Raw genomic sequence first — 72,089 nt, 5'->3', positions numbered from 1 at the left:
TTAACAATACTAGTCTATATCCATTACCAACTAGTGCAACAGTAGAGCCACAATTAGATGTCTCTTCCCAAGTTTCGGACGACAATCTATTCCTATCTATCCATACCCCTTCTTGTTATTCCAAGCGTCGGCGCATCTCTTCAATCGGATCTCTCTTAATCCTTTCAGGAAACGCCTCAGGTAAGGAACGTGTATAGATCATCATCATTGGCTTCAATGAGTTGGAACGGTAGCACAATCAGGCAGGCACCCCACTACTATGAACCATATTTTGGATACTTACTGTGTTTCATTATGAGTTATGCATTACATGTAGTTTAGTCGCTAAACTTGTTCACTCCACACCTAGAGGCACTCATTAATCTAGTAGAAGCCTCTCATCTAAATAAAGGGGATGGGAATGCTTAACTGCTTATTGCTTAGCAACGGTAGAAGTCAAGTATGAGGAGGAAACTCACTCTCGTGCGAGTAGAATGCTACACAGGGATAATTAATCACTAAAACCAATGAGGGTACAACTTGACTTACTTCACTAATCTAGCTAAGGAATAATATCACTAAAAGCTATGATCTTGGATATCACTTTGATGACTTCGCTCATGTGATGGGTAGGTTATTGTGAGTGTTGGATCTCAAGCGACGTAGCTCGTGGAGCAGCTAAGGACCGTTTATTGGGATACATGAGTCCGAGTAAGCACCCATACAGACCACATGTCGTGGATGGGGTCGACAAGCCAAGTAACTAATTGTGACCGGTTTATCCACGAAACTAGCAAGAGGGTGGCGTCGGTCAGGAATGTCTGGGACATTAACCTGGCACCAGTCGAACCTTTCGTCGAACATTCGGGCTAGATTAAAAAAAGGTTGGAAGACGTGAGGCAACACTTATCTTGTGTACAAGGTATGGTGGTTAGTCCCGTTCTTCTGTGTGGGTACAGTTGTACACCTCTACAGAGTTTGAAAGCCTGAAGTCCTTCGGGACAGAAATATTCGGTTGTTCTTACTTTCTATACCCATGGTAGAGAAATGATGGAACATGATGATATTGCAGCTTATATTTGCTAATCTCGCTTTGGATATCATATCTCTTTAATGCTAATACCTTAAAATGGATCATGAGCATGTCATTTAAGAAACGCCATGTACCTTTCACAAATGTACAAATACCTGTTAAATACCCATTGCATCCACCAAATATCTATGTGTTGGAATTAAGTCCTGCGAGTACGAAATGTACTCACGGCGTTGTTGTTAAGTTGTTTTGCAGGTATCGTCGCCCCAATGAATGTGAGGTAGCACTCTATTCACCGTTGCATAGTAAACTTTGGATTGGGCGAATCCAAGATGAACTATGAGTTAACTCTGATAATAGTTCGAGCGAGATATCGAAGAGTCAAACTTAGCGGGAGAAACAAAAATTGTATAAGTCATATGAATCGTGTATTTTTCTATAAGCACAATAACCTCGATAGTTGGGCATGACGTTGGATGCTATATGTGTTGGTTTGTCACATGAGGTGTTTTGTGTCACTTGACCGTTACAAAGATCCTAAAATGCCGCGGTCAGCGGAGCACCGTGGGCCACGACAAAAAGTGCACAACTGCTATTATATAGGTGGCAAATTGAAGCCCAATAGACCAACTTGATGAATATATCAATATTGGTAAAAGTATTGTGTAGTTGAGTGCTTGAAGTGGTTTTGTGAAGTGATTGATTGAAGTATTTCGTGTGGAGTATTTGAGGCACCCAACGATACAAGGTATTCAACGCTTTATGGAGATTGACGAACGTCGTGGGTTACATGGCATGCTAGGGAGCTAGGATTGGTTGTGTGCATTGGCGCTGGCAAAGATGTGCTTATGCATGGAATAGGATATATACCCATGGTGATCATCGTGTACCTACGATCATTCTAGAGGAAGTAGCTTCGCACGATCGTAGTATATGGCATGTCTTTTTCTGGTGTTGCTTGATCCAACAATGATATCAACGTGCTTAACCAATCAGATTTGTTTATCGAGCATCTGAGAGGAGAAGCTCCTAAGGTGCAGTACTATGTCAATGAAGGCAATATAATACTGGTTATTACATAGCAGACCGAATATATCTAGAGTGTCATGTTTTTGTTAAGCCAATACATGAACCACAATCAGATAGATATAAGCATACACTCTTTGCACAAAAGCAAGAAAGGGCCATGGAAGGATGTTGAATGCGCCTTTGACATTTTGCAATCTCGCTTTTGTATTTTGCATCAACTAGCACGTCTATATGAGCAAGGAGATCTTGAGAATATCATGCTGCTTGCTCGTATAATCCACCGCAAACAGGATAATTGAAGATGAGAAGGGTATAGAGCAGGTTCCACTTGATTTGAATGAGGAAGCAAACACATATACTTTTCAAGCAGCTACAATCTCTCATGGACAAAACCCAGAGATGGAAGACGTACTTCAAAGAAATGCCATCATACACAATCGTTAAGCATATAGAAAAACTTTAATTTGATTTGATTTATCATATTTGGCAAAAGTTTGGGAATTCAAATAGTCAAACTAACTAGGTACATTTTTTATGATAAACTAATGATTCATATCTTGAGGCTTCCTTTAGGCATGACTAATCTCCTAATCAATTTGTCCACCATTTTATAACCTAAAATTATTGCTTTAGTGTGCAAATAAATTGGTAGCTCATGCTTGTTTATCTTTGTTCTTCTTGGTTATGTTTGTCACAAAGAGTAGATTAGTTATTTAGAAAGATACATGTAGCTCCTCATCCTTTCCCCCATTGCACTGAATAATGATTTTCTAAAATTCATTGTTTATTATTTTTTCCTTGTAGATGAGTACCCGTGTGACCTGATGGTTTTTGGAGTATCTGTACAGCCTACCTGAGATGACATGGACCTCAACTACATGCCTAATTAGAGATGATGGATGATGCCACCTTATTATTTTAATATACATATAATGCTTTAGTTATTTTGTTATCAACTATATATGCTATCTATTATCTTTATTTATTAATATATGGTGCTCTAGAAACATATTTACGGATTGCTATGATTAATATATGGTTCTCTTGTAACATACTAATATATGGTTATCTGGAACTATTAGCTAGGCGCTACAAAGAAATAGCGCCGACTATGCATAAGAGGCTATAGGGTTGCTTACCAAAGTTGATCAACTTTTTTTGCTGCATTTAAATTAGTACTACAGAATTGACGTTCACTGCCGAATTCTAATGGACCAGCAGTGAAACCAGCAGTGGTAGTGCATCACTGCCGGTTTGTGGCTTGAACCAGCAGTGATAGGTAGCCCGGTAGTGATATTGGGGTCATCACTACCGGTTCTTAGCATGAACCGACGGTGATACTATCACTTACGATTAGGGACATGATCTAGTAGTCATAAACGGCATGAAAAACTTTATAATTTTCTCATATGATGTCCAAGGAAGACGAACTTTATACCAAAGTTGTAGTACTCGATGAGATCTACGTCTTGGTAGTTTATAACTTTTTTTATTTAAAGTTATTTTGATTATAAAATATTAGATTCACAAGAGTTTATAGTGTTAATGGCAAAGAAATCCATATGCTCTATAGTCATAAGTGAGTGTGTAGAGTAGTGGCAAGGGTAAGAAAGGATCTTGGATGGAGAAACAATAAAAACAAAAGTTGTATATCTCAAAAAGTTATGCAACTTTGTAGTTGACAACTTTTGATTTGAAATAATTTATCCAAAGAAAATTATGTTTTAGTTTCTCACATTTGAAATTTGAATTTTTCAAATGAACTCGGATGGAGAAACGACCAAGACGAAAGTTGTAAATCTCAAAAAGTTATACTACTTTGTAGTTGACAACTCTTTCATTTGAAATTATCTATCTAAGGAAAATGGCGCTTGAATTTCCTCAAATTTTTTAAATTCGAATTTTTCAGACGACTTAGGATGGAGAAATGACCAAAATGAAAGTTGTAGATCTCAAAAAGTTATAAAATTTTGTAGTCGACAAGTTTTTCATTTGAAATCATCTATCCATAAAAAATACATTTGAATTTTTTACATTTGAAATTCAAATTTTTCAAACGACCTCAGATGGAGAAATGGCCAAAACCAAAGTTGTAGATATCGAAAAGTTATAAAATTTTGTTATTGACAGCTTGTACATTTGAATTCATTTAAGATCACAATACTTATTTTAAAATCAGATGAACATAAAATGGGATGGATGAATATCCCAAATGGACACAAGTGTTTTAGGGCGGAGTGGTTAGGGGACGAACGTGTGAAGCCTGAGGTCATGGGTTCGAGTGCCGGCAACCTAGTAGCGGGTGAAATGTTGCGTGACTTGCGACTTATATAGTTCATTCGATTCGATTCAAATGGATCCCTGATTAAATAAAAATATTTTGCAATTTTTACTTGATGATTTTGGTTTTCATCATTGCCACTTTCCCACGGCCGGAAACCAGCAGTGATAAGGGGTTTAGACATGGCAGTGAAGAGTTGTTCTGGAGCAGTGAATTATCCTTTGCCTAGAAACTTATATGAAAATTATGGGTTAAGAAAGATAGTTTCTACTGGATATTAATTTCTCTCTTTCTCTTTTGAAACTACTACCTCTAGAAAGTATGTACTGGGACTACTCTTACTAGTGGTACTTGTCAAAATATTTTGCATACGCACCAAGACATAAGATTAGTTGGGCGTCAAGAGAATTTTCATGTACCGGATGACGCTGCATGTGTGGAGAAAAAATAGCACACAAGTTATAGAGGCGTGTATTGCTGTATGGCGTTGTGCGTGGAGAATTGCTCATATCGGCTAGTAGCGAGAAAAATTACATGTGCATGCATGTGCGCGGAGCCAGGCGATTTTTTTAAGGATCCTAGACGGAAAAACGTTTGATGTAATTATTTGGAGGTGGAACCATAGTTTTTCCGAGACATAACCCAAGGGACATTTCTTAGAACATGCACTAATTAATCTGCTCTTTGGTCTTAACGGTTTTTTGAGTTGCACCGACTATCTTGATACAAAAAGTATAATATATACAAAAATTTAACAAACATGTAATTTTGTTAAAGTACTTTTTAAGACTAATATAGTTGTCTTAGTGTCATTCAAACTAAATTCTTTAAATGTTATTAATAGCCAAAGTTCTAAATGTTTGATCTAAACCTTGTCGCAATGACAAGAATTATGGATCAGGGGGAGTATAATACTTGTATTAATCTTTTTCTTCTTTTTTTAGCTTTTTGTCTGGAATCCTCGTTCAGTAAAACAGAGCAGTATTAAAGCAATTGCCTAGTCACCTTGTCTCCATTGGCTTCTAGCATCTGGTGGAGGAACTGCAAATGGATACATACGATTTTGGATACGACCATGAATATACACTTGAGCTGCGTGGATACTGACCTCCTGGGCTGATCGATGTGCGTGCTTGTGGGCTTGCTATCCGGTGAGAGGATCGATGACAGCCTTGGCTTGCCTAACTAAGTGGTTGGAAAACCACTAAACCTCTGGATAAAAATCACCGTGTAACATTGTCTTCGTGTTGGTTTGTATCCTCTATACAATAGCTTGTATTTACTTGTTCTTACTTGTGCTAGTGTTTAGTGTTGCTCTTATGTATAGCTTGTTAGCTTGTGTAGTTAATAAATTGCTCTGTTGTACTAGTTAGCTTCTATAGCTAAGTAGCTTAGCTTAGTTTGTGTAGCTAAGTAGTTGTAGCTCTCTAGTTGTGTTTGTGTAGCCAGCTTGTGAGTAGTGCTAGTGTTGCTTGTGCTTTGTGCTCTGTTCACTAGTATGTGTAGGAGCTCCCATGTGCTTTCTTGACTAGTTGCATAGTTTATGTGACCTTGCTAACTAGAATTGTTAGGTAAGCTCCCACTAGCTCGACACCTTAGTATAACTTGTTTAGGACCCTTTATAAGGTGCTTTTGAACATAGACAGAGAGATGTAGTTGACGCTAGACATATTAATTTAATTTCACATTTTTTCGTTTAGCTGTAGCAATTTGAATTTAGAAACGACTATCACCCCCTCTAGTCGGCTCCCTGTTCCTAACAGAAGGTGAAGAGCAACTCTAGTAGCTAGAATCGTGGCTTGTTGGAGTCACTACTACATAATAGCACTTCACTACTGGCCTCATCACTTTCGGAATTAGGAGAACCGGCAGTGTTGACACTTCACTATCGGTTCTTTGCTCTGAAAACCAGAAATTGATTTGGGATGTGACCGAACCGGCAATGATGACAACTATCACTGCCAGTTTGTGTCTCTAACCAGCAGTGGCTTGATGGGCACATATCACTGCCGGTTCAAGCCAAGAGCTGACAGTGATTGGGCTCTATCACTGTTGGTTCTATCCATGAACCGACGGTGATAAGCCTATAGCACAAAAAGGTTGCAGCCATCCTCTCCTTCCTCCTCTCTTCGATCCCGAGAACAGAGGCGCGCGTTTGAGCCCTTCCCTCCATTGTTGCGGCTGCTCTTCACCATGAAGCTAGCGCTTGGATTTTGAAGAATGGCTTATCTTTTGTAACACCCAAAAATTTTACTATAAATTAGCAATTAATTCTTAGCCTTTATTACAAATTCTAGATATTCTTAACTTAGGCTAAATAATAAATATTGCATAAATAAAATACACTATAAGGATTAGAAACAATGGTTGTTGCATTCATACCGAAGCATATGGTTTTTGATTGAGTGTAGGGTGAGATAATTTGAAGTTGAATTCAAATCCCATTTGAATTTGGCTTAGAATTGAAAATAGAGAAAATGGATTTGGAAAAGGTTTTGTTTTTTAAAAAAATTCATCTTCTTCCATTTTGGCCCAACCCCTGGTTCAGGCCCGGCCTTTTCTTTTTTTTTCCCTGCCCGCACTGGCCCACGGGCAGCTCAGCAGCGCTCTTCCTCCCTTCTCTCTTTTCCCCGCACCGGCCTGCTACCGCGCACCTGCCCCGCACCGGCCCACAACCGCACCGCGCAGCCCACTCGGCGGCCTGCCACACCGGCCACTCGGCCTTCGTCGCCCGCAGTGCGCCCGCTCGCCCTCTCTCTTTCTCTCTCTCACTGTGCTCCGGGCCCACCTGTCAGCGCCCCATTCATTCCTTTCCTTTCTTCTTCCTCGGTTTCCTTTCTTTTCCTTCCGGCGCCTTCCTTTCTCCGAATGCCGTCAGCGCTGCCCGGCATGAAATCTCATCGCCGTTGCCCACAGAAGGAAAGCGGCCAATCCCGCCTGAATCCGCCTGCTTCCTTTCCTTCTAGCCCTCACCGCCCGGCCTATAAATCCCTGTGCCATCCTTTCTCCCTCTCCCATCCTCTGCCCGCGGCCGAACTTCACCGCCGCCATAGCACTCCCTCGCCTGTGCCTCGAAGCTCGACGCTGACGCTACTCGAAGTTTCGCATTGACCTTCCGCGCCCGTAGGTACCTTCTATTTGAAGTTTTGGTGACAGATTCCTTGGATTCGACCTCACCCGCGTGTTCTTCCTCTCTCCAGCTCGCCGCCACCGTCGAACCACTGCTTCGGAGTCTCCTTGGCCGCCGCACTTCGTTCCAATCAACTCGTGGTGAGCTCCCGACTCTCCCCGTACCTTCCATTCTCGGTTTCACGCCCTGGAACGTCGTACCGGCGATCCCCAGTCGTCGCCGGCCATGGCGCCGCCGTCGGGTATTTCTTCCCTGGCGACCCGCTGCCCCCGTACACGCATGCGCCGTCAGATTTTAAAGGAGCGGTCCAGATTAGATACCCCTTCGGGGAGTATAACCAGTCCACCAGATGGCCCAAGGACCTAGTCCACCCCGCCACATCAGCCCGCCCACGCGTGCGCGGTGCACTGCGCCAACCAGAGGGCACCACGCGTTCGCCCAGTCAGCCGCAGGTCAAACCTGCAGTCAGCCACACTCATTTTGCAGAAAAATCCCTCTGTTTTCGTAGAATCAACCCGTGGTACTCATCAATTCAAAAGAATTTCTATTCAGTCCTGTTTTTATTCAATTTAGACCCTATACTTTCCAGATTTAGTGCCCGCAGTCCTATAACCGTGAGTATTTATATTTTTAATTGTTTTAATTCAAAAATAGGTTCAGTTTATTTACAGAAATGCCATTACATCTTATTTCATGCATAACTTTCGCGTTTTAAGTCCGATTTGAGTGATTCTTTCGCTCACGTGTTCGTAGCAATGCGTAGAATAGATTTATAAGCTTTTCAACTTATGTTTTCACTGTTTGGTGTACTGTTCTAATGGAAGTCTATCTTGTATGCATGTAATGATTGGTATGATGCTTGATTGGTGATTGGATCACGATTAGAGGGTGAGCCATTTGAGGTGACTGAGGACCCATAGCATGATCAGCAGTACTCCTAGGATGACTTTGAGGAAGGCAAGTGTACCAAAGGCCCCTTGTTACCTATGAACTATTACCATTCATATTCATGCATGTGTTTAATTTGAAATGCCTTTAAGGACTTTACCTAGATGATTACTTGTACCACATATCCTTGATACCTGGGATTATTGGGTTGGCATTTTGGATAGATGTTGTAGCACTTAACATGAAATAATTGTTAAACATGATTAAAGGCTATATGCAATGTGATAAAATGGAGCTTTTTAGCAACAAATAGGGGGCTAGAGTACGGGGTTGAGTACTCTAGTGCCTCTCCATAAGGACGTAATCCTGAAGCGGCAACCCAGGAGGGACCGTATAACCCCGAGTGTCACATGGCTCTGACTTTAACCTGTTAACTAGATTGTACTAGCTCGTCTATAGCTCCAGTAAGGGGTAAGAGGGTATCTTTCCTTTTTCTGTTAGGGTGTGCACCGTGCTGCGATGCCCACGTGTGCCATTCCTTTATAGCTATGACCTGTTAGTGCAACTAGCTAAGGGTTTCATAGTGAAACTCTGCCACACTTCCTAGAAAGAGGTGTAGTGGGTCTCGCGAACCCCGACATTGGGAATCACGGCTCGGTGGGTAAAGATGTATAATTTCTGCAGAAATAATAAACCTGTTATAACAGCCGTGCTCATAGATACGAGCGGTCTGGATCCTTTGAGATTAGTGGTTACTAGGAATGGTGGATGGTTGGGAATTGAGATAAACTTGATGATACTTTAATACCACTTGGGAATTGGGACTGTTCATTAAAGTAGTGATTCAGGATACTAAAATTCGATCAACTAAAATTGCAAACCGCAGTCAAACAGTGTCAAGCCTTTTTGAGCCTCATAGATCCCTTTGATATACTTGCTAAGCATGGTGAGCTTACATTTGCTTTATAATGTGTTGATACACATTGATTGTAACATTGATCTATACGCAAATAGGTCTTTGTTATCGTATATGGAATTTTAGTGTAAGGTGTTTGTTATTGTATATGTAATTTATTTTGAATATTTTTGTTATTTTTTGATGTATTTCTGTACTCTATCTAAATAAATATATCATTGTTGTTAAAACTTTCCCACGGTCCGACATGTATCTTCTTGAGTACGACTTAATACAATCTTTGGTATGAAGGAAATATTCCTATCTTAAGATAACTTGGACTCTAATCTTTCCCCTTTTGTAGAGTCCGACATGTATATTCTTGATGCCAATCATATCCTGTCATCGTTATCTGCTGACGTCATTCGGAAAGAATCGATCCAGTGTCATATTCGATCTAGCAGATATCAATCTTTACTCCATCGACTCCTTGATTGGCATAATTCTGGAAGCCTATGAGTTCCCGCGTTCTTCTCCCAAATTTTGGTGTAAACACATGCCCCCTAATTTTGGGATAAAATAGTTTTATCCCGAAATTCCAGTTCACTGGTTTACCACGCCGCAACTGCACTATCTGAGATATACGCGTGACTCTTGACTCCCCGGTCCGAGTTCTATATAACATCCCAACAGTATCTTTTGCAATTCACACGGCCTATTTGCTTTCTCCTTCTTTCTTAAGCCAACTTCCAACATACAAGTATTGCCAAGCGCATATTAGATCCGATAAGGTCTTTCCTAGTTGGGTGACCTTTCGCCAAACCTGCTGTTCCCTGACCCGATTGGCGATTTTATTTTTCAGACTAAGTCTCCTTCAGAAAATTGCTTAACCTTGACCTCTTAATCGTAATATCTTGCAATCCTCAGTTTATTGGCTTCAATATTTTTCAAGAGCATGCAGCCAAAGGCAACCCAAGTCTTTAAAGTCATCCATCACAAAATTCTAGTAGACTTCGGCTTGATAAATCATTTTGCGATGTGACACGCCTTGATCTAGTTTGAACTTCCCAAAGAAAGACTGCGCTATGTCCATGCACAAGTTCATAAGGCGATCACATTAGCTCCTTCGCTCTTGGTCACCAAGGGCGACCTATTCTCAGCCCTCCTTAGAGTCTCGTCTCCCTTTTCGGCCAAGGGGCACTTGAACAGGCAAGAGGTTTAAAGAACCACTATAGTCGACTGAGCACGTCGCTTCGGCTAAAGAGCCGATCCTTTGAGAATAGCCAATTCCAGACTTCCGATCTTAATCCCACTCAAGTCTAAAAACATGGCCTTCATTAAGGGAGCCCCTCGATCTTCTATCCTCAATCATCTGGTGCCGTATTTTCTTCGACACTGGTGAAGCGGCGCTTCACCTCCTATTAATTGTGGTCGCCTTTTGCGTGTCCCGAGGCGTCCGTCCCTTCGCTTCATGTCTTCGAATACCAGCCGATGTCTTTTGCCTTGAACACATCTCCATCTGCAACTGTTCCTTTGCTCTTCTCCACCTACCAAAACCCTGTAGCAGTTAGATCCAATCATTCTTCATGGCCGGCGAAGATAACCGAGGCAAGCGCGCGGTGGAGGAAATCCCAAAAGAGAATATGTCGATGAATCTGCGCCTCCGACACATGAGGTGAGATTGACATTTCTTGTTCATGATGATGAATAGTTCTGATCCGCCTACAGGTTTGTTGTGAATGACAGTCTCCGTCCTCTTCCCAGGGCCGGTGGGCCCTCTGACGCCGCATCTTCTGTGCCAGCCTCATCGTTGGATTCTTCCGATTCCTACAACAGCGACGACGCCCGGCGCTATCTTCATGAGTGGAGGATGGCTCAAAACCATTACTCTGAGGTGACTTGGGAGAACGGCCAACTAGAGATTCGCCTCGAGGTTTCCTAGGCCGCCCTTCACATAGCTGAGGAGGAGGCCAGCACCGTCCGAGCATGGCTGGCCGAATCCGACGCCATGGTGGCAGGTAAGATGAATCACATGAAGGCTTTTTACTCTGACTTCCATTATCTTCATCTTGACCGTCTTCTTGTTCTCGTGATTGTCAGCCCTGACAGCACAGTTGGAATCTTTCTAACTGGCGGCAAACGCGGCCATAGACGTTGTCAATGCTCGGGTTCCTCCATTGACGCTCGTCTCCAAGACGTCCCAGTCCGCATTCGGGAGATCGCCCTCCATGGCGTTCGTCATGGTGCGGCGGTGGCGTTGACCGCGGCACAAGTCTGAATTGGGTACGAGCTTCACGCCATGGAAACAGGTTTCCCAATGGGCAACGGCCCTAAGGAGCATGAGGACCTACTTGAAGAATTCACCATGGCAGCGGAGGCCATAGTAGACATCACATCCGCTCAGGATGTGGTGAACAAGGTCTTCGATTAGTTTGTATTTAGGATAAATCAATGAATGAAGACTCCTGTTCTTTTATGATTGTGTTTCAATGCAATGCCTTCGTGTATGACTATGAATGTTTCTTGCTCATTTTGTTTTTTGTTCTATAGGTGATACATATCATATCGGCCATTACTGTATTTGAAGATGTTTACTTTTTTGAACTAGAGGCGATACCCCTGGTATCGGCTATTGGAGCCGAGAACGGATTGGTTATCAGGTCCAGATGTTAGGATAACATTTCCTTCATGCATTCTTTCCTTCCAACCGATAGATCAATCCAAGTCAAGCATCCTATTAAGCGAAACAGAACTTCTCTTAAGAAATCCATTAACTCTGAATCGCACTTACACTTTAACTCAGCATTCATGTGCGTCGGTCTAAACCCATCTCCAAGACTCAATGCTTATTTTTCCTTAACTCAATGACCGACGCAACGCCATGACTATTGATCAAAACAAACTCTCAGAGCCGATTGCTTGAATCGGCTGTTGACCTTCATTGCTGATCTTAATGAAGCCTCCTTCCCATGTTTTGCCAGAAAGGCATTCGAAGTCTCCTAGCTCCCAGAATACTGGATCGGCTATCGCAATACTCATAGACTCATCAGCGCGAACCACCTCGACATCATCTCCGTGCCATTGAATCAAACACTAATGCATTGTTGATGGCACACAACAGTTTGCATGAATCCAGTCACGACCGAGGAGTAAAGTGTATGATCCTTTTCCATCGATGACAAAGAACGTGGTGAGCAGAGTTTTACTCCCAATTGTCAGTTCGACGTTCATTGCCCCTCGGGTCTTAGAAGTATTACCTTTGAAGTCTCTAAGCATCATGTCGGTTTCAAGTAAATCTCCTGGTCCCTTGCCAAGCTTACAGAAAGTGGTGTAAGGCATAAGATTGATAGAAGCACCTCCGTCCACTAACATTTTGTTCATTGGCTTCCCGTCAATAAAACCTTTCATATATAAAGCCTTCAAGTGCAGATGCTTGACTGGCTTATCAAATATCGCTTATTGCACAACCATTAACTTGGCAACCATCTCTTCATACTCTGATTCATCAAAGTCTAAGTAAACTTCCTAATCTGCCGAAGCTCTGAATTCTAATGGTAGCAGAAAAGTCATTTGGATATTAGCCGATGGTTGTTTTCTATCGGCTGTTTGTTTAGCACGCCATACTAGAGTTTTACCAGATGCCTGAGCCTGTTCCATCTCTTTATTCCTTAGGCGTTGCACCCTTCTCTTCTGGCTTCTTGTCAATCCTCTGGGGCACCATTGGCCCTCTTGCTAGACATGTTCCCTCTGGTTGCTTCTTTCTTCATGATCAGCCTAGTCTTGGTCAACAACTCTTTTTCCCAACCGATCATGAATACTTTTATTTTTTAAGCGCCGATCCATGCTATTATGATGATATGCATCCTAGGCATGGATAGACCGGCGGTTGATTTGAGATTGCCTAAACTCCCAATATTGATTGCTGCATTCTGAACAAACATGTCTAGTAGGCAATTTCAAACCTTCGTTCCAGCAGTATCTGAAGAAAGGACAATTCCAGTGCGATTCGGCTTGCCTCCTTTCATACCTTTCTTCTTCCAGTTGATACTAGTATTCTTGACCCTCTAACCATCACTGATAATCCTTTTCTTTCTGCCGCTGCCACTTATTCAACAGGATCCGAGATGTAACTCGTGGCTTCGTCGCTCCACTCTTTGATGTTTCCCCTTGCTCATATCGGCTCTTCTGCTGATCACAACGTCGTTTAATCTCTCTGCATTCATCAGCCGATATTTGCATCTTGGGATCAACTGTTCCAGCTTCTCTTGATTTGGCCGATGTTAGAACCTTAGTTTTTCCTTTGAATATCTCAACATCAACTATATTTTGATCTCCTAGGAAAGGATTATCATCTACTTTCATCTTCCGAGGCATATCGAACTTGAGCCTCCCTTGTTGAATAGCTCTCTGTATATGCTGCCTGAAGATTCTACATTCATTAGTGGAATGAGAAGTAGCGTTATGGAATTTGCAGAACTTCTTGTTCTTTAACTGATCAGGGGGCAACATGAAATGACCATCGGGCAACTTGATCTGCCCCTTCTCAAGCAAGAAATCGAAGAGCTTGTCCGATTTGGTAACATCAAAGTCATAACTCTCCTCAACTTCTCTTTCCCAAGGATTTGGCACCATCACTGTCTTCTTGCCCCAATTCCATTCAGCTGCAGCAACCTCTTCTTCTTCTTCTTCATAGCCGTCATTGACTGAATATGGATCGTAAGCTTCGGCTACTGTGGTGTTCTTCTGGAATTGGGTATCTCTACGCATACTCTGGAATTGGCTATTGAGCGCTGCTACCCATTGAGCCAATTGTCCCAAGTTATCAAACTCTTGTCCTAGCAGCTTTTCTTTCCACATTGGCAGCATTCCTTGGACGGCTAAAGCAGCTAGTTGATCATCGGCCAAGCTCAATGAGAAACACAGATTCTTAGTCTCTCGGAATCTCTGAAGAAACTTAGTGCACGATTCATTAGTCCTCTGTCTCATGGTTGCCAAATCAGTTATTTTCTTCTCTCTAGTCCCAGTGTAAAAATATGTATGAAACTTCTTCTCCAGGTCGACCTAATTGGTAATGGAGTTGACTAGTAATGACGAGAACCAAGTGAAGGCCGGCCCTAATAGGGACAAGGAGAAGAAACAAACTCGATGGGCATCCTCAACTGACGCTTCGCCCAATTGTGTAAGATATCGACTGACATGTTCTATTGTGCTTGTACCATCTTGACCAGTGAACTTGGCGAACTCTGGGAGCCTGTAATTTGCAAGAAGAGCACCAAATCATACCATTCTGGATATGGGCATTTGTACAAAAAAGTCATTCCTTTTGGCTTCAGACCGAACTAATTCTTCATCATCTTGGTCACCTTGAGCAGCAACTCGTCAGCCTACAGATTTGGATTTCTCGGTACTTGCTAACCCATCTGTGGATTGAAATCTCGCATGCCTTGATATCCTAGATTTGGTATCATGTGGAGGGTGTTATAATCCATGCCATAGTGATAGCCTTGTGGAATCTCAATCTGTTTGGTCCTTTGCTGGCTTGCTACTTGAAGTCTCTGATTATAGACATAAGGATCTATATCTCTACGGATCCTTTGAATTGATGGTTCTATCTTCTGAGCCGACAATGGTATGTGGCCTAATGTGCCAAAATTGATCATCTAGTTTTGACTTTGCCCAACCGGCTGCTGCACATGCTATACTGACGGTCTAGGATTGTATTGTATCTGATTTGTAGCAGTACCTGGAGTTTGTTCAGATGAACCTTGAAGTGTTTGGATGTCACCATTACCAGCTGGTGCTGCTTCTTGATGGCTGGTACTGACTTGATTAGTCCCTTGAGTCGATAGATCTAGAATATTATAATAAGTTGATCCACCTGACCAACTGGAATTCCATGAATCGCCTCTTTCATGGCGTTGTGAAACACGTCAATGAAAGCTTCATTGTGGCTTGATATGGCATCACAAACAGACTTGTCTATGGCTTCTGTAAAGAAACGCATGTCTTCAGCTTTGATCGTATCTGTCTGCCCATATAGTAGAACTCTTGGTAGTGGAAATTTCTGAATAATTGTGCGGTCACATGTTTTGGTGTAGGACAACAAACAATTCTTCTGAAATTCTTCCGTAGCTTTGTTGATGGTATCCTTATCTTTAGCAGGTAGGTCTTCATAATGTACCATAAGGATGATGTCATTGTTGTGAACCACCATAACGATTGTGGTGTCCCACCGGGCGTGCCAGAAACGTGTGTCGACACAAAATTTCATCCCGTGCCGAGGACACACGCAGCAAGCCAGAAGGGTCCGCTCGATGGAGCAGATCCGCCTAGCTTTAGTGCAGGGGTGGTCGATCCTACGCAATCCTCCCAAGGCATGCCAGTCAATTTGACCCTATAATTGACAAGGAGAGAAAGTTCATCAGTAGTTAAGGGCGGAACTTGCTAGTGTTGCCAGACAGTCCCGAATGTACGGCTGTGAGAGCCGATATGAAAGGAAATTGGCTAAATAGTCGATTCTAGTATATTCATGAGAATAAGTCAGTTAGAGCTCATGGGGTCATGTGAGGAGAATCGGTTATCATTCAGGATAAACATCATTTGAACGAATATTAATCAATGGCAATAAGATATCAATGATGATCGGTCCATACTGAGCCAATGATTATGAGTAACCAAACTCCTTTTTATATAAAGAAACAATTCAACATCACTAAATCATTTAATAAAGATAAATCTAATGAACATGTTAGATCTCATCTATCGCCATGACCAGTGGGGTATGAGGTAGAATCATGCAGGCCATAGAAACAATAATAGACTCGATGACCCTAACTCATTACTAATATCAGTGGAGCATGAGGCAGAATCATGCAGGTCGTAATACAATAACAAGATCATGGGGCTAACACATCTTTCAACTTATCTCTACTTCAACGATCTCGTGATGTGAACTGTTCATGAAAGTATTCGATATCGGCTAAACAGCCAATTCAGGCATAGCATATAGTTAAGGTCATGTCTTCTCAGGAACGGGTCTATCAACCAACGATCCCCACTCCACGGTGCCAACAGTGGGGTGAGAGGCAGAATCCCACAGGCCATGATGATGGGCCATGAAACGGTTCTCGCTAACCGATATATCTACTCAAGATCGAACATGCCTTAACCGCACGCTATGCACGATTAAGATTGACGCAAAATAGCCGATAAAAACATAACTCATCGCTTAAGATGTAGATTAGATCAGTTTTAGATTAGCAAACGATGAGTTAAACAAGATATAAGGCCGATCCAGATCAATCTCAATCGGGCAGAGTGATATTGTTGTAATTAGATAAACAATGAAAGCAATAAGCAATATCGGTAACTTAATGAATCTACCAAAGACTGCCACTCTAAGATAGAGCCGATAACTTGACCTTGATCCAATTCAAGCAGTGGGGTGTGAGGCAGAATCACATAGGCCATACTTGAATTAGGCAAGAGTCGATAACTAGCTTATACCAGAGCCGCAGTGGGGGTCGACCGGATCTATGCAGCCATACGAACAGAGGTATAAACCATGACGGTACTTACAACAAGCAGTGGAGGTTGACCGGATCGATGCAGCCATACTTGTCAAAGAACTCGTCGAGATCTACTCTAGTCCTACTCCTAAGGGGTGGCCGGAGCCAAAAAAAGTAATTGACTTGTATTTGATTGATTGGTTGATGTCCTTTACAATAGCCGGGGTTTGGTATTTATACCCGGAGCCTAAAACAAACCCTACTCGAGTATGACTTAATACAATCTTTGGTATGAAGGAAATATTCCTATCTTAAGATAACTTGGACTCTAATCTTTCCCCTTTTGTGGAGTCCGACATGTATCTTCTTGATGCCAATCATATCCTGTCATCGTTATTTGCTGATGTCATTCAGAATGAATCGATCTAGTGTCATATTCGATCCAGCAGATATCAATCTTTACTCCATCGACTCCTTGATTGGCATAATTCTGGAAGCCTACGAGTTCCCACGTTCTTCTCCCAAATTTTGGTGTAAACACCTACTTTGTGGGGTAGTCTGAACTTGCGAGCTTGAGAGTAGGGATGACAATCTTACTCGTGGGTTTCGCACCCAATGGGTGCAGAAAATGGGTAGGCAAGCTCACTAGAGGGTATATGAGGGTTGGGTACCCACAAATGTGTGGGTACAAAACTTCACCCGTGGATACCCAATGGGTACCAACAATTTCAAAATACATATGCATATCTATTGTATAGCATGTCCACTAGTCCATTCGATTTGGTCTAGCCCAATTCTTTTTTATGTTGTTAGTATGATATATTAAGTCCACTATCTTGTTGATCCATTAGCATGAAGCATGATGTACTATGAGGATGATGCTGTTCATGGATAGCTGAAATAAGTGATTTGTGTAAGTTGTTAGTTGTTACTTTAGTTCTTGTGTTGTATTTTTTGTATGAGTATAGCACTTAATTATGAATCTATAATATATTGTCACTTGTGAGCTAATGTATATTGTCACTAAACTCTATGTAACTGAAATTGATGAATTTATGTATTGTTTAACTATTAATTTTTTTATTTGCTATTACAATGATTTTATTATTTGATCTCTCATGAAATACATGATAGGTACCCGATACCTAGGTACCCGATGGGCGTGGGCGTGGGTACGAATTCTTACCCGTGGGACGCTCACAGGTGGTTAAAAGTAAGGGTCGTGGGGCGGATAAATGCTTTACCCTCATCTTACCCGACCTGTTGCCATCCCTACTCGGGAGCTAGTGAGAGGAGCAACAATCCTTGAACTTGCCTCAATGGGGAGTAGGTGATTGGCAAGCCACCAAACCCCATGAGAAAAATCATTGTGTCATCACTTGTCTTTTGTTGGTTTGCGCTAAAAGGATCTAATGGATGGCTAGAGGGGGATGATTAACCTGTAAGAATTTGCTTCAAGGACACAAACACTAAGCTTAAGTGTTAGAGACAAATGTGATCCCTAATAGCAACTACAAGCCTAACCTAACACATGATGCAAGCCTTCATGTACAATGCTAGTAGCAAGAAGGACAATTACTTGACCACTAGAGCACTCCAATTACTCGAATTATGCTATCTAGTCGAGCTATACAAGATAAGCAACTACTCAAATTACTCTAGTTAATCTAGTCGACTACTCTAGCAACTACATATGCAATCAATTTCATAAAGTAAATAGTTCAAGTGTAGAAAGGCAAACCAATGAGAACAAGTGGCACAATGATTTACCCTAAGGTTTGGTTACTTGCCAGCATCCTATGTTCCCGTTGAGGCGAGTCATTGGACTACCAACCGCTCCTCTATAAGCCTAGCAAACCCTTAAGCATGGTCCTCAACATGGACACTTGTGTATGAGCTGGCTAGTCAACAAGGCACTCTAACAAGACTCTTAATTTCACTAGAGTTTCCCTTTGCGATCTCTGCAGGGTGAGCACAAAACCACTTACAAATCCAACGTATGGAGCCCCTGCACAATCACCAAGCGATGCTCAGCAAACCACAGCTGCTCCAAGCCATCTAGGTGTGGTGGCAAGCACCAATAGTAACAAGAATCACTACACTAGCAACCCTTCTGTAGTGCTAAAAGATGCTAACTCACTAAGCAATGCACTAGAGCACCCCTAATCTCACCCTAATGCAATCTCTAAAGTGATTATAAAAGTGGAGTGTGTTCTTGAGCTCCAATAGATGTGGATGTATGAATAGAGTGCAAAGAGAGCTCACAAGACCGGCCACACCTCCTATTTAAAAGCCCCTCTCAAGAACTACCAATTACGTGCTGACTGTGCAGAAACCATGAGCACCGGAGAGTGCACACCAGAGCTACCCACCGTAGCTTCCCAAAGGTCCAATTCCAATGGCTCAAAATCTAGTCATTGCACTATTTGGACACTTTGGTACTTGTTTGGTGCACACACCAGATGATCCAGTGAGTGTTAGTACCTAGTTTGCACCAAAAACATCCTCTCTTGAGTTAATCTCTAGTGCACAGGCCAAAGGGCACTGGTGATTATATTGATTTTGAAAACCTACATGCTATTAGCGCACTATCCCCAACCTTTGGTGCCACCATCTTGGTGAGCACCGCAAGTCAACGTGGTCACCCAAAATTTCTCTAAACAACATATAGGCCAACCACCCTCTGATGAGTTCTCTGGTACCTTCATCGGAGGATTCTAGTGGCCCTTTTGCGCGCCTCTATCTAGAGCTTGCTAGAGTTACTCTCAGTGGCACCACTCCATTGCCCCCTAGGAGCTCTGGTGAGTGCAAAAATGCTCCACCACCAGTAGCTCAAAAATCCTTTCAAATGTGCTAACTTCCAAATATGTTCTAAAGAACAAAAACACCTCTAGCACTGAGTTAGTATTTTTTGTAGGATCTCTGGTTGGCCTAGAGGGGGTGAATAGGCCTATCAAAACAAAGACTCAAACTTTTATTAAATTCACCCTGTAGCACTGCCATTCTGGAGGGCGGCACTGCCGCACCTGTAGATAACTTTGAATCATAGTTCAAAATCCATGAACGAAAACTTAGATCAGAGAAATTTCCTAGCTTACTGCAGGTATGCCAATCACAGATCAAGAGCTACAAGTTATAGGAATACCACACACAAGTAGATTGACTAGAAACCCTAAAAATCACCTCAACCAAGGCTTAGGGCTTTCCAACCCTTCCTCGTTCTCAAGTCAAGAGACTTAACTGTTGAGATGAGGGGTGAGTTTACTAGCTTCAAGAGATGGTTACAAACCTCCCGGGGCGGCCACACAAGTTGGCAAGCTCCACGGGCAACGCTCTAGCCGGCTAGGAGCCAAGCTCCAAGAGTAACAAACACAACCGTCAAGTGCTCTTTAGAGTTGGGGAATCAATGAAGCTGCTCTCTAATTGAGTTTTGGACCCTTTTCCCCTCAAGGATTGATGGGGAAATCAATGGATTTGCTTGGGGGCTTGAGTTCAACAATGGAGGGAGAGAGAGAGCTCGTACTCTATTTTGGGCATGCTGAAGTGAGGAAGAAGAGGTAGTGAGCCGTTGGGAGGAAGGGAAAAGGTATATATACCCCCCCAGCCCCCAACAGTCACCGCACCCAAGGGGTCAAGCGAGATAGAGCCCACAGCCTCAAGGTTGGGCGAGATGGAGCCTGCAACCTCAAGGTCGGGCAAGACGGAGCCCACGACTTTGGGCGAGACAGAACCCGCATCCTTGGGGTCGGGCGATACGGAGCCCGTACCCAAGGGGTTGGGCGAGACAGAGTCTGTGGCTCGAAGTCGAGCGAGACGAAACCCATGACCTTAGGGTCGGGCGAGACCCTCTAATACATCTTGAGCCATCTAGGGAAGTTAGCATGGGCGCTAACTTCCTTGTGCCACAACTCAAGTGCGACAGTGCCGCACCACGCAAGACAACAAGGGTAATACTGAAGTGTAGACTGTCTTAACTATGAATCTGAGGATGCATGTGGTTGTTTGAGCACTTGGTAGCACATATTAGCTTAAGCATTGTGTCTCCCTTTATAGTACGACTTTTCTTATACTCAAATTCAAAATATAAAAGAATTTAAACCTCCTTTGAGTTTGAAGCCATCTACATTTGTAATTGGGGCTCCTCCATTTCGTGTAGCATCCTCGAATATAAATTCCCTTCTTGTCATCTCGATAAATCTTATTAGTTCTCTAATTGCGTGGTCATTATCACCAAAACCCACAATTAGGGCTTGATTGCACTTTCAATCTCCCCCTTTTTGATGATTGATGATAACCTAATTAGAGCTTACAAAAGATATAAAATAAATACTGAGATTTTCGAGCCATGGGTGTAGAACCTCCCCCTAAGTATGTGAATAGAAAATTGAATTCTCCAATTTGCATAAGAAGCCAAGATTCATATTTTAGTGAAAGTGATGGGGCTCCCCCTACATTCATGCTCCTATGGGGTGCTGCATACTATGTCAGGTATGTAAAATGTGATGCAAATAATAGTTTATGCACAACATGGTTGTTGTTGCAACTGGGTGTGGCACTACCGCACTTGCTATAACAGCACAGATCAGAACAAACACCACACAACATATGATACATATAAAGATATACATTGTATCACAATAATATCACAAGCGACAGTATAGATTAATATATGTCCATATCCCACACATATATAAAGTACTTAAGTAGCATTATTACATAAATAGAGTTTCTAATGGACTCTCAAACTCTCACCTAACGAAGACTACTCTAAACAGATACGAACATGACTCTAGCTGCAGCAACCTCCATGGCATCGAAAAAGTTATTGACCCCTCTAATTTTCTCCCCCTTTGGCATAAAACACCAAAAAGAGAAGAAAAAAAAGAAAGACCAACACTCACTCCTTATCCTCTTGGATGGTGTCCCAATCAACATCATCCTCACTAGCAGCTCCACTAGCACCTGCAACATCCTCCTCTCCACCATCATTATCGTCGGAGGAGGAGGAGGAGGAAGAAGAAGACACTACTGCCCTCCCTTGGCGATGGGTGGTCGAAATGTAGCGCTCATGCCTGGTGCTCCTCCTCAAGGACTGCAAGGTGGATCTCAAACTAGAGTGTGGATCAAGATCTGGCTGCTCCTGCTTCTCCTCCTCCTCATCCTCTAAATCTGTCTTAGAAAGACTAGGGAGGTCATCAAACCTCGGCGGTGACTGAACTAGAGAAAGAGGTGGCAGCCCTGCACGCTCTCTAGCCTCTTGGTTGGCTTCATGGTTCTCCAACCGGTCCTGATATGCGGTCCTCGCTGCATAAGTGCATATTGTGAAGATGGCCTTGATCCACTTCCCAAATTTCTCCATCTTCTTTTCCTTGCGAGTCCTAGATAGGGACGACTCAGGCATGTCCTCAACTGATGGAGAGCATCTCACTGCCCTGCTAGCACTTGCCCCTCGGTTCTTCTCAATTTTGTAGACGGTGTGAAGACCATCTTTCTCAAACCTCTAGCCAGTAACCCTCTCAATCATAAACATGAGATAGGGGGCATAGGGTATCCCCTTTCTCCCATCCTCCATGGTGTTCCTTAGCTCACACCATATGAAATGAGGGACATTAAACTTGCCACCTCCAGGAGCAAATCTAGCAAGCACATTCCTCACATATCCATTAAGATCAAAAGTTGCTCCATCCTTGGGATTGATAGTGTGCCTGATTAAATTGTTTAGAATGTAATAATAGCTCTTCCCATCTATACTTCTCCTATCAATCCACATATAGGCAATATCACGGATCTCAGCTGTAGCCTCATCATGAATATAAGTGAAGCCCCGCTCCTCCTCTCCAAAACTAAGGATCTGGCTGAAAGTCACAAAATCAACTCTATAATGTTGTCCCTCAGTCATCTAGTGAATCTCATTAGTGTAGACACTATAGAAGAAAGTGGCATGGAACTGGGCTAGCACTTCCTCATTCCAATTATATTTGAAGGTCATAATATCAGTGAGGTCAAACAACTCATAAGCCTTGATCACCTTATTAAATTCTGGCTCATTCTTTGTCTTCATCTCCTCCCAATCAACATACTACATCTTGACAACTTTGGATTTCTTGGAGTTGAAGTTCACAGATGCATAGAAGTTCGAATGAAACTCATTCCAAAACCTATAGTCTATCTCCAAATTCTTTGGCTGCTCATAGGGATTGTTCTCACGTGCTTCCTCCACCATCTTTAGCTTTCCCGCATAGTTGAGCACGGGATGAGCATGTGTGTCAACAGGACGCCTCATGACTACATCCTCGAAATACTCTCTGATGTAGCTCCTATCAAACTCCTCAAGATGAGGTGGAGTATGTGGACAAGCACCTGGAGGAATGGTGCGGCCAGCCCTCTCTAGGTTCTCCTCATTCTAGATCATCTTATCTCTCATCCCCCTGTCTCTGGCAACATCTCTGCCTGTTGCACTACTGCTGCCCCCTATGGTCCTACCACGACCATGACGAGGCATTTGCTTGTCCTAAGGCTCTATCATCTTCCTCTTCCCCCTCTGGTCATCATCACCTCCAAAGGCCATCTTGGTTCATGTGGATTGAGGAGGAAAGAGATGAATCGGCTCCATCCATGAGCTAGGGCTACTGCTGATGACGACGTTGAAGAACAGCAGCAGGCCACGCAATGCCAGAGGTGGCAACATGGCTGGACAGAGCGGCGGTGGTGGCTGGGAGATAGGAGAGGAGAGGGTTACCAGGGGCCAGGTAAAATAGGTAGAAAAGATGGGCCCCCACAGTAGCAGCTGATATGGGCCAAATTTCAAATTGAAATTCAAAGTGCGGCACTGCCGCAGGGCAGGCGTGGCATAGTCGCACTCCCTAGACCAGCAAAATTTAGTTACTAACTAAATACCTCTATATATATAGGATATGGACACATATCTTAAGCACACTATGATCAGCAACAAATAATCAATACAAACAATGATCATAATGCACTTATTTCTTATGATAAAACATTTTAAGCATAATATTTATACTTTTGCAATTCATTTCTCCTATCCATGCTAGTTTATCAATCAAGGTGTGCTATAGTTCAAACCACGTTACAAGAATCAAGTATATTTAGCTCACTACGCAAAGCACAAAACCTTGACTCATCAAGAGGCTTAGTGAAGATAGCGGCTAGTTGCTTTTCAGTGCTCACATGGCGAATTTTGATATCTCCTTTGTCTTCGTGGTCTCTCAAGAAATGATGTTGGTTGTCTATGTGCTTAGTTCTAGAGTGGTTTATAGGATTGTTGGCTAACTTTATGGCACTTTCGTTGTCACACAAGAGTGGGATTTTTGTGAAGTGACATCCGAAATCTTGAAGTGTTTGCCTCATCCAAAGTAGTTGAGAACAACATGCACCGGCTGCAACATACTCGGCCTCAATGATGGAAAGGGCTACACAATTTTTCTTTTTAGAACTCCAAGACACTAGGGACCATCCAAGGAATTGACATGTCCCTGAAGTGCTTTTTCGATCTACTTTGCAACCGGCGTAATCGAAATCCGAATATCCAAGTAGATCAAACCTAGAGCCCTTAGGATACCACAAGCCAAGGTTAGGAGTGTGTACTAAATATCTCAAGATTCTCTTAACGGACACTAAGTGACACTCTTTTGGGTTAGCTTGAAATCTAGCACACATGCACACACTAAGCATAATATCGGGCCTAGATGTGCACAAATAAAGTAGAGAGCCGATCATAGAGCGATATACCTTAGTATCCATGGCTTTCCCTTCATCATTGAGATCTTGATGTCCATTGGTTGGCATAGGAGTTTTGATAGGCTTGGCATTCACCATGTCAAACTTCTTGAGCATATCATGGGTGTACTTCGTTTGGCTAATAAAAGTTCCATCCTTCACTTGCTTGATTTGAAATCCAAGGAAGAACTTCAATTCACCCATCATGGATATCTCAAATCTCTTGGTCATGATCCTAATAAATTCCTCACAAAAAGAATGATTAGTACTACCAAATATTATGTCATCGACATATATTTAGCACACAAATATATCTTTGACAATTTTATGGGTGAAAGGGTAGGATCGGCTTTGCCTATTTCAAAGTCTTGTTTAAGCAAGAATTCCTTAAGGCATTCATACCTTGCTCTTGGTGCTTGCTTAACCCATAGAACGCCTTTTTGAGTTTGTAGACATGTGGGGGGTACGACCTCGGATACCCATGGCAGACCACATGGGCTGTGCCCCCAGGGGCGGCCTAGCCCACAAGACGAAGCCTTACGGGGCACGACTCTGCTCGGCGCCTCCCACAAGACACCAGGAAGATATCCTGAAGATACTACAAGATCTGTTAGGATACGTATGATCCCATGATTCTTGTAATCTGTTATTATTTTCCTGTTATCTCTTAGATCTAACCGACTTGTAACCCTACCCCCTGGACTATATAAGGCGGGCAGGGACTCCCTCCAAACTCACGCAATATCATACGATAGCCAATACAAACCAACAGACCATAGGAGTAGGGTATTATGTCATACTGATGGCCTAAACCTATCTAACTCATGTGTCTCTGTTGCCTTCTTGTTCTTGATTGCATGCCTCTCTGCCGATCAAACTACCTTCATGGGATACCCCTCGGAGGACTGCCGACAATATTCTATCGACAGTTGGTGCGCCAGGTAGGGGTGTGCGTGTTGTTTCTATATCAAACAAGATGGTATGTTCCGAAGGCTCTTCATCCCTCCCGCAGTCTGGCCAGATCTTCACGGTTGGATCGATCTCGTGGGTCATCAACGCTGATGGAGTCGGAGAGCTCATTGAGCCAATGCAGATCGATTCTGCGCTGATCACCCCAACACCTGTGACTGTAGATCCGATCTTGGAACCGCCTCTAAGGTTGCCTTCATTGACAACTCGCCGCCCACTTCCTCGCTACCAGAGGAGGCAGATCAACAATGACGATCTGATCGCATCAATCGATCAGGTTGGTCTAAAGCTCACCGATTGCCTCTCCATCGCCGAATCAGCTCTGGACACTCTAGTTTAGCGCCGACCACCCTCCGATCTAGATCTATCGAAGGCTACTCGGTAAACTCTAGGGGTTACGACCCTACCCTTTGGGTTCACCAACGTCGCCGCCACTTACCAAGATGCCCTAAGGGGCAAATTCGCTGACCAGGTTGGAGATGTCCATACTCTCGCTGACCAGATCGCCGACCAGCCTCCGCCCGCCATCAACATGCTGCACATTGGCTGATGCCCTGGAGTATCCCTCCAAACCATCTTGGAGGAGAATCTAGACTCTAAGTCCCAGGGCTCTATGGAGACTGTCGCCGAGACCACCACCAAACTACTTCCTCTCCCTCCTTTCCGTGGTAGTGCAATCTTCAACGTCAGCGTCGACAGCCCCCCTTGGAATGGCGAAACCGAGGAGGAACACGCCACTCGCGAGAACCAGAATGTCAATCATGCGTAGCGCCAAGCAAACAAGGCCACCCTTGCGATGGCCAAGCAGCAGCTTGACTCACAAGGAAGGCCACGCCAACTCCAACGCAACCTCGATGACGAGTTTCTTCGTGTTGATGGCCACGACGTCTACAAGACCCCAAGCACCAACCTGGCCATGGTTGCCAAGGAGCTCGCCCGGCTCCCATAGACGCTGGAGGTCACCAAGGTTATCGCCATGCTTAAAGCAGCACACTGCCAGGTCAATGAGATCGCTAGGGTTAGAGACCTTCATACTCCACAAGCTCGATTCATCGATCAACCGCGCCAAAATCCGATCGCCGCCCAAGTCACTTCACCGACCAGCACCACAACGATAGGCAACCCCTCCAGGGCGAAGCTAGGGGCAACCGCATTGAACATCACCGCCAACATGACCAAGAGGTCGACCAGGACGTCCGAGTGCACCTCAACAATCTCTGAGATACGCGATGATGTATCGACGAACGCCACTTCAGTCACCATGAAGAAGAAGTACGCCGCCGCCAGGAGTACGAGCAAGAGTACGGTAACCCGAACTCAGCTCTCAAGCCGCTCAACACCGGCAACATTGCAAACGACGGCACTGACAACCTCAAAGGGCCCCCAGCATTCACGAGGGCGCTCCGAACACTTCAGTGGCCCCATGGTTTTAAAATCACTAGGGTCGAGCCCTACGAGGGAAGGATGAACCCAACACGGTGGCTATAGGCTTACACCACTGTTGTCTGCGCCACCGAATGAGACACTAGTGTCATGGCGAACTATCTTCCCGTCATGCTCACGCCAACCGCCATGAACTTGCTCACAAGCATTGCCCCAAACTCCATCGAATCCTAGGAAGAGCTGAAAAAAGTCTTCACCAACAATTATATGGCTACGTGTACTCGGCCGGGCACCAAGCATGATCTCAACCACATCTACCAGAAGTCATCCAAGCTCCTCCATAGCTACATCAGATGCTTTTCCGAGATGAGGAATTCTATTCCCAACATCATGGAAGCTGAGGTCATCACCGCCTTCATCCAAGGACTCCATCACCACGAGCTTTGCTCCAAGTTCAACCGCAAGCCGCCCATAGGGATTGGCGAGATGATCATGACCGCCAACTAGTATGTCGACGCCAAGGAAGCCAAGGTGCGCTTCAATGAGGATGCTGGCACTCATCGCCCAACTCGCCGCAGCGATGATTGCCCCGACGACCGATGCCATAATGACTACTGCTACGATGACCGCAGTTACCATCGAGAGAGTGGCCGTGATTGGCCAGAAGGGTCCAAGTCTGGTAAAAATCACCGCTATCGGCCAGACCACATCATCACCACCATTAATGAACCTCACGCCAAGCGCAACTATGATGAGTAGTACAAGAAGATCCTCAACGGCCCATGCCCTCTCCATAAGAACGCTAAGCATAAGATGAAGGACTACCTTAGTTTGGCTAAGGAGTTCTAGGACAAAAAGCTGGACGAAGACACCAATGATGGAGCCAGAGGCCGCCAACCACCTGGGGGCAGTAACAATGCCTTCTAGGATCATGACAAGGTGGTCACCACCATCTTTAGGGGCCTCGCCTCCACCGAGAGTAGAAGAGAATAGAAGCTCGCCGCCCGACGGGTGCTCGCCGTCACTACGGAAGACGCTGCTACCAACCCCAGTTATCACCCTTGGTACAAGGTCCCCATCACCTTCAGCAGGGCCGACCAGTGGGTGGACATCCCCTACATAGGGCATTTCCCCCTTGTCCTCGACGCAACCGTCTAGAAAGTGCTTTTTAGAAAAGTGCTCGTCGACGGTGGGAGCGCTCTAAATCTCCTCTTCGCTAGAGCCCTAAAGGAGTTGGGCCTCAGGATAATAGATCTCACACCCTCAGACTCCTCCTTCTGGGGTGTGGTACCTAGCAGGGCATCCAAACCACTTAGAGAGATCACCCTACCAGTATAGTTCGGCACGGCAAGCAACTACCACGTTGAGCACATCAACTTCTACGTCGCCGACTTCAACACTGCCTATCACACCATACTTGGTCGGCCAGCTCTAGCCAAGTTCATGGTTGTACCACACTACACTTATACTGTGCTAAAAATGTCTTCGCCTACAGGAGTCCTGGCCTTGCGAGCCAACCTCTCCATCGCCTACGCCTACGAGACAGAGAGCCTTGCCCTCGCCGAAGCCACTGGCCTCTCCATCCAGATGGCCAGTGTGGTCACCGACACCAAGACGGTGCCTGCAAACATCCTGGATATCCCATCGCTGGAGCCTCCTCGCGCCTCTGCCAAGTCCAAGGAAACCAAGGAGGTTGACCTCGGCCTCAACAACCCCTCCAAGACCGTGAAGATTGGGGCTCACCTCGACCCCAAATAGGAAAGCAAGCTCATCTCCTTCCTATGTGCCAACGCCGATGTGTTTGCTTAGAAACCTACAGACATGTCGGGGGTACCACGAGAGAAGATCGAGCACTCCTTGAATGTCTCGCCGACCGCCAAACCGATCAAGCAGAAACTCCGCCAATTCACGCTAGACAAGAAGGAGGCTATTAGGGTAGAAATAAAATGGCTCCTAGCTGCCGGATTCATAAAAGAAGTGTATCACCCTGAGTGGTTAGCAAACCCTATTCTCATTCAAAAATAATAATAAAGAATGGAGAATGTGCATTGATTACACTAATCTTAACAAACACTGCCCTAAAGACCCCTTCGGTCTGCCTCGGATAGACGAGGTTGTAGACTCCACCGCCGGCTGTGAATTGCTCTCCTTCCTTGACTATTACTTCGGCTATCACCAGATCTCCCTCAAGGAAGAAGACCAGATCAAGACGTCGTTCATCATGCCCTTCGGTGCATACTGCTACACCACCATGTCCTTCAGACTCAAGAACACTGGGGCAACCTATCAAAGGGCCATCTAGATGTGCCTCGATCAACAGATCGGCCGCAACGTCGAAGCTTACATCGATGATGTGGTCGTCAAGTCTAAGACCATCGACAATCTTATCGTTGACCTTGAGGAAACATTCGCCAACCTAAAAAGGTATCGATGGAAGCTGAACCCTTCAAAGTGCATCTTTGGAGTTCCATCCAGTATACTCCTGGGCTACATCTTCAATGCATGTGGCATCGAAACCAACCCCGACAAGGTCTCCGCCATCACCAACATGAAACGGCCAACATGCGTTAAGGATATACAGAAGCTTACAGGCTACATGGCTACTTTAAGCTGCTTTATATCGCGCCTCGGTGAAAACGGACTACCGTTCTTCAAACTCCTCAAGGCCTCCGAGCGCTTTTCCTAGTCGGAGGAGGTAGACATAGCTTTCGAGCAGCTCAAGTTGTTCCTAACATGGCCTTCGATCATGACGACACCATGGCCAGACGAAACTCTCCTGATCTACATCACCACCACTTCTCACGTCGTTAGCACAGCTATCGTTGTCGAACGCGAGGAGGTTGGGCATGCCTATAAGGTGCAACGTCCGGTCTACTTCATCAGTGAGGTCCTTAATGAGCCCAAAACTCATTATCCTCATGTCGAAAAGCTGCTATACGCCATTCTGATTACATCACGCAAGCTCCACCACTACTTCGAGTATTACAAGATCATCGTGGTCACCGAGTTCCCTCTAGGGGACATTCTCCGTAACAAAGTGGCCAACGGCCACACCATCAAGTGGGCTATCGAGCTCATCACTTACTCCATCGAATTCAGAAGCAGGCCAACCATCAAGTCTTAGGCGCTTGCTCATTTCGTCGCTGAGTGGACCAAGATTGAAGAGCCCATCGCCGCTACCTGCCCCAAGCACTGGGTGATGTACTTCGACGGTGCTCTCAACATCAATGGTGCTGGTGTGGGCATTCTGTTCATCAAGCCGACCAAGGATAAGCTTCAATATGTTCTCTGAATACATTTTCTGGCCTCCAACAATGCCGCCGAATACGAAGCGTGTCTCCATGGACTCCGTATAGCCATTGAGCTCAGCGTCAAATGCCTCATGGTATACGGGGACTCCGCGCTAGTCATCAACTAGCTCAATAAAGACTGGTCCTGCTCCAGTGACAAGATGGATGCATATTGCGCCAAAATCAGGAAGCTTGAAGGGAAATTCTACGGTATCGAGTACCACCACGTGGTACGAGATCAAAATCAGCTCGCCGATCACCTATCCAAGTTAGGCTCCTCTCACGCCATGATTCCACCAAGGGTCTTCGTTCAAGATCTTTTGGTGCCATCCATTAAGGAAGATAAGGAAGTTTAGGAATTTCCCCCCGCCAAGTAGCTGGTACTTACGGTACCTTCGCCAGCCGCCGATTGGAGGGAATAGTTCATCAAGTACCCCACCAGCGCCGAAGTACCCACCGATAAGACTGAAACCAAAGGCCTAATTCATCGAAGCAAGCATTATGTGCTGGTGGACGGCAACTTGATTAGGAAAAGCATTAGGAAGGGATACTGTAGAAATGCATCACCCAAGAAAGAGTGAAGCTACTTCTCAAAATTCACTCTGGTTCCTACAGCAATCACGCGGCCTCGAGAAACCTAGTTGGCAAACCTTTCTGAGCTAGTTTTTACTAGCCCACGGCCATCTTCGATGTAGAAGACCTCATTCGACATTGTGAACGATGTTAATTTTTTGCCAAGCATATACATGTGCCGGCACAAGAACTACAGACCATCCCAGCTTCCTGGCCTTTCGCATGCTGGGGACTGGACATGATCGGGCCTTTCAAGCTAGTGCCAGGTGGTTTTTGGTACGTGTGCATTGCCATCGACAAGTACTCCAAGTGGATCGAGTATAAACCGCTCGTCTTGGCTACTACAAAGAAAGCAGTCGAGCTCTTCGAAGATATCATCCACAGATTCGGTCTCCCAAACAGCATTATCACCGACCTCAAAACTACATTTACTGGCCATCATTTTTGGGACTTCTATGAAGACCGATGCATTTCCGTCAAATATGTCTCCATTGCCCATCCTAGAGCCAATGGCCAGGTCGAACGGGCGAACGGCATGATCCTTGATGCCCTCAAAAAGAGGCTATATTAGAAAGAAGAAAAGCATCCGGGCAGATGGCTCAAAGAGCTACCACTGTGGTCTAGGGACTATGTACTCAAGCTAGTCGCAGCATCGGTGTGTCTCCATATTTCTTGGTCTATGGCTCAGAAGCCATACTACCGACGGATGTTGCCTTCCGAGCACCTAGGGTGGAAAATTATGATGAAGAGCAAGCCGCAGCTGTTCGGACAAAGAACGTCGATAGGGCCAAGGAAGAATGCCTAATCACCTACGTCCGCATAGCCAAATACCTAGAAGGCTTGCGAAGGTACTACAACCACAACATCAAAGGTCATTCATTTGCTGTTGGCGACCTCGTTCTCCGTAGAAAACAAAAAACCAAAGGGATGCACAAGCTCTCCTCCCCTGGGAAGGGCCTTACGTTGTCAAAGAGGTTACCCAACCAGGGTGTTATCGCCTACATGACTTGGACGGAATCGACATCCCCAATTCATGGCACATCGAGCACCTTATACGTTTCTATCCTTGAAATGCTCCAGATATGTATCCTCCACTCCATGATGAATAAAGTTTTGGTCATCATAATTTGTCTCCATTATTTCTCCATTATGATTTAATCTCCACTTACGGTCGCTGAGCTCTAAGCTACTCCATAACGAACTCCAATACGAAATTGCCATAACTGCTCCACCATGTTTCTCCATATCTCCAACATGTGATCGCCATAAACACTCCACCGTGTTTCTCCATATCTCCAACATGTGATCACCATAAACACTCTACCGCGTTTCTCCATATCTCCAACATGTGATCGCCATAAACACTCTGTCGCGTTTCTCCATATCTCTGAAATGTTTCACTGACCACCGAGCAGCACATGTTCTTCTCTAATCTCTATGGAGAAGACCCAGTCTCCAATCTCTCCCTACACATGCTATGGGCTCCACGCTCTGCGTTATGGGTGGTCGGCTACGATTCCTTGGTCATGCCTGTTCCTCCTACACGTGCACAGGCTCCGCGCTCAATGTTATGGACTATGGGCTAGCTAAGGTCAAGAGCTCAGTGAATAACTAACTGCTCGGACACCACTTATACTACGTTTATTTCTAAGTTATTTCGCCAACCATCGAGCAGCACACGTTCCGCTCTGTTCTCTATAGAGAAGACCCAGTCTCCGATCTCTCCCTACACGTGCTACGGGCTCCGTGCTCTGCGTTATGTGTGGTCGGCTATGGTTCCTTGATCATGCCTGTTCCTCCTACACGTGCACGGGCTCCACGCTCGACGTTATGGATTATGGGATAGCCAAGGCCAAAGATTTCAGTAGCGAACTAACTGCTCAGACTCTACTTATACTGTGTATAATTGTGTTAGGGTTAATACTACAATGATTTCTTCACCGCAACACTACAAACTACATAAAGATGCACATGTCAACATTTACACATACACATAAATGTCTGTCTACGCCCTTGCGCGTTTCTAACTACTTTATTCAGTTATTACAGCATACTCTCCAAGCAGATCACTGAGCTTCACCATCGCCGTCTGTCTCGCCGAACAGGTCGATGTCGTTGGCCAGCTTCTTCACCATGTCCTCCACCTCATCCTCCAGCTGCTGGTGCTCTGCCTCACCCATCCCTTCGATGAATTCGGCCCCTATCGCCTAAAGGTCAACGGCTGGGTAGTAGGACTGGACCATTGCAAGGGCGTGAGTAACAGCGGTAACAATGGCATCGCAGTTGAAGCTCTTGAAGTTCTCCCATGCCGCCTTGCACCTTTCAATGATGGTGTCCGAATGTGGCGTCCTACCATCAGGCTAAGGAGCCGCCTCTAGGTCGACGTAGTCGAGCACCGGTTTGATCCCGACGACTATGGCATCGAACTTGTCCCTTTGGGTCCTGGCCTCCTGCACCAGCACATCAAACTTTGCCTTGACCCTCTGATGGTAGTCTGCAAGCATTATAAGGTTCCATCAAGCAAGGAAGCTACTTCAACAGTAACTTTGACCAGGAAGTACTCACCTTTCAGCTCTTTGGCTAGTTTGTCTGCTCACCCTGACTCCTTTGTTTTCTCCTCTTGGAGTTGCTTGATGGCTTGGCGCAGCTGGCTGAGCTCCGCATCTTGCTCTACAAGCACAACAATCGTCAGCAAAAATATGGTTGTTCAACAATACAAAGCACATTCACCGATACACCATACCTGCTTTCTGCTCGGATACATTCCTAAGCTACTTGGACTTCCGCTCTAGTTGCTCAGAAGCACTCGACAACTGCTCGAAGATAGTGGCCAACTGCTCAGAGCCACGTAGCTGCTCGGACACGGTCGCTAGCTGCTCGGAGAAGACACCCTTCTGGTACTCCAGGTCCTGCGCGTTGGACTCAGCAAGGTCTCACTCACGCTAGGCCCTCTGGATGTTCTTCTCCATAAGTTTCATTGCCTCTTTGAGTTTTTCATTCTCCTCGGCGAGGGGCTCCATCCTCTTTATCAGTTGGTGCCGCTGCTCGGTAGTCTGAGTTATCCCTTACAAAAATGCCAAGATTATGAAGAAGAACAATCTCCAACATTATAGATGAACATTACAGATGTAGTATTGACCTTGATCTGCTTCATCACTCCGGCAAGGGTAGACTCCAGCCTCCTGAGCTCCCTGGTGGTGTCCTCCTCCTCAACAACCACCACCTCGTCACCGCGTTTGGGAGGATTCAGATAGCCTAGGGTCAAGATTCCTCATGTTCGATCTCTTCCACCTTGTCCTCCTCCGCCGTAGCTGGAGGCACCATCGGGGGGCTCCGTGGCCAGACAGCGTGTCCGACCATGCCCTTCAGCGTTTCAGGGAGCGACGCCTGCTCATTGGGCGCTGCAGTTTTCTCCACTTCGGCCTCCGGCGTGGCATCGGCGACTCCAGCCTCCGCTGGTGAGAACCGGCGGCTTCCGCCGTTGCCCCGGGCACCATCGCCAACCCATCCACCGTTGACGATAGCCTCTCGCCGCCACCAAGACCATTAGCAGTGGCGGCTGACTCCTCCGCCGACTGCCGAGCACCTAGGGACTTTGGGATGGGAGCCGCTGCATTGCCTCCGCCTTGGGATCAGCCCCCGATTGTTCGTTAGTCCAGACGGGCGGTGTCAGATTCTTCGCATGCCTCGTGCTGCATCAAATTAGCTTGTTAGTCACCAAAAAAGGATAAGGATATGAGAACAAAATAACACTAAAACAAGGGTACTTACATAGCAGCTTTTCGATCGATTTTTCTGAACCGGCGCTGCCTACCCGAGCCCCCAGCCACGGCCTTGGGGTCGATTCCTGCATCTTGGGGTGGAGGTCTCATGGTCTCCACCGTTGGCCTCTCCTCCGCCCGCCGCTCCGGGACTCCCCTCGTCTGCTACTTGGGGACTCCCTTCGCCTACCACTCCGGAACTCCCCTTGCCTGCTGCTCAGGGACTCCTTTCACTTGCTGCTCAGGGACTCCCATCGCCTGCTGTTGGGGGACTCCCTCCTTCCCCTTTGATTGTTCCTCCACGCGCGTGCTATGCGGAGGCGCCTTCGTGCTCGGTGGAGGAGCCACTAGAACTTCATCATCATCCGACCACTCAAACATCACGGTACTCCATGTCCGAGTGGTCTGGTCACCACCAAGCGAGATATCACCCAGCTTGAGGGGAGCGGCACCCACCATCTTTCTCTTCTTCTAGGCCGGCTCATCTGTCGCTGCCCTCTTCCCCTAGATTTTCTCCGACATCAGGGATGGACTCTCTGATGAGATGTTGATGGCTCCCTCCTCAGGCTGCGTTGGTGGCCGGACATCTACTGCCTGTGGCCAATCGCCCCTTAGCATGCTCGAGAAGTACACTGCTCTTTCCTGTGAATGGATCTTTGCATAAGTGAATCAGTCCACTGCTCGGCAGCGACAAAAGATAAAAAGCATCAAGAACACACAATTGAGATATTTACCTGAGGAGGCAGATTCTGGCAGTGAAAGGGTCTTGTCTACCCTAGCAAGTTGAACGAGGCAAGTGGAGCAAATAGCTCTACGGCCCGCCCCTGCACAACATCCCTCGACAGCATCTCCATCCTCTACCAAGTACCGTCGGTCTCCCCCTTGAAATCAAAGGCTATGTGGGCCCTCTCCTTATAGGCTGGACATGGCACACTATGAAGCTCGCTGCCACCAGTCCACCGTTGGTCTTCACGCCCTTTATTAAGCCAAGGAGCTCCTTCACTTGCTCCATGTTAGCATTGTTTGGTTTCTCCGACCAGCTCTTTTGTCTCTCTAGGATGTGGTCGATGTCGTAGCGGATTATAATGTGGCTCTACTTCATGTAGAACCACCTAGTGTTCCACCCCTTTAATGAAGTATTCAGCGGTACAGTGATGTACTCGCTCGCCATCTCATCCCGGAGTTGCAGATATACGCCGCCAACCACCTTAGAACCACCGCCGCCTTTTTTCTTCAACAAGAACAGGTGTTTGAAGAGGTTGAAGTGCAGAAGAATCCCCAGATACGCTTCGTAGAAGTGGATAAAGATTGAGATGTGCAAGATGGTGTTTGGGTGGAGATTGCACAGACTAAGTGCTAGAACTCCAATAGATCCCTCAAAACTAGATGAACAGGAAATCCCAACCCTCGCCAGAAATAATCCTCAAACACCACTACTTCATCAGTGTGAGGCATTGGGAAGGGCTCACCGCTGGCTGGCCGCCATCCGGTGGTGACACGGTCAGGAAGAATGCCCGCCTCCACTAATCTATTGAGCTCCACCTCCCCCATGCGCGATGGTGCCCACTCTTCGTCACGGATGGCTCTGACGCTCGCCTTCTTTGGGCTCGCCTTCTTTGGGTTCACACCTCCCCTCTTAGGCGCCATCTCTTGGATCTGGACGGAGACTGGTGGTGGAAGCATGCGTGGATGTGAATTTGGAAATGAGAGGGCTAAGGAGGAAGATGAAATGACAAAGTGGCAAAGGTGAGAGCGCGGGGTGCGGCGCGCAGTTATAAAGCACTCCCCCCACCCTTTCGCATTTGAGGGTTTTTGGGAAACTGTTCCCATGATTAGCGCCTCTCCGAATTCTCCACAACAGCAAGGTGGGTCGTTACCTGGGCTTTCGCGCAACCATGGCCCGTATTGTGGATTTATCTCCGCAATTTATTATGGCTCGCCGAATATTCACCGACTTCTCCACCAACCGTTACGGTTCAGTAATTACTACTGTACAGCCATTACTCCGGTATTTTCTCCGTGATTTATTTTCTCCAAGATTTCCTCTTGTGGCTTGAGGACTGCGTCAGCATTATGTCTTGGTTCCTCACAGCATTGGGGATATTTCTTAAGTTGACTGTTGTTTCTGACCCTAGCACCACGTGACCATGACACCTAATGTCAGGCTCAGGGACTAAGTGGGCACACTTCACCTTGCGGTGAATGTGCTTTTTCTCACCTCAGGGCTACACCCGAGGACTGGCTGCCTGCTCGGCTGGTCTTTTACTATTCTTCTACTTTGGACCCTAGCACCACATGACTACGTCATCTACTGTTAGGCTCGAGGACTAAGTGGACACACTTCACCTTGCAGTGAGTGTGTTTGCTTTAATCTGGAAGACTCCACGCCTCTTGAAGCAGAAGAAGACTATCTCTCTTTCTCGTGGTTAGACTCTAAGTGGGCACACTTGGTCCACTATGAACAAATTTTCGATTCTGAACTTGAGCTCCTTACACCCTTATGGCAAGCCGTACTTGGGTAACACTGCTCGGCGACGGTTCACACTGCTCGGTGATGGCTCATGCTGCTCGACGATGGTTCACACTACTCGACGATGGTTCACGCTGCTCGGCGATGGTTTGCACTACTCGGCGATGGTTCACACTGCTCGGCGATGGCTCACGCTGCTCGGCGATAGTTCACACTGCTCGACGATGGTTCACTCTGCTCGGTGATAGTTCACACTACTCGGCGATGGTTCATGCTGCTCGGCAACTGCTCACCAACTCATCATGGTGATCGGACCATGATTTTGATTGCCCGACTTTGTTCGCACCTGCTCGGACAAGCTCAAGACGGCTTTGCACAATGGGTACAAGGTGCTCGAGGACTAGCTAGCTGTGGGGGGTACGACCCTAGATACCCATGGTAGACCATATGGGCTGTGCCTCCAGGGGCGGCCCAGCCCATAAGATGAAGCCTTACGAGGCACGACTCTACTTGGCGCCTCCCGCAAGACACCAGGAAGATATCCTGAAGATACTACGAGATCTATTAGGATACGTATGATCCCATGATTCCTGTAATCTGTTATTATTTTCCGGTTATCTCTCAGGTCTAACCGACTTGTAACCCTACCCCCCAAACTATATAAGGTAGGTAGGGACCCCCTCCAAACTCACGCAATATCATACGATAGCCAATACAAACCAATAGACCATAGGAGTAGGGTATTACGTCATACTGACTGCCTGAACCTGTCTAACTCGTGTGTCTCTGTTGCCTTCTTGTTCTTGATTACACGCCTCTCTGCCGATCAAACTACCTTTATAGGATACCCCTCGGAGAACTGCCGATGATATTCAATCGACAAGACATGATTTGGAAACTTATGATCTTCAAAGCCTAGTGGTTGCTCAACATAGACAAGTCCTTGAATAGGGTCATTGAGAATGCACTCTTCACATCCATTTGATATAGCTTGAAGTTGTGATGAGCGGCATAGGCTAGAAGCATTTGAATTGCTTCAAGTCTTGCCACCAATGCATATGTTTCTTCAAAGTCCAAGCCCTCTACTTGAGTGAAACCTTGAGCAACCAACCTTGCCTTGTTCCTTGTCACCACTCCATTCTTACCTTGTTTGTTGTGGAAGACCCACTTGGTGCTAATGACATTGGTATTGGGTTGTTACACCAAAGTTCACACTTGGTTTCTTTTGAAGTTATTGAGCTCTTCTTGCATGGCCATCACCCAATCCGGGTCTCCAAGTGCTTGTTCTACCTTAAGAGGCTCCAAAGAGGAAACAAATGAGTAATATTGACAAAAATTTGCTAAATGTGATTGAGTTGTTACCCCCTTTCGAAGACTCCCAAGGATGTTATCAATGAGATGATCCCGTTGTATTGTTTGCCTTAGCCTTGGATGCTCAATGGCCTCTTGTTCATCTTCTGGATCTTCATCATCTTCTTGCTCAAATATGGGTTGTAGGTTTTGTTCATGAGCTGGAGTCTAATCAGCTGCTGCTAACTGTGTAGGTGTGGCACTACTGCCCTCAAGTGTGGCACTGTCGCACTCTGGAGTTGTAGCAGGTGTTTGCTATAGTGTAGCATCAGGTACGTCAGCGGAAATAGGTGCAGCAGCAACTTGAGGAAACTCCACTTCAGTGGCTTCATCTTCTTATGGTCTAATATCACTAATAGCTAATTGCTTGATTGCTTCACATGGTGGATCCTACTTTCCTACAACACTTGAATCAACTTGCTCCACTTAAGAGCCATTAGATTCATCAAATGTCACGTCTACCGCAATCTCAACTCTCCCGGAGGTTTTGTTGAAGACACGGTAGGCATGCTCATTTGATCCATAACCAAGAAGAAAACCTTCATTAACTTTAGGTGCAAACTTAGAGATTTTGGGTTTCTTGTTAAGTATGAAACACTTGCACCCAAACACTCTAAAGTAGGACACCTTAGGCTTGTTACCGGTTAGAAGCTCATATGAAGTTTTCTTCAACTTCTTGTGTAGGTAGAGACGGTTGATGGCATGGCAAGCGGTGTTGACGGTGTCACACCAAAAGATGTCCAGCGTCTTGTACTCATCTAGCATTGTCCTTACCATGTCAAAGAGTGTACGGTTCTTCCTCTCTACTACATCATTTTGTTGAGGGGTGTATAGAGTTGAAAACTCATGCTTGATGCTCTCTTCATCAAGAAACTCCTCAACTAGAGTATTCTTGAATTCGGTCCCATTGTCGCTTCTCACTTTCTTGTTGGGAAGACTAAACTCCTTTTGAGCTCTTCTAACAAATATCTTCACCTTCTCTTGAACTTGGCACTTGTCATGCAAGAAAAATACCTAAGAGAAACGGGAATAGTCATCAACAATAACAAGACCATATTTGTTACCCCTGATACTTAGATAGGCGACCAGTCCAAAGAGATCCATATGTATTAGCTCGAATGGTTGCTTGGTGGTCATGATGCTCTTTGGTGGGTAAGGTACGCCAACTTGCTTTCCGGCTTGACAAGCGCTACAAAATCCTATATTTCTCAAAGTGAACATTTGTTAGTCCAAGGATGTGTTCATCTTTTAGAAGTTTGGCCACGTTCCTCATCCCAACATGGGCTAGTCAGCGATGCCAAAGCCAACCCATGCTAGATTTTGCCACTAAACAAGTCTCAAGCTTAGCTTTACTTTTGTTGAAATCAACTAAGTAAAGCTTGTTCTTTAATTGACCCATAAAGACAATAGAGGAATCCTCCCTTCTAAAGACTTCCACACCCTTATCCAAAAAGAGACAATTGTAGCCAATCTCACATAATTGAGAAACAGACAACAAATTGTAACTCAACGAATCAATGTGTAATACATTTGTAATTGAATGCTCAAGGGTTATAGCAACTTTACCAAGACCAATCACACCCCCTTTGAATTGTCTCCAAGACAATATTTTCATTTGAGTGCATCATCAGGGAATATGATGAGAACATACTCCTTTCTCCGTTCATATGATTTGTACATCCACTATCAAGCACCCAACTTGATCCACCAGAGGAGTATGCCTACAAAACAAGTTTAGTTGCTAGATTTAGGTCCCCAATTTGACTTGGGGACTTGCATGTTAGTCACAAGAATCTTAGGAACCCAAATAGAAGTATTCCTATATATGTTGGTTTCCTTTCAAACATATTTTGCAACCATTTTCCCACTGCTGTTGTTCCTCAAAATAAAACATGATGTCAAGCTTTATCGAGGTGCATAAGTCTTCGGTTGACATGCATACTTATTCTTGGTGGCCCACACTAATTCTTTATTCTTCTGGAAAATCTGTTTCTCCTGGTACACCTTCTTCTTGGGCTTAGTTTGATCAGGAGCAGATTTGGTAGCTTCCCATTTTTGCGGGGCGCGGCACTGCCGCCCTTCACCGCGGCACTGCCACTCGGAGACGCTGCACTGTCGCGGTCTATGTAGGCTGATCTGTACCAATTTTGCCCTTTCTCTCAAACTACACACACTCATAGCCATTCACTATTATTCTTCTATTTGTCTTGGCTCCTTTTGTGTGACTGAGCCCATGCTTGATTGAGGGATGCCTTCCTTGCTTGAATTCTGGCCCTTTTTATTCATCAACCTTCTTGTCATTGGATTGGGTCACACTTATTCACCCTTTTCTAATGACTTCATTGAGCCTAGCAATCTCCTTTCTGATAGCTTCCATGTTTGCAAGGTTAGTGGAATAAGCATTCAAGTCAAGATTAAAACATTTTCCATAGCCTTGACTAGTAGAGGGAGTAGAGGTTTACTTTGCCTTAGTGAGATATGAGTTGTTATCCTAAAGAATGCTATATTGCATCTCAAGTTCTTTGTGCTTTTCATCTAAGTCACAATACTTTTTCTTGAGAGCTTTATTTGCTTTCTTTGTGATAGCATGGTCCTCTTGCTCTTTGGTCAAAGCCTTGCGCAAGGATTCCACCTCACTTCTCTCTAATGCAAGAGCTTCTTTTCTAGCAATATAGAGATCCTCTTGTTGGATAAGAGTCTCTTCTCTAGATTCTAGCTCGGCTTGGACACTCTCTAAATCCTCCATTAGCTTAGTGATGAATAATTTGGTTTTTCCATCCAACTTTTTAGTTATCATGTTTATTTCTTTATCACTAGATTCATCATCACTAGAGCTATCACTAATATCACTACTAGAGATATCACTAGGAGGTGGAGGAGATTTGGCCTTGGATTTGGATTTTACCTTCTCACTCTTTGCCATGAGACAAATGTGAGGGGAGTAGAAGTCATTGTCGGACATGTTGTTGAAGAGCCCTAGTGTAGGGGATGACTTGTGAATAGCAACAGTTGCAACCTTCTTATCCTCCTCACTTGTGCTCTCTCTAGTTGAGTCCCATTCATGCCCAATATGAGTCTCTCCCATATACCTCTTGCTCTTTCTATGGTCGGACTTCTCCTCTTTCTTGTCCTTCTTGTATTTGTTGTCCTTGATCTCATATGGACACTTGGCAATGAAGTGATCGGTGCTTTCACAATTATAGCATGTCCTCTTTTTCTTATTTGGAAAGCTTCTCTTCACTACCTTGTAGCCTTGCTTCTTTAGCCCCTTATGATACCTCTTCATAAAGAGAGCAACATCATCAACTTTCTCATATTGATCATCATCATTTTTACTTTCACTTGAAGATAATGTGGTCTCTACTCTTTCTTGAACTTGCTTGCTTGCTTTGGGCTTGCTAGTTGAAGCTTGTTGGTTGATCTTGGACTAGCTTGTAGAGCCTTGCTTGCTTGATTTGTTGGCCTTAAGATCTACATCTTTGATCTTGATGCTCTCTAACTTTGCTTGCAATTCTCCAAGTTTCTTCCTCTCATTTGCTTCTTCCCTTTGCATGTCAAAGGTCAAAATCCTCCCAAGTACATCATTTGGTGTGAAGTACTCAAACTTCTTCTTGTCTCTAATTAGAGTGACTACGGTCTCATTTCTAGGTGAATAAGCTTGCAACATAATCTTGACAAATTTGTGATCATCTAGCTCATCACAACCATAGCCTCTAATCTTACCCACCATTGTCATCAACCTATCAAACATCTCTTATGGCCCCTCTCCATCCAAAATCACAAACCAGTTGAGCTTTGACATCAACAAATCAATTCTTGTCTTTCTCACTTTTGTCAACCCATTCATGTGCTAGGTGCAAAGTGTCCCATATTTGCTTGGCAACATCAACTTCAATCACTCTATTATACTCATCACCATCCAAGGCACTAAGCAACACACTTGTGGCATGACCATTGAGGTGAATGATTCTCATCTCTTCTAGTGTTGGGTGCTTGGGATCAACCGGTGGCTCAAATCCATTGCAAACAATCTCTCAAATGCCTAGATGAAGACCTATAAGATAGGCTCTTATCAAGTGCTTTCACTTGGCAAAGTTAGTCCCATTGAAATAAGGTAACTTGCCCATGGGCACATTGATGAAAGAGATTCGATCATGGTTAGTCATAGGAATAGAAGAATAGTTAAAGGATATGGCAGCATATTTGTTGTTGTTGGCCTTGCCCTTTTCTTTCTTCTCCTTCTTGTTCCCCTTCGACACTTGGTATGACTCATCATCATCTCTATCTTTGGAACTACATGATATGCTTGATGATGCACTTGTTGCCTTCTCTTCTTCTTCCTTCTTTCTAGCTTCTCTTTTTCTTCTTCTTTCTCCTTTCTTAAGCCTTCTTTCTTCTTTCCTTTGCTTCTTCTCCTCTAACTGTTGCTCCTCCTTCTCTCTTGCTTCTCTTTTTAGCTTTCTTGCCTCCTTTCTTCTTCTTCTCCCATTATCACTAAGAGCTCTTTCGGCATCGGTAGCCTCAAGATGTGGTAGTGTGGTGTTGCTTATTGTCGACGCGCTCAGCTCGCTACTGTTCGTGTCGACATCCACCCGCTTCACGCCACTAGTTCCTCCTCCAGGCTCCATACCTCACGCGGTGAAGCGTATATGAGGTAACATGCTCTGATACCACTTGTAGGATCTCTAGTTGGCCTAGAGGGGGTGAATAGGCCTGTCAAAACAAACACTCAAACTTTTATCAAATTCACCCTGTGGCACTGCTGTTCTAGAGGGCGGCACTGCTGGACCAGAACAACGGCACTACCGCACCTGCAGGCAACTTTGAATCATAGTTCAAAATCTATGAACGAAAACTTAGATCGGAGAAATTTCCTAGCTTACTACAGGTATGATAATCACAGATCAAGAGCTAGAAGTTGTAGGAAACACCACACACAAGTAGATCGACTAGAAACCCTAGAAATCACCTCAACCAACAATATGAAATGCATGTAACGTAAATCAAGCACAAGTGACACAATGATTTATCCTGTAGTTTGGCTTGCCACCAAGGCTTGCCTACCTCCATGTTGTTGAGGTTAGCCACTAAGGCTTAGGGCTTTCTAATTCTTTCTCGTTCTTAAGTCAAGAGACTTAACTCTGGAGATGAGGGGTGAGTTTACCAGCTTCAAGAGATGGTTACGAACCTCTCGGGGTTGCCACACAAGTTGGCAAGCTCCACGGGCGACGCTCTAGCCGGCTCGGAGCTAAGCTCCAAGAGTAACAAACACAACCATCGGCCAAAACCTGAACCAAGTGCTCTTTAGAGTTAGTGAATCAATGAAGCTACTCTCTAATCGAGTTTTGGAACATTTTCTCTCAAGGATTGATTGAAAAATCAATGGATTTGCTTGGGGCTTGAGGTCAACAATGAAGGGAGAGAGAGAGCTCCCGCTTTGTGTTTGGGCGTGCTGAAGTGAGGAAGAAGAGGCAGAGAGCCGTTGGGGAGAAAGGGGAAATGTATATATACCCCCTAGCCCCCAACGGTAACCGCACCTAATGGGTCGGGCGAGACGGAGCCTATGGCCTCGAGGTCGGGCGAGACGAAGACTTTGACTTTCGGTGAGACAGAACCCGCGTCCTTGGGGTCGGGCGAGATGGAGCCCGCACCCAAGGGGTCAGGCGAGACCCTTTAATACGTCTTGAGCCATCTGGGGAAGTCAGCGTGGGCGCTAACTTTCTTGTGCCATGACTCAAGTGCGACAATGCCTCTCTTCAAGTGCGGCAGTGCCGCACCACGCAAGATAGCAAGGGTAATAGTGAAGTGTAGACAGTCTTGGCTGTGAATCTGAGGATGCATGTGGTTTTTTGAGCACTTGGTAGCGTATATTAGCTTAAGCATTGTGTCCCCCTTTATAGTATGGCTTTTCCTATACTTAAATTCAAAATATAAAAGAATTTAAACCTCCTTTGAGTTTGAAGACATCTACATTTGTAATTGGGGGCTCATCCGTTTCGTGTAGCATCATCGAATATAAATTCCCTGCTTGTCATCTCGATAAATCTCATTAGTTCTCTAATTGCGTGGTCATTATCACCAAAACTCACAATTAGGGCTTGATTGCACTTTCAAATTTTAAAATAACTTTCAAAGGTTTTCACTTACTTTCCTCATCACATCACTAGATCTAATGCAAATGCAAAGTAAGTCATCACGATAACTGAAGTCGCTTTAGGTTTCCCGTTTTATTAGTATAGCTACCTATCCTAAACTTGACCGTGCACTCTATTGTATCTTGATCGGCGAAAGCAAAAGCTCCAAAAGTATACCTTTGCCTTCGAGCTTCTTCTCTCCAATCCATTTTCTCCATCATCTCCATGGTTGGGTGGTCATCACCAACTTCACCTTGGTTGTTTACCTTGCTCAATACCTTAGTGTTGATGAGGACATCACTCCATCGGATACAAGACATGGAGATGAAGAGGACCAGCATGGCCGTCCAACTCATCTAAATCACGGTGAAGGCCCAGTCCTACTCAGGTTGGAGTCCATCTTGGATTCTAGAAGTAGTCCTAGGTAAAGTCGATGCCCAAGACACATACGGACTCTATTTTTGAGGATCCACATATGCATGGAAATATAATTTCATAAGCTAACCAATGGCTTTGGTTTGATATCAAAATTCATTCGAAGTCAATGGAGATTGTCAGAACAAGTCAGCATCCAAAATTTGTCAGAGTGTCGCGACACTATTTTTTTGTCTGTTGGGCCATGTATCATCTTAGAGCCCATTAGGGGGCCACGATTATAATTAGCATCACACTCGTTAGGTTTGGGGGGTTGTTGCATTCTAGTTTTCTCATGAAACATACATTATACATAGCACTTGTATCGCAAAGTTCGAATGTTGTGAATCAGCCCCTGTTCTTGTTCTTGTTTGCCTATATCAACTAGTCCTTTCGAATCAATACTTGAGCTTCATATCAGTATGATAAACTTCATCCATATTCGCATCACTTATCTACTTAACCAAAAACCCCACAACCAAATATGTAGCTTGATATCATGGACCGACGCACAAGCTTAACAACATTGGTCCCATTATTATACATTCTAAATAGCTTTTGATCACACCACGAGTTGGCACAACTACCCAACTAATCACTAGAAGAGTTTACCTGAAATGTTATTCATGCCATTAAGGGACTGTTTAGTTCCAAGACATATAACTCTATATAACCAAGTGGCTTTAAATATGTCGTACAATATACGAGGAAAAACATTACTCAGAAAATTGCTTCTCATCGAAACCTAAACAACTTGAAAAAACACTTATAAGTTTTGTTATTGTGGAAATTTCAGATACAATTCTAAAACAAAGTTGACATATGCAGGGGAGGTGATGACATAGCAGCATTCTAAGACTAAACATTCTTCACAAGCTATGAAATTAATAAATTATGAAGAAAGAATAAACATAGAAGATAATAAAATACGTACACAACATTTTTTTTTGATTCTACTATTTCTTTATGACTTATCAATTTTATATCTTACAAATGACTTTGCAGAAAAATATATTAATTCATTAAATTAATTTCACTTTTTTTAGGTTGATAGTTTATTTGTTGGGAAAGAGTCGATCGTGTTTTCAGGATTGATCATCTTGAGTTCTCTGTTGACAATGGAAATTTAATTTAAACTTAGGACACGTTTGATACATATAGTTAATTACTAGATTATTACTAGATGAGCTAAAAATTAGTCTAAGTTAACTATGATTGGTTAGCTAGTTGTCTAACAACTAGTTAAAGACTTATCTAAATTAATTATGGTTGGTTACCTAGTGGGCTAATTTATATTAATTTTTAGCTAGTAAGAAATTAGCCTTTGGCTCAGAAATGCTCCCAGCCTCCAAGTTTTATATAGTCACTAGGTAGCGTGCTCGTGCGTTGCTACGGGTCAACTAAATATTTTATATTAAAAACACACGGATCACACGATAAGATAATAATACTGTTAAATTAAATACCGACGTCAAAGTGACATTTAATTCAAAAAGCAAAGTTCGTGAAATTAACATAGTCACGGAGAGTGCGACGTCGCAGGCTTACAAACTCTACTGTATAGACTTTTTCGTGATACGGCTAAGATAATATTTTATATCGACAAAAAGAATTATATGATATCTATTTCTTTCGTGCGCCAATAAATCCATGAATAAGTTCTACTGCATCTCCATATAATCATGTATACATAGGTTCGAGTATATATGTAAATAGGTTCGTGCCCGTGCGTTGCTATGGGACAACTAAACTTTTGTACTAAAAACACACGGATCGCACGATAAGATAACAATACTGTAAAAATATATGACCGACGTTAAAGTGATATTTAATCCAAAAAGCTAAATTCGTAAAATTTACACAGTCACAGAGAGCATGGCGTCGCTATGGGACAACTATTCACGTGCCTGAACCTTAGATAGGAGTGCTTGGAAGACAATTATTCACGTGCCTGAACCTTGATTGCTTCTGTTGGGTTTCAACTCTAACCTACCCCAATTTGTTTGGGACTTAAAGGCTTTGTTGTTGTTGTTGTTGTTGTACAGAGAGCATGGCGTCGCAGGCTCACAAACTTTACTTGTAGATTTTTTCGTGATACGGCTAAGATCAGTTTTTATACCGACAGGAAGAGATTTTCAATATCCATTTCTTTCGTGCTCCAACAAATTCATGAATAAGTTCCACCACATCTCTATATCATCCTGTACACGGCGCTGGCAAGCGAATTAGCCACAACTTATGTAATTAGTTATATAATTAGCTCATGTTTAGTCCTTCTAATTGATATTTAAAAATTCAATGTGACAGGGACTAAAGTTTAGTCCTGGGATCCAAACACCCCCTAACTCTCGACTTCTACTGGCTGCTCACTTGCACCACCATGCCTATGTGTCTGTACGTATATACTCTAATGTCAGAACGTCTAAGATGTTCTTTATTGTCCACCCTTTGAAAATATCATAACTTTAATGTTGTCATTTGTGTATGCCGTAGGATTGGGATGTTTTACACTGATCCATGAGGGTGTACATGAGAGTCGAAATTTTTGATGCCATTATGATGTCTAAGCTTACCAATCAGATAGAGACGAACTTGATTGTTAAAATATTTTCAACACTGCTTTCATATACTCCCTCTGTCCTAAAATAGAATTCATTCTCATTTCCCGAGAAGTCAATTTTTTTTTAACTTCGACCAATTATATATAAAAGAATATTAATATTTATAATACATAATTAGTATCATTACATGGATCATTGAATATATTTTCATAATAAACTTATTTGGAGAAAGTTTGATCTACACACGTCCCAAAACGACTTATATTTTGGGATAGAGGAAGTATATGCTAATGGGAGTAGTCAACTGAAAGTCGTGATGAACACAACAATACTTTTATATTATATGCTAATTGGAGCACAAAAAAACGTAGGGGAGTGGACCTATATACGAATGGTGGGAATATTCGTTTAGAAAATTGTGGAAGATTTATCAGTCTCATCATGTATAACCTACACATATTTTATTTAGCACCACTGATGTGCTCAAGGAGCGGCCACTTTTTAATTTCAGGTCTACATGCTGGAAACACTAAAATTAAAGGCCAACCTCATTGAGTCGTCTTGCTTGATCTTTGTCAATTGTTTCCTTCCATGCATGATTATCATTTCCTTCTATGCATGTGGCCTCAGGTGATTAATTTATTTTCTTAAAACAGGTGAGGATCGCAGGGATAACAATTTCTTTTTCTATCGCGTGGGGTATTGCATGACTGGAAGGGAGGAGTCTTGCTTGATCTTTGCCAATTGTTTTCTTTCATGCATGATTATTGTTTCCTTCCATACATGTGGCCTTAGGTGATCGATTTATTTCTTTCAAAGCAGGCGGGGATCGCAGAGATGATAGTTTTTTTTTCTATCACACGGGGTATCGCATGGCTAGAAGGAAAGAACAACCCTAAAAAAAATTCCAAAAAAAATAGTCTTACTTTTAGTTGTTTTAATTGTAGAAGATTGAGATATATATTAATACATACTTAATTCATTTTAAATTATAAGACGTTTTGACTTTTTGAACCAAGAGAGTACATCGTAATTTTCAACGCTAGGACTAGGAGACAGAAATCAAAGAAAACAAGGTAAAATAGTAAATCTAAAATCTTGGAGCAAAAGAAGTTGAACAAATGCGTAGAAAAAACACCAATATTAACGCGGTTGCAGGTTTTTTCCATTTCGTTCTGCATTTCTCGTCCCGTCCGCCCCCACACGGCCACACCACACCCCCTCCGGATCGAACAAACGGAAGGGACACCGCCGGCATTCCATTCCGACGCCCGCCTCCCCCTCCGACAAGAGTAGGGAAGGGAACTCCCAGATCTCCGGCCGCCCCACCAGCCGCCATGCCGACGTCCGCCGACCCCGCCGCCGCGCTGCCCCTCACCCTCGACCTCGAGGACTTCAAGGTAGGTTTCCCCCCACTCTCCCATCCCTTCCCTCCCTTCTTCCTCCGATTCGGCTTCGGTTTCGGCTGTCTCCTCCGCGATGCAGTCTCATCATCGCTTGCGGTACTGCGCGCAGGGAGACTTCTCGTTCGACGCGCTGTTTGGGGGACTGGTGGACGAGCTCCTCCCGGAGTACCGCGGGGAGGACGACGCCGCGCCGGCGCCACCGCCGCCGCCGCCCGTGCTCGGGGCGGCCCCGCCCGTCTTCCCCGCTGTCGACGAGCTTCTTGGGCTGTTCAAGCACTCGTGCAAGGAGCTCGTCGACCTCCGCAGGCAGGTCCGTCACGTCCCGAGCCTACCTGCCTGTGGCGCTGAAAGCTGGCTGTGAACTTCATGCCAGATGCCACGCCTTCCTGCCTTACTCAATTGAGTGGGTGCTTGGTTGGTTGGCGGTAGTGTTGCGTGCACTGAGTGCAATGTATTGTGTTTTTTGTTTAGCAGATTGATAAGCGGCTCCAGAATCTTAAGAAGGAGGTGGCCGTGCAGGATGCCAAGCATCGCAAGACGCTTGGGGAGGTTAGTTACAATGCTTGCAGGGTTTTATATTTGTCACTGATTACTGCAGAGATATTGTTCTAGGAAAATAATTAATGGTAAATAAACAAATAAGTGCCGGCGAGACCAGAAAGAACCATACAATACCTATTGCTCAGGAAGAAAACCTTAAAGTCCTTTCAGTTGCAGCTATAGATGACATAGTTGCAAACACAACGGAATGCCTATTGGTCAGAAAGAAAAGCTCAAATTCCTTTCCGTTACAGGCTTTACAGCTAGAGATGACATAGCTGCAAACATGTCAAAATTATTTCATGTATATACGTCTTGCTTATTTCTTTTGTCTTTCCTCATTTGGGATCCTCAGATAAGAGAATTTGATTGGCTCATGCCAATAATTTAATTTCTTCGCTCACTCTGTTCATGCCTTCCTGCAAAGGAAGGACAATGTTAATTGATAACTGGCCATAATCCTTATCATATTCAGTAAGTCCAAACGGTCTGCCCTTCTGGTTTGAGGCGTAGTGTTAAGACAAGGGAGACCGTTTGTTCTTTCTTTTCTTTTAAATGACAAAGAGCTCTGGCATTCTGTAGAGAAAGATATCACCATACGAGTCAGTTGGGTAATAAAAAAAGTAGTTGCAGCCTTTAGTTGACAGCTGCAAAAATAGCTGCAGCCTTCAGTTGACAGCTGCAACTTCATTGGATGTATGCAGCATGGAAAAGCCATGGAAGGGGAAAACACTCCCTACTGTCTTGAACTGCATAATTCTGAGTAATATAGAGGGGCAGATTGCCCTCTAGGTGTCAGGCTTTTCCTGTTGAGAAGGGGCTCCAATCGAAGCCCAATTTAGTGGGCAGAGGCCTTTACTGCATTAATACTTGGCTGGGACTCTTTATGTACTAGCTTACTTGAGAAGGGTGTCTTGATCAGAATAGTCACAATTTAAAAAAGGGAAAATTGTCTGTCGGACATCTAAAGTGATGGTCGTTTGCTGGCGGACACCCCGTTTCGAGCAGTTTGCCAGAAGGCATTCTGGTTCGTTGAAATTAGGCCACAGGACACCGAGGCCCAGTTTCAGCCGGTTGAGGAGAGAGAAAATTTCGTTTTGGACATCCGGTGCCCCTGAGCCATAGTTGGGTCCGCCCCCAACCTGGTCTGGTTGGACCAAACCGCGTTGCGCCGGCTCGTGCCTACTCGCTCTCCCAGCTCGCCACCGACGCGTGCCTCCTTGCCGGGACGAGCCCGCCGGGACGAGCGGGAGGAAGAGCTTGATGAGCAAGCCCGTGTCGAGGCTGACGCTTCGCTCCATGCTCCGGCACCGCTGCTTCCGCATCGTCGTCCTCTGCTTCCTCCCCTGCTTCTTCTTGCCCCTGGACCCGCCGCCGTCCTCGGCGTCTGCTGTGGCCGTGATGGCGGGCTCGTCCTTCTCCTGCGCAGCCGCGGGGACGACGGGGACAGCGCAGCTCGTGGGGCGCGGGCGCCCCCCGGCGGTGCTAGACGGCGGAGGATGAGGAGGAGAAGGAGGATCGCGGGGCGGGGACAGGTGGTGGTGCTCGACGATGTCGTGGAGCGAGAGCTCGTATGCGGACTCCGGGAGGCCCCGCACGAGGTCGAGCATCGCACGGCGGTACCCCACGATGGTCTGCACCTGCGACGACGAGCTGCCCGCCGACGCCGGGTACTGCCGGTGGAGTTGTGCGACTGCGACTGCGCCCATAGCTGCGGCGACGGCGTGCCCGACCCCGACCCTGACCCGCCGGAGCTGTAGTTCGCCTCCGGCGAGGCCTGCAACGACGCCTGCAGCCACCCCGGCGGACCAGGAGACCGTGTGCCGCCTCGCCATCGACAACCGCGAGCGCCTCAGGCCACCGCTGCCGATGGTATACTTTGGCAACGCCGTCTACGTCGTCCCGACCGAGGCGGTGGGCGCGTCGGAGCTGCTGGCGCGTGGGCACGCGTCGGAGCTGCTAGCGCGCGGGCACGCGTCGGCGGCGAGTAGGCACGAGCCGACGCAACGCGTAGGCGAGGAGGCACGAACCGGCGCAACGCGGTTTGGTCCAACCAGACCAGGTTGGGGGCGGACCCAACTGTGGCTCAGGGGCACCGGATGTCCAAAATGAAATTTTCTCTCGCCTCAACCGGCTGAAACCGGGCCGCAGTGTCCTGTGGCCTAATTTCAACGAACCAGAGTGTCTTCTGGCAAACTGCTCGAAACGGGGTGTCCGCCAGCAAACGACCATCACTTTGGATGTCCGCCAGACAATTTTCCCTTTAAAAAATGATGTTGAACTAGTAGTCCATTTTTTCTTTTCGTTATTCATTGTTCTATTGTTCGCTCCAGCTTGAGAAGGGTGTGGATGGACTATTTGATAGCTTTGCTAGGTTGGATTCCCGCATATCCAGTGTTGGTCAAACAGCTGCAAAAATCGGTGATCATTTACAGGTAACTTCTCCTGTTTGGTATTGATGCCCGTAATTATTGTATATGTTAGATGATTCTGAGGTTGTGGCTTTACCCTTTGGTTTAGTTTTTTTTTTGTTGATTTTATGTTTAATGTCTACTTCCCTTGTCTGTCAGAGCGCAGAATCTCAGAGGGAAACTGCTAGTCAGACGATAGATCTCATCAAGGTAACATTTTTTTTAAGTTTAGTACTAGTATATTACTGTTTGCTTGATATGTTTGCATGACCCCATTTTAACTGAAATTTTGAATATGCTTTTATGACAGTATCTCATGGAGTTCAACAGCACACCTGGGGACCTTATGGAACTTTCTCCTTTATTTTCTGATGACAGTCGTGTTGCTGAGGCTGCTTCGATTGCACAGAAATTGCGTAAGCTCTAACTAAGCCGACATATTCTTTTGCTGTCATTTTCTTTGTCCTATTGGTTATCAATCACCTTGATCAGTATTACGGGGAAATCACTAAGTTGATATGTGCATGCGGTTTTCTACTTTGTATATAATGATTCTTGATTTTTTGGTGTGTTTTAGCAACATTAGTGGACATTTATAATATCTAAGCAGAATTCTTCCAAGCAAAAGTAGTAGTATTAGCATTTTCTTACTCCCAACATGACGTCGATGAAATCTAGTGTATTCGTAAATTTAAGGATAACATGTTTCTCAAGTAGTTGTATGTTTTCATGATGTAGGATCATTTGCCGAGGAGGATGTTGGTAGACATGGTGTGACATCAGCGGTAGGCTCTGCTAATGCAAGCCGTGGTTTGGAGGTTGCTGTTGCAAATCTCCAAGAATATTGTAACGGTCAGTTTCCTTCCAGCTTTTCTATAGAGATTCTGTTAGTTTGTGATGATGAATTATTGTTTTTTGTGCAGAATTGGAGAATCGACTGTTGGCTCAGTTTGACGCTGCATCACAGAGACGGGAGTTGTCTACAATGGCAGAATGTGCTAAAATATTGTCACAGGTATGCATTTATGCAAGGAACAAGGTTCTGTGTCATGCTTAGAATGTTTCGTTGTACAAAAAGATTGCAATGTAGTACAATTAGTTGTACCCCATGAATTTTAGCAGCAACAACAGCAAAGAATGTTTTCCTTCCATAAACATGCATGCGATCTGCGCGCTTATGGAACTGATAGAGGGGCAGAAAACTGTCCCCATGCACCGCCAAAGGGCATGGTCGTTAATGTATAATTCCATGACTTCTTATACGCATGAATTTTAGCATAGAAGTAAAAACCACCTGGTCATATTTTGCAGTGGAGTTCTAGGACTCACTGTCAGAGAAGGTTAATGTAATGACCCACCCATTTTCAAATTTTTGGGCTATTTCTTTTTTGAATAGCAAAATACAACATAAAAGATGTAGCTGGAAATTCTAGGTCTGAGGTTTTTAGTGTCCTGACATGTGTGATGGTGGAACTAGGATTTGTCAGTTAAAATATTGAGAGCTTCAATGCAACAAAGGGAAGAAATTGTTGGGCTTGGATGTGTAGCTTAGGCATCTTACTTGCTAAATATGGCTTAAAGGCTAACTGGATAAAGCTGATTTATAAACCTCTGCATGAGTAAGTTTTGTGGAAATGAACTTAAGCTTATTAGTTAAGCCTGAATATGTACTTGCCTTTTGGTCCTGGTTTAAGCTTTTATACCCCTGTTAATTTAAGTGTAGGTGCTAATCCATGCAGGCATATAATACCATTCTGTTTTTTTCAATATTTTTATGGTATGTTGATTACAGTTCAATCGGGGAACCAGCGCAATGCAACACTATGTTGCAACACGGCCAATGTTTATTGATGTGGAAATTATGAACACTGATATTCAAGTTGTTCTGGGTGATGAGGGGTTGCAAGCTGACTGCAACAGTATTGCAGATGGTCTCTCTACATTGTACAAGGAAATTGCAGGTATTTATGAGCTGCACTCTTTACAATTTTTGTTTATAAACTATACTTTTTTGCCGATTTTCAATTTTGGCACTCTGATATATCATACTTGTCTTCAGATACTGTGAGGAAAGAGGCAGCTACAATAACGGCTGTCTTTCCTTCTCCGAATGAGGTCATGGCAATTCTTGTGCAGGTATGTTTTTTCAATGGCAGTCCCGGGTCTCTGTGGTCACTGTTTACAAAATAGATTGACTATTGTACTTTGCTTTTCAGCGAGTGCTAGAACAAAGGGTAACAACTATTCTTGACAGAATTCTCATAAAGCCCTCTCTTGCTAGTTTGCCTCCTCTAGAAGGTGAAGGTGGCCTTCTACAAGTAAGTTTTGTGCTCTAAGTATTTCCAAGTAGCTTTTTGCCAACCTATCATGCAAATATGGTGCCTTGCTGATGTCAAAGTAAAATGGCAGTACCTAAGAATCCTGGCAGTTGCATATGACCGAACAAAAGAACTGGCTAAGGATTTGGAGTCTATTGGTTGTGGGGATTTGGATATTGAAGGTATCTCCTGTGTTTAATACAATTTTATTTTCATCTTTTGTTGTTACATGGTACGAATTCATGCAACTTTTGATCATTGTAGGTTCCATATAGTTGTCATGCTATTTTGTCTCATTTTTTCTTAAAAGGGATACACGTATTACCTTGCTCTCTTTGTATAATGATCTAATAATCGGTGATGTATAATATGGCATGTAGCATTACTATGTTATCAAAACATTAATTCACATTTTTAATGTTATTAACAATTTCGATTACTTTTGACAATGGTCATTTGGTTTGGATGGCCTATTAGTTCATCAGCTTAGTGGTTCACTTATAGCTCTATGTTTCCTTGACATTCTGTACAGCAGCTGCAGATAAGTTGATTGACATTATGATTGCCTTTTATTGGTTTTCTTTTAGGTCTCACTGAATCCATATATGTTTCCCACAAAGATGAGTACACAGAATTTGAGCAGGCATCACTCAGGCAGCTATTTCAGTCAAAGGTTATAAATTTATGTATTGTAGTAATCATTTTGAATACTGTTTCTCTGTAAAAAAATCATTTCAGGTGCCTATATTGTAATTGAGCTGCTGTGCAGATGGCTGAACTGAGAGCTGAGGCTAAGCAACAATCTGAGTCAACTGGCTCAATCGGACGCGCGAAAGGAGCATCTTTGACCACATCACCACAGCAACAGATATCAGTTACTGTAGTAACAGAATTTGTTCGCTGGAATGAGGAAGCCATAGCCAGATGCACACTATTGTTTTCTCAGGTTGAACTGAATCACTGTCTTTCCTGATTCATTACTTTTGATTATATGTAGTGAGTTCTTATGCTTAATGAATCCATTCAGAGTTTATATGCTAATTTTGACTATATTACCTGGCATAAAGGTTGTTAACTTGAATATCTTGGATGGTAAATAGATGCTAGCAGCATAAATAAACCTGTCATTTAAAGTTCAGAAGCTCCTTCACTCTACTACTATTTTTTTCTTGAGCCACTCTACTACTATTTTTACCAAGTGTATCCTAAGTCTTTGATTAGCCCCAGAATTTTAAGCAGTAGGTGTGTTGATCTGAACAGGGTAGTAATTTTTTCTGTTTTCTGTTTGTTTCTTAGTAATATCTGTTCTCCATTTGGTTTTTGTACTCGCTTCTTTATCTTTCCTTAACATAATGATGGGCAGGATAAATCCTTGTATCTTGTCATCCGCTTTTATGACTTACTAATTTGAAGTAATATCTTTGCAGCCTACTACTGTTGCAGCTAACGTGAGATCCATATTTGCATGCTTGCTTGATCAAGTAAGTAAGAAACCACAAACATGGTTAATATAGAAATTAATTAATGCCTTGCAGATGATGAAGTTTTATTGTAGGTGAGCCAATACTTAACTGAAGGGCTTGATCGTGCTAGAGAGAGTTTAAATGAGGCTCAAGCTTTGCGGGATAGATATGTCATCGGGACAAGTGTTAGTAGGAGAGTGGCAGCTGCTGCTGCTTCTGCAGTAAGTTTTCTTTCCTTTTCTTCAGTCTACTATTCATATTTGGCAGCCAAATACGTCTGTATCAAGAAGTTATCATTTTATGGGAATTTTATATGAATTTTAAATATTTGCAGCAAGAGGTGGCAGCTTCAGCTGGTGAGAGTAGCTTTAGATCCTTCATGATTGCTGTGCAGCGATGTACCAGTAGCATAGCTATTCTTCAGCAGGTAATCTGCGCTAATAACTATCCATAAAGTTGCAACCTTGGCTTCTTGCAAATGAAGTCAATGAACCATGCTTGAATTTCTTTGTTTCCTCTGTAGTACTTCTCAAATACAATATCTCGACTCTTGCTACCTGTTGATGGTGCTCATCCATCTGCTTGTGAAGATATGGGGTCAGCAGTCTCAGTAGTTGAGGCTGCTGCTCACAAAGGACTGCTACAATGTATTGATACTGTTATGTCTGAGGTATGCACCTTTTGTCCTTTCCTTTTCCTTGTATATATATTTGTCTGACCTCATATTAGCTGTTCATATCTTGTTACTCAATTGGTTAAACCACACAAGTCAATTTTCATGTCATTAGCCATTCTGAATATTTAGTGATTCATAAACAATACTTGTAGGTTGAAAGATTGTTGTCTTCGGAACAGAAGGCTACAGATTATCGAACACCAGATGATGGAGCTGCACCAGATCATCGGCCAACTAATGCTTGTATAAGGTGACTATTCTATCTTTAAAATTTGGCATGGTCCAATACAACTAACTTGTTTCTCGGTTGTTCAGAATTGTAGCCTATCTCTCTCGTGTTCTTGAAGTTGCATTCAGTGCCCTCGAAGGTCTCAACAAACAGTCCTTTTTGACTGAGCTGGTATGTTACCAATAGTGGACCTTAATTTTCAGATTCCTTTTGAGTGAATTACAGCCATGAAAGCAACAGGGTTATTGAAATTCTATATCCTACAAGACACATTGGAAATGGACCATTTTTGCACTGTAGGACAGTGGTAATGCAAAATATCTATTAATCCTTCGCGTGATCATGTTGGGTGCTTGGGTTATTTGGAAGCATAGGAATGCTTGTGTGTTCGAGGGTGCCTCTCCTTCAGTTAACTCAATACTACATGAGCTGAATGATGAGCACAGCCTTTGGTGCTTTGCTGGGGCCAAGAAGTTGCAGAACCTAGGTCTTAGCGGCACAATCTGAGTTAGCTTTGGTCTTGGGCTGGTCATGCTATTTTTTCCTTTCCTTTAGAGTAGTGCCAGTGATGTAAACACGACCCCCCCCCCCCACCGGATCCCCGTATGAGTGGGGTTGATGTGTGGGGATCTTTTTTCTCTCTCTATAATGCAAAGAAGCGCAGCTCTCCTGCGTTTTCGGGAAAAAAAAAAATCCTTCGCATGACTGCAAAACAGGGTTTCTGCCATTGGGTATTCCTTATGTACTTTATTGCAAGTAGGAAATGGTTAATCCTGGCTACAAGATAGCCTTCTACACACTCCATTAGTCACAAAAAAACATAAAGTAAATTGAACTGCAGGTCCTAAGCTTGCATGAATGGTTCAAGTAGGCCTTTGAACTTAAAAATCATAAATTTAGGTCTCCAAACTTTTATAAGTGGTTCAACTGGATCTGTTGGCATGAAATTGTTGATGCAACAAAGACATGGCAACAACCCTGAGTTTAGTGGGTAAGCGATTTGGTGCTTTGTCTGGGCTTTGATGCTAATGCTCAGTTTTCCAACCTGGTTATGTATTCTCGTCAGCAGTTCCCTGCACCCTTCTTCCACCAGCTGAGGAAGAACTTTTCCTTGGTGGAATGTTTGGAAGCATGCTTTTGGTGTTAATGGTAAGGACGCAGACACTGTTGACTGTTGGTGGTGGGAGATGTGTTTGCTTGCATTCCACCTGTTATTGCAACTGCTTGTTAAGCATTCCACCTCACGTGCACGCCAAATCAGGTGCTATCCTGAGCACCAATTTTTTTATGAGTGGCAGGTGTTTGTGACTTGTCTAAGTTGCTCATGGATGTTTGAATGCTTGGGCAGTGGAGACAAAAGCAGCAGAATCTAGTTTTCACTGCTCACCCATATGTCCCAGCAGGTTTCAATAGAATAAAGGAACTAGATGGATGACATTTTGATGCCAATACAGCATCTAATGCAATGGAGATACCTTGTCAGAAAATGAAACCATGTTTGGAAATTGGGCCTCACAAACAAACTTATACAAGTTCGAGGAACCAAATACCTAGTTTTGCAAATTTATTGACTTGCTTGAACCAGCTCTGCAAGTTCAGGACCTAAGATTCAATTTACTAAAGGAATATATTAAAAGCGAACACATGCAAATTTTTCAGTGAACTGATACTTACATGCATGGAGTTACTGATATTCATATTAGTAATGGGGACTGATGTTTCTGATATTCTAAGCAAGATTTTATTGTCATGCCAAATATGCACTTTAAATAACTGAGCCAGTGCTTTTAGGGAAATCGCATGCATAAGGGGCTGCTTAATCATTGGCAGAAGTTCACATTTAGTCCCAGGTACTCTTCTGCCATTTCAGAACAAATTACATTCTATGTCCCTTTTTTGGCTTCTGGTTCGTAACCATGTCTTTGATTCACGTTTTTCTGGTGCAAAAATTTGCTACTCTTGATAGTTTGCATCCATATTTTATTGGCTCAGTTTGATAATATTAGATTCATCACATTTTTCTTAAATGATAAATTGATCATAAGAGTTGAGTGATTGGATTACAACATTGGATAGTTTCTCTTCATTCTCTTTTGTGATCTATGGAAATGTTGCAACTTATAATTTATAATAAGATAATGTTTCGTCAATCACTCAATATTCTGCTTATTGAGCTGCCCAGTTGTGAATACCCTCAATACACTGCTTTATTGAGCTGTCCAGTTGTGATTACCCTCAATACACTGCTTTATTGAGCTGTCCAATAGTGATTGCTTTAACCCCTCATGTTTTTTTACCATTTAACCTGATGATAAATTGGATATTCAACGGCACTATTCTCATTGAGCTCAGAAAACTTCAGGACTGAGTCATTACATAACTGTGCTGTCCAACCTAAAGAAGAATGTTTTGAAGTTTTTTGCACTCCTTACTATCTGGTTGCTTTTAGATCGCTCTTCTTCGATATTCGCTGGACATTCAGGACTGAATCATTACATAATGGGTAGTTGCAGGTTACTATTTTAATTCATTGATGATCACCCTGCATTTATTATGCGGAAATGTATATATTTGGCAATGTTTTGATCCCCTCACTCCATGAACCATTATTTGTCTTGGCAGAGCCTTGTTTCACAGTGCCTTGTTTGTTTTTGTAGTGGTGGACTAAGGTTGAAACGTGACATAACTGAATATGGGGACTTTGTTCGTAGCTTCAATGCCCCCTCTATAGATGAGAAGTTCGAACTATTGGGAATGTAAGTGTTCTATGTGTAGTTTCGTCATGATGCTTCTGTCAACTCTGCGCTAATCTTTACTTGTATCTTATATTTGCAGTGTGGCGAACGTCTTCATTGTTGCTCCAGAAAGTTTAGCATCCCTCTTTGAAGGAACCCCCAGCATCCGAAAGGACGCCTTGAGGTTGTATCTGCATAGAAGAACAAATGAGATTTTCTGCATTCAAGGCATGATTTTGTTTACCTTTGATCTGACATTGGGGTCCGAATTGCATTTCAGGTTCATTCAGCTCCGGGATGATTATAAGACGGCAAAAATCGCTTCGATGCTTAACAATATCATGTCCGAGTAAAGAGTGAAGTGGACTGGTACATCGTGATGTTTGAGTGGCATACACTTTGTTGCTGCGTATCTAGCGCCTAGCGTGCAAGAGTACCACATTATCCAGGGTACTCCCAGGTGGACTATTGATGCCGTTTGTATAGCTGAGCTTCGAAATTATTATGTTTATTCTTGGTTCCAATTTATTTGTTTTCCTATCCTTTTCTTTTTGGGCTTGCTCAATTTGAGCTGTACATGTGGTTCAGGCCTTTTAGACCTCTGTACTTGTATAAATGCTGAGAAACTATTTTTGGGCTGCTTACCTGTGAAAATTTACGCAAACACTGGCTGAAATCTTTTGAAATGGAAAATTTGGAGAAACTGGAATTTATCAGGTATATTTCCCTTGAGATTTCGTTTGAGCAACGCAACCAAAAGAGTTAAAATGCAAAGGACGTCGCGATGGGACTCGATGAAAGCAATGATAATAGTGTGCTGGAAAGATTGATTGGGACAAGATGTTAGGCGTACATATATGTAGGGAAGGAAGGGCATCTATAGTCAAGGAAAACCTTGATAAGTTTACGGAAGAAGTTTCTCTGTTATGAAAATGGTATCTGTCTACCCGTTTCCTTGTCTATCAAGGTTAGAGGGGCAATTGTCAGACCCTAAAATTTCTAATTTTAGGTTGTGCATATAAAACACTAAATAAATTAAAATGATTTCAATGTTGATATAAAATTTACCTAGTTTAGTTAGAGCTAGTGCAAATTTAGTTATAGGGAAAATGTGATTTTTAAAGTTTTCTAATTTTGAAGGACGTTTGGATGATATGATGTTTCCTTGTTGCTTGATTTAGTGTTATGGATGAGTAAATTTTTTAAAATACGTGTTTAGTAAGTCGTTTATCTGTCTCCGGCTCGTCTGTCTTTTCCTATAATCAAATTATTCCTTTCTTGATCCTAATCTTTTCATTCGGAGTTTCTCAAGATCCTCTTCTGGTGCTCAAATTTTTTCTTTTGAGTTCATCCATCATCAATCTATCTTCTTCAGCTTCCCCAAGAATTTTCTAGCTTTTCTAGAGCTTTTTCTCACTTTTCTTCGAGCATAATCTAATTTTTAGATACTCCAAAATATCTTTTCATGAGCTCCAAGTATTTTATTTGAGTTCTTCATCCTTCAATCTGTCTCCAGGATTTTTTCTAGGGATTTTTTTAAGCTGCGGAGAAATTTTCATGATATAAATGGTAATTCTAGACTTTCTAGAATTATGTTTATTTCATGAATTAATTAATTTCGAAATTAGAAAAATCCAAGCACAATTTTCCATCGACCCTCAATGCCTATGTGCAATAATTCTTATTATAAATCTCAAAGGCTATTTATTTACTATGGACTTCAATGTTTATTTAGGTCCATTAGTGCAGATAGATAGTGCAACGTCAATTAGTATCATATCGCTAGGTGACATGGAGGTGAAAAGTTTTTCTTCATATATATATATATATATATATATATGTGTGTGTGCACTAATCACTTGGGCAAAGCACACCAAACCTACTGTAAGAAAACCTCTTATTTGAGAAATCCCTCGTATATAGTAAATTAGATTTTTCTCCTCACCATGTCGCAGCTGCCCAATCCCGATGACTAACTCCGGCAAGACACCCGTTCCGCAGCTCAGGTTTACCCGGACTACCTCCGTCATCCTCCGTCATTTGGTGGTGTGTGCCGTCCGTCCCCCGCCAGGTCATGCAAAAGCCAGCGTCTCGATCTCTACTAGCACCAGGACACCTCTATCTAGCGAAAGCAAGCTGCCAGGTCTTCGGTGCACCCTTTGCCAATGCTTGATCTTCATTGCCGTGGGGCTGCGAGCCACCGAGCATCCTATGTCCTACGTACCTAACATGAATTGCTCTCCCGTAACTTGCCCTGTTCCATCTCATAGACATCACGTGCCTTTGATTAAGCTTTTCCCAACAGGAAAAACTAGCTGCATCTATGCCTGACCGAGCTGCTGAGCTGCTGGCCTGCTCCCAAAACTCCAGAACCTTGGCTGCCGTCAACTTCCTGGTGTCGAGAGCTTTCTGATACTTAAGACAAATCTACAAAGGTCAGTCAATCAGTTACGCGCTAAGGTTTCTACTGTTTCATCATATTAAATTCTTTCAAGTTACGTTGAGGTCGTAGTGACATAATTTACATGTTATTGGCGTTGATCGTGTGGTATGTTTGTAAATTTTATAAATAACATATTTAATTTAATCAATATTTGCATGCAATTGGCTTTCGAATTAAAAGCAATATAAGTTTAACGTCCGCCTTTTATATGTCAAATGTTAACTTGATTAATTACAACATTAATATGTTTTTAATTTGTAATCTGCTTAGTCTAAACATGTTTCTAACATAAAACTAGTTTAGATGCTCCCTTGTTTACTTTCTTTTCATAAAATAAATGTATTTGCTTATAGATGATTCTTTAAACATTTATAAATAATATATGACTAGATTAAACTCAGTATTTTAATTAAAAATATAATTTGACTATGTTAATATCCTTCACATGATTTTATTCAATTAAAAATAAAACATGTGCATAGTCTTTTCTTTTATCTTTTATTTATAATATAAAACTATAGTACTTGTTTCTCTTAATCGTAGACCTGTTTTTGGTGTTTTGTGATCTCGGGATCGTAGCTACGTGCCATTTCCTTTAGTATGTTGCTTTATCTTGTGTGGTGTACTGTTCTTAGATGCTTTTATTTGTTGCTTGTATATTTGCCTATGCGTGGTGCTTGCTATGAGTAGAATGAGAACTGTTTATGAGTGCTTGAAAATCAGAAGGTGATTACCAGAAGCAAAGTATGAGGAAGTTTTAGCAAGTGTTAAGACAAGTATATCATGGGATCATCATTGTTGTCCTATTCACTATTAATCATTCAAATCATACTGCATGTGTCTACCTTGATTACCACTAAGGATTTTCTAGCTTTGTACTTGTGCCTTGTCACCTATGGGTTTATGCATTGGGTAGTATGATGCTAGCGCTCAATTAAAGACCATGATTTTGTAACTTGACTAATGGTATATGCAATAAACATTAAAGTATGGCTTTTTAGCAACTTTATAAAAAGGTGGCGGGAGTATTTAGCTACTTTCTAAATGCTTTAGATTCCTCTCTCTAATAATTTATCTGTAAGTGATTATCCGGGACTTACAGTACAACTGTGAGGGCCACATAGCTCTGGCTTTAGTCAAGTATGAGGACCTTTTCTAGTTTGTTAATGGTTACCTTCATGGCGCAAAAGGGGCTTGCCGAATCGGGTATAGTGCGGCCTCTGTCTTTATGTGTATAGCCTGCGCGGAATATGCCATTTAGAAGGGGAGCTCTACATCTGTTTGCCAATTGGAAACCTTACGGCCCTAACTTGTTAGATGAACCTTTGAAAGGCTTCATAGTGTATCATGCCTGCTCACCTTGGTAGTGTTTTGGGGACTTGCAAACCCCGGGCAAACAGGTATCATGACTCATAGTGAGTGTACAACCTCTGCAGAATGTAAAACTGGTATATCAGCCATGCTCATGGTCACGAGCGGCCTTGGAACATTTACGGAATAGATGATCATTAATGGTTAATTATTTATGCTATTCATTATTCATGTTTGCCTCATCATGTGCTTGCGTGGGATTTGTGATAAACTTGTTGCTACTCAATCGCTTAAAAGTGTGACTCATTAAAAGCTAATCACAGTAAACTAGTGTCAACCTTTTGAGCCTCATGAACCTCATGTTATATTTGCTGAGTACAACATGTGCTCACCCTTGCTATTTCCCCACACCCCAGACTATATAAAAGTTGCTCAGAAGATTGATGAAGATAATGAAGGAGTTCCCAGGATATTGAAGTGCTTGGCATATGTTACCCCTAGTCAGCCTGTCCCTGTGGAGAATGGAGCTTGAAGATTAGTTACCGTTCTACGATACTTTGATGTAAGTGTTAATATAGCTATGTATACGTTATTTAATAACATTGTTTATGATATTTTCTATTATGTTGTTGTATGTGTGGACTTCCTGGACACACATATGGCGAGCTTGGTTTTCTTTGGAAAACTGGGCGTGACAAGCAATGGTCGACGATGGAGAAGTTTCTGGAAAAAGTTTATGAAAATGGGATCTCAATCGTTTTCCTTGTCTAACAAGGTCTTAGCTTTTGGCAATAATGGGGCGATGGAGAGATCGTACTAGACGAAGCTTCTTAAAGGTGGCGTCGAGGCAGAGGGTGTGGGTCTCCGTAGTTCCAAGAGAATCTAGACAATGTGTAGTAGCTTCATGTGTCTTCAAGGTTACCGGATGCAGAGAATAGAGCCAACAGGGATTTCATTGCCTCATCTGTGAAATATGTGTTACAACATGATGTGCCAGGGGCGTGGACTCATGGTCGTGGGTGACATCATGGGCGCACCTTGGTGACCAGCTAACTAACTCACGCAAAACTGTGGGTTACAACTATGGCAGAACCACCTAAAATAGCATGCTTTCGGAGGCGCTCGTCTTCCACCAAACACTAAGCACCACGAAAGCTAGCTACATCGAACGGTTTTGTCGAGCACACCCTAAGGGAGAACTCGAATAATCCATGTTTTTCCTCTAGGATCCAATAATGAGAACGAGTTTACAATACTTAAGTCCATTTCATACAACAAGAGTTCTTAGAAATACATTATTACAATACCAAGTTCAGAGTGCGGAATTTAACAGCGGAATTAAATTAAACATCTAACGATAAGATACAAGGATCCATCTATGTCCACCAGAAGAATCCTCCACACAATAGCCATTCCTCAAGCTGCACCTACAATAGAGGTAAATAAACCCTAAGTACATAATGTACTCGCAAGACTTACCCGACTAGTGGAAATACTTTCCCGACTCCAAAGGATATGATAGGCTTTATGGTTTGCTGGGTTTCCTTTTTGCAAAAAGCAACACTTGGAGTGAATCCTTATGTATGTGTTTTATTAGCAGTCATGATTAGTTCATTACCTAACCATTCTATGTAAGCACCTGTTCTACTTTCAAGCAAGAGTTGAGCAATCAGATCCATTTCACCACCTTTCATCTTCCAGTTCTTACTATGGTGCTAGATCGTAGACAAGTCGTACCGTATTACACGGTGATTCACGAATCAATGTAGCCCATCTGGGTACCCTCAAAACACACACACCGCTTGTACCCTAGGCACAAGTAGGACCAACCCACCACTCTCCTATCAAGGGGTCCAGGTCCCCGTCCAAACTTGGACTCCTAAGCCCCCACACCTGAGTCCCGGACTTGGTGTGGTGCTTAGACCTCCACCATCCCCGTCTCCAATCAGTCGGTCCGGAAAGAACCAGAACCCACGATAAGAGAGCAACAAACCTTCCCTGTTCCCATAAACAAATATGTGCTCAGGATAATAAGTCTGTGACCTGACTAGAATCCAATGCAACGGTCGATCCTTAACCAATATGGACAGGGAAAACAGTGTAACCGAGCTATGCCCCATTGGCTGTAGGAACACAACCTCTTATACCCACCAATACCCATACCATATCCCCACCCGGTCTTCATTTCCTTTCACCATTTTATCATGAGAGTGAATAATAATCACCTATTGCGAGTAACGACAGGTTAGTCACACTACCGATAGCCTAAGCATGATAGCTACTCGACCTATGCTAGTAGGACTCATAGGTAGGTTATATCTATGCATGTAGTTTCAATATAAATCCTATAACTTAAATGCACATCACATATATATATATCCAGTGATCATTCAAAATAAAGGTTATTCACCGGGGCTTGCCTTGGGCAGGTGTGGTGTCAGCTCAGTCAGTCAGTGGTGACTATGGGGCCTCCTCCTACACGAGGATCTTCTCCTTGTACTCCTCAAACTCATGATATCCGATGGTCATGATCTCCGCCAACTCGTTCTCTACATGCATGCGATGATGATGCAACACTTAGCATTTCGACAACAACAATTCTTAAAATAAGAATACATCTACTAAGCCACTAAGCTAGCTCTAATGGTCAAGATACTAACTACTTATCATTTTCATCAAATAAAGTGTTGGGTTCAACTAACAAACACCTAGCTTTATAAATAAAGGATATATCTCTATTTCTACTAATGATTTAATGTATATTTGAAACAAAGAGCATTTAACTAGCCTTATGTTAAGTCTATTCTAAAGCTACAAAAATTAAGTGAGCACATAATAATAATACCATGAAGCTACTGTAAAATTTTCAAAGCTAAAGCTATCACCATTTTGCCACAAAAATTCCTACAAATTTTAACCTAATAATATTAAACACTCTCAAATGATTTAATAGATCCTGGTATCAACAAGTATATATATGAACTAAATAAACTAACAGATAGAGCACAATTTTAGGAACTTAACAAAATTGGTTTTACAATTTTTGGATACCTACATGATTTTATATTAATTACCAAAGTTCAGCTCAGAAATACAAATGAAAAGCTATTTCTATTCTCCTCAAAAAAGCTAAACTGATTTCGGCCCACTTGGCCCACGCGACGCAACGAGCGCGGCGCGGCCCACGCGCGAAGGTGGCCTGTGGTGAGGAAGCCCCTAGACTATGCGCAAAACAACTCGCAGTCCACGTTACTATTTCTACAGATAATGACTTTGCAACGAAACCCTCAGATCTTTCTCTTATTTACAACGGCAAGGCCCTCGACCATCCCCGTGCGCGCTGGCATGGCGAGCGGTGGCACTGGCGCTTATGCCGGCCACACGGAACCCACGCTGACCTATCTATGAGGCCGACGCTCACCTAGGGTTCGACGCGAGACGATGGGCGGCGGTTGCACAGGCCGGGATGCCGTAGAAGGACCTCTCCACGATGGCGGGCACCTTACGACAATGGCGACAACATTCAGGTGAGCCATAACAACAACAAGGTGATAGGGGTAACGGGTGAGCAACAACAACTCACCAGTGACCTTATCGAGAAGCCGGCTCGGCCGGAGATGACCCGAGCGAGGCTGGCCACATGCGCGAGGTGAGGTGAACGGTGGACTGCAAAGCACAACCATGTTAGCGGTGAGGAGGTGGCACTAGAGCTATGACTAGCGTGTGCACAATGAAGAGGGAGCCAAGGCAAGCTAGAAACGGCACGATGGCGGCAAAGCTCCAAAATTGTAGCTCAGCGTGACGCGAGTCAAGACGGGGTGGGGTCGGCTAGAGAGGAGACGTGAGGACGTGTAACACCTCTGGTGTTACGAGCTCGTTTAACACTGAGAATTAGACCTAAGAGGATTTACTGAAATGATTTTCTCGGATTTTAAAAAAATAGCTTATGTTTAAAAGCGTCATTTTGGTGAATTATATTGAACGGCGGGTTTCAAAAACACACATGGAATGACGAGCGAGTCTTATGTGGTTCACTTTGATGGACTTAACTAAATATCTGAGTAGATTCACCTAGGACGTAAAAGTATTTAAAATGTCCGATAACGATTCTAGCAAGTAAATGGAGAATGGTTTGTTCTTTTAGACTAAGCATGAAAAGCAACTTTTATAAATAAAATAAAATCTATTAATAAATAGAATGATATATATTTATAGCCTCGGTCTAGTGACATGTTTTTAAGTATAGACTTGTTTTAGTCCATATGATAAGTTGGTAACGTACCCGCGACAGCTGCCCATCTCGTCGCTTCATAAATTTACGTGGTTGGTGTGAAACATGTTACAGACATGAGATAGCGCAGCAGCTTAGCAGTCTTCATTTACTTTTCCTAGCGTGGCTTCAGTGTACTCGCCTTGCTTTGCAATTATGCACCGGCTCGTCTTCGGTCATGGCTCTGCACCCTAGCGCGTCCGTTTGCGTGCGCCCCTGTCTTCTCTCCCTTGCGTACGACGTGTCCGAAATTTTATGGGAGCACATGGCTCTACAGTGTCCATGCCTCACTGCTCCCTCTCCTTGCGCTCCTTCTTGCGCATGCCAAGGCCGAGCAGCTGTCTATCTCTACTTGTCCTTTCTCTGTGGGATACTGCTGCTATACTGGACGCGCAGTAGGCCACATTTGCCTGCTTTCTCACGACCTTGTCCGGGAGTGCCTTAATGGTGATTTGTCGAGTCGCTGCTCGCTCTGTCCCCTTGCCTCTTGAAAGGATCAAGATGCCCAAGAGGGGGGGGGGTGAATTGGGCTAATTACAAATTTCTTTGCAATAATCAAATCCTATGGTTAGCCCAATTAACCCCTTGTGCCTAGAAAGTGATTCTATTGATCTAACGCACAACAGTTTAGCACCCTAAGTTCCAATCTTACTCTAGCATGGCAATTCTAGGAATGTAAAAGACAAGTAATGAATTGCTCAAAGTAAATGCTTAAAGTAAAGAGAGGAGAAGGAACATGGCGATGTTTTGCTGAGGTATCGGAGAGTCACCACTCCCCACTAGTCCTCGTTGGAGCACCCACGCAAGGGTGTAGCTCCCCCTTGATCCGCGCAAGGATCAAGTGCTCTCTACGGGTTGATTCTTTGACACTCCGTCGCGGTGAATCACCCACAACCGCTCACAACTTGAGTTGGGTCACCCACAAGCTCCGCCGGATGATCACCAAACTCCCAATCACCACCAAGCCGTCTAGGTGATGGCGATCACCAAGAGTAACAAGCACAAACTCTCACTTGACCACGACAAACCTAATGAGAAGGGTGGATGCACACTTTGCTACTCTTGATCTCACTAATGAGGGCTCTCTTTGGGATTCTCAAATCTCAATCACCTCACTAGGACCTTGCTCTTCTTGGCACTCTCAAACATGTTTCTCAGCTGTTGGAATGAGCAAAAGTACCCCCACACATGAATGGAGGTGGTATTTATAACATGGGCTAAAAACGAACTATTATGTGCCTCTACGGGGTGACTGGACGCTCTGGTCATGTTGATCGGATGCACCGGTCAGTTCACCCTGAACTCTAGTGTTTATAGTGTGACCGGACGCTGGCCAGCGTCCGGTCAGCACTGACCAGATGTGTCCGGTCGCAATTTACCCTCACTAGAACCTTACTGATGTCGATCGGACACTGGCCCTCAGCGTCCGGTCACTTGACCTCTCAGCGTCCGGTCACTTCTAGACGACTTCACCTTGATCAAATGAACTGACCAGACTCTGAGCCAGCGTCCGGTCACACCGAAGCTAGCGTCCGGTCAGTATTTGACCCTCCATTCACTTCCAACTCTCGATCATATGTGAATGAAGTTTCCTCCATTAGATCTAAGGACTATTTTGGAGCTACCTAGTGCTAGTTTTAGCAAGTGTGCACTACACCTAACCCACTAGACTCACCTAGGTCAAGCTACCCGTCCGTACCCTCCTTAATAGTACGGCCAAAGGAAAAACAAAGTCCTAAACTACTCTAAGTGTCACTCCAACTCCAATCGACACTTAGAACTAGTCCATCCTTAACCTTATCGTCCATCCTTTGAAAACCAAAATGATTTCCATCGTAGGGGCATGACCATCATGATAGCCCAATTGATCTCCATTATCGTGACCTAACTTAATTGCCTCTACAAAACACACGTTAGTCACAGTAATCACGTATTGTCATTTATCACCGAAACCCAACTAGGGGCCTAGATGCTTTCAATCTCCCCCTTTTTGGTGATTGATGACAATACCACCTCGAGTATGTGAAAGAGATGAGGTTTTTAACATGCTTGGTTCATATAAGCTTTTGGCAATAAGAACAAAAGTGTTAGGCAAGCTTATATGACCCAAGCCAACATGATGTACTCAAAAGATATGAAATAAGCATGAGTACTAGTAATAAAGCTCATTTGTATCGGAGTAAAACACGGAAGCAAAGCAAAAGAGCATAGCACAAGTGATATGGCATATAAATGATTCAAAGTAGAGAGCTCACATGTCACATATCATGATCACGTAGATATCACTATCACAAAGATATAGTTTAATGCATAGAAGTAAACACATGATGAATGCATAAAAGTGTATCACACATAAAACTCCAAATGTAATAGATAAGCTACTAAGTAAGCTAAGCTCCCCCTAAATAGTCGCCCCCTAAGACTATCATACTCAAACCCTCTCCCCCTTTGGCTTCAAACACCAAACCCTAAGGGTCGGTCGGCGGGGCGGCAGCGGAGGAGCCGGGGGCTGAGGTACGAGGAGCAAGCTAAAACTAGGCACCATCATCATCTGACCCTGAGCTCTGAGCAGTCTAACCCTCTGTAGCTAGAAGCGATGCTGAAGCAGTCTGGGTCAGATCAGGAATAGGAGCTGCTGTAGGCTGTGCTGGTATGACTGAAGCAGCTGGCTCTGATGATGCCACTGATGAAGGGAGCGTCTCTATAGTCTCGGTAATAGGTGCAATGATAGAAGGACCTAGGACATGCAAGTATGGAGGAGTAGGCTGCCCTGTCAACTCACTGAAGGATGCACCAAGGCTCCTAGACACTGTAGTCTCTGGCACTAGCAGCAAGGACGTCTCAGCCGGTGTGAAGCCCGTCTGAAGAGGTGTGAACTACGGGGCTATCACTGGCGAAGCAAAATACTAGGACACTTGCTCTGTAGGTGAAGCAAACTATGCTGGTGGCTGTCCCTGACTCTGAAGCCCACTAGGCTATAATGCTAGAGTCATCGAAGTGGTGGTAGGCTGACCAAGCTGGGGCGAAGGCTATGGCAGTGGAGCCCCAATCATTGTCACTACATGCTCCATAAATCCAAGTAGCTGCTACTGCATGAGGATCTGCTGCTGATGCATGGCCTACTACTGCTGCTGTAGAGCCTGCGTCTGCTGCTGAATAGCTAGTTACTATCACTGAAACTCATCCTGCTGAGTCTAGAACTGTGCAAAAGTGGCAGCGGTCTCCTGATCCTGGCATGCCTGATCCTGCCTCATCTGCTCAAGTATAGCAAGGAGAGCGGTGTCTGTCTGTGGTGCAGGTGGAGCTGAACTGGAGCTGCCGGCCTCATGATCATGTCGACGTGCAGACATCTGAGGAATGTCCCAGTAGTCCTCATCTGAGCTGTCACTGGGGTTGCTCATGACCATCCCCTCCTGCTGAGCAAGCTCCTCCTCCTCAGTAGCTGCAATACCCCTGATAATAGCATTCTGCTGGGCTGCAGTCTCTGGTACATCCGAATGACAGCGTGGCTAACTAGGTGCCTGTGGTGTACTATGGCGGATCATCTAAGTCAGGTTGTATATAGGGAACTCTATAGTAGCACCACTGTACTCAGCTAACATCTTAGGCGACCTCACTCTAACTACCCTATGAATAAGAAATGTGATCCAATGGGCATAGGGCAACTGTCGATGACCTCTGAACCCCTTAGCAATAGTATCCTCCATCTCTAAACCCCTCAGAAATGTGACCCAAGATGTAACATATAATCCTATCCATCCAATCAAGTCTGTCAGCCCTGGCAGATATGTAAGGTAGGGGCGAATGTGCTCTCCAGCTACTGCAACTATAGACTCAATGTGGCACACCCTTTGAGGTCCGAATATAGCTCCACTGTTAAGATATGCATTGTAGAAATCCTCCTAGAGTGGTGTGTAGAAGTCCTCTGATGCTCTATCATCCCTCCTCGGCGGGAACCACTGCTCAAACTCCATAAACCTGAGCTGCTGCACTTGCTTGACCGTGGTGGCCCTCAAGTCCAAGGTGTCACAGGAGGCGGACCCTATGGTCTGGGTGGTGGACGAGAACCCCTCCGCTGTGTATCCGCCCTCGGCATGACTAGAGCATAGGTATGACCAGAGCGGTGAAGCTATGGCTGAGGTGCCTGCTCTGTCTCCTCGGCCTGTTGTCCCTCCTGAGTCTGCTCTACTGACGGTGCCTGCTGCTGTGACTCCCTCTGAGGCTGATCCTCATCGATGGCAACACGCTGTCCTCCAATCATGAGAGTCCCAGGTGGACCACCATGAAGGTGCTCAACCCGCTCAAGTGTAGCCCTTGCATCTGGTGAAAGCTGATATGCTATCCGGACTCCACTGCGAGCACCTCCTCTCTCGGCACACTCTGTAGCCTCTACAACTGCGGTGGCTCTCGCTGTCTCTGCATCTGGGTACTTGCACTTCTTTGTTGTAGTCTTCTTCGTCGCCTTGCCTTTAGGATCTACAGGCAAGCGAGGCGGACGCCTTGGATCCTCATCACCCGGACCGCCCCCAACATTCTTGACGCGAACCATTGGTTGGATCCAAAAGGAACAACTGCCACTGACAAAGATCAACTGTCACTTCTGAGGCTTGGCCTCGATCTGTACTCGCAAGCTTGGCCCCGAGTTAACTGACAACTGCCACTGAGACCTCAACAACACCGACTTGCTGCATGATAGAATAGATAGGAGATACAAATAGTTTTAATTATGCATCTAGAGATACGAAACCCTAAGAAAGCAAGCAATTAGGTACAAAATTGAAACGTGGGCTTGCTACCTGACGAACCGGCGACCCGAGAAGAGAAGAGAAGTGACACGCAGGGAACCATCGGGTCGGCAACTGATTAGGGTTGCAATGCGTCGAGGATTGGCGATGGAGG

General features: G+C 44.0%; 2 protein-coding genes across 2 annotated transcripts; one reads left to right on the top strand and one right to left on the bottom strand.

Moving 5' to 3' along the window:
- The first annotated feature begins 48,574 nt into the window (after nucleotides 1-48,574).
- Nucleotides 48,575-59,875, top strand: LOC136502873 (exocyst complex component 5). Its single transcript, XM_066498125.1, has 24 exons — nucleotides 48,575-48,788; nucleotides 48,904-49,104; nucleotides 49,269-49,343; nucleotides 51,668-51,769; nucleotides 51,905-51,955; nucleotides 52,056-52,161; nucleotides 52,484-52,597; nucleotides 52,669-52,760; nucleotides 53,538-53,706; nucleotides 53,805-53,881; nucleotides 53,962-54,063; nucleotides 54,155-54,245; nucleotides 54,651-54,736; nucleotides 54,833-55,009; nucleotides 55,491-55,544; nucleotides 55,619-55,747; nucleotides 55,861-55,953; nucleotides 56,050-56,196; nucleotides 56,355-56,452; nucleotides 56,518-56,602; nucleotides 58,223-58,281; nucleotides 59,089-59,187; nucleotides 59,267-59,350; nucleotides 59,447-59,875. The coding sequence occupies exons 1-24, from the start codon at nucleotides 48,726-48,728 to the stop codon at nucleotides 59,517-59,519; spliced, it is 2,427 nt and encodes an 808-aa protein (XP_066354222.1). The 5' UTR covers nucleotides 48,575-48,725; the 3' UTR covers nucleotides 59,520-59,875.
- Nucleotides 49,744-51,231, bottom strand: LOC136505581 (uncharacterized). Its single transcript, XM_066500744.1, has 2 exons — nucleotides 50,559-51,231; nucleotides 49,744-49,753 (listed from the first exon to the last, which is right to left on the bottom strand). Exons 1-2 carry the CDS (start codon nucleotides 51,167-51,169, stop codon nucleotides 49,744-49,746), a joined length of 621 nt encoding a protein of 206 aa, XP_066356841.1. The 5' UTR covers nucleotides 51,170-51,231.
- Nucleotides 59,876-72,089: the final 12,214 nt, after the last annotated feature.

The sequence above is a fragment of the Miscanthus floridulus genome, chromosome 14, assembly GCF_019320115.1.
Source record: "Miscanthus floridulus cultivar M001 chromosome 14, ASM1932011v1, whole genome shotgun sequence".
NCBI lineage: Eukaryota > Viridiplantae > Streptophyta > Magnoliopsida > Poales > Poaceae > Miscanthus > Miscanthus floridulus.
The sequence above is the reverse complement of the archived record's forward strand: the minus strand, read 5'-3'. Positions and strand labels throughout refer to the sequence as shown.

What these genes read in the sequence shown, in the direction of transcription:
- LOC136502873 (XM_066498125.1), top strand. Translation starts at nt 48,726, where the DNA reads ATGCCGACGTCCGCCGACCCCGCCGCCGCGCTGCCCCTCACCCTCGAC. An exon ending in ATTGTACAAGGAAATTGCAG is followed by an intron (nt 53,707 to 53,804) that starts GTATTTATGAGC and finishes ACTTGTCTTCAG; the next exon opens with ATACTGTGAGGAAAGAGGCA. An exon ending in TTGCATGCTTGCTTGATCAA is followed by an intron (nt 55,545 to 55,618) that starts GTAAGTAAGAAA and finishes GTTTTATTGTAG; the next exon opens with GTGAGCCAATACTTAACTGA.
- LOC136505581 (XM_066500744.1), bottom strand. Translation starts at nt 51,169, where the DNA reads ATGGCGAGGCGGCACACGGTCTCCTGGTCCGCCGGGGTGGCTGCAGGC.